Below are 72,089 nucleotides of genomic sequence, written 5' to 3'. Positions count from 1 at the left end.
CGGCCTTGAGGGTGGGGCTGTGAAGGTGGATGGGCGTTGGGCTTTGTGGTTCTAAGAGTTTCTTGACACCTATAGAACGTGCTAGAGAAGACCGCAGCCCCTGCGGTGCCCCCAATCACCCAAGAGTAGGCGCTTCTTTTCCTGAAATTAATAAAGGCGCTTTGAAAAGTGAGTGTTTTGAGGGCGAGCGCCCATCCGATCTTTTCCCATTCATTTCAACTTCGTATCAGCTCCGGGCCTAAGATTCTGGTCACTATTGCATTTTAATGCCTTCACGCGGAAGTGCAGCCCAAGCCTGAGGCTGTACCCACCTTCCAAAGCATCCCATTAAGTGAGCACGTGTGTTTTCTCAGTTGCCACAGAAGGAAAGAACTAGTCGAAAGTGGCCAAAAGAAATACGGTGTACAGTATGCATGACCATCGGTACCTAGTTCTTAGAGTGGGTGCCGTTTTGGGGTGTTTTTTCCAACAAGAAAGGGGCTTAGCTACGGAAATGGCCCTGTAGGAGAAAAATATAGGTATCTGTTTCTTAAAGCGCTTTCAGGTACGTATCAAGCGTTTAGGGGAAAGATAAAAAGGAGGAAGGTAAGGGAAATTCCTGATGATTTTACCAATGTGAAAATTCCATAGATTTGGCTAGTTCTATTTTTTCTTTCATGTAATCAATTCAGAATTCTATAAAGGAAGAGAATGACATCAAGGAAAATCATTGGCCTAGAAGAAAAGAGCCCGTAGGCGTTTAGGTGTTATATATGTGGAGCCAGAAAGCTCTGGAGCATCAGGGAGACTCCAACTTAAGGCAACAGCATGGGTGAATATGGGCTTCAAGTGCACTGGGAGTGAGAGGCAAAGAGTGGTGTCTGGGCACAATACCCCTAAGGCAGGCCTTGCAGATCTAAAGGCAATTCAGTGTGGTTGGAAAGAGTTTATTGTGAAACTGGGGTGGAATTGTGTTTCCAAGTACATTACCTGATACTTATTTGTTCTGTCAGTTTTTTTCAGGAAAATCTTCATCTTGCAACTGGTAGGGCTGGTGGTAACCTACAATTTTACTGACTGTGACTTTGAGAAGATTAGAAAGAAGTATCAGGAAGTCATTTATCAAGCCCTGGAGAAATACATGAATGGGGTAAGTGAAGAAGCATTTTAAAAAAAATAGGTGTGTTTTCATCAAAAGGTTAGTCATACCCACATACAAACTACAATTTAAATTTTAAGGAAAAAAAAATAATGTGGAAAAAAATCATAGCCTAGCATTTTGTCAAAAAATTCTACAAGTGACATTTAAATATATTGGCCTCTCAGACGACAACTTAGACATTGGCACACAGTAAGAGTGCAGATATTGGTGAGGAGCATACATGGATAGATAACACATATCTACCAAGGCGTCTATTCTCTGCCAAACTGCTGCTCCACCAGTGCGGTAGAAGGAAGACTGTGGGAAAGGGCTTGAGAGAGAAAGGAGAGTAAAAAAAGAGGGAATTCTTGCGAGCTAAGCCCTAACTAGAGATAAGAGCCCTGGGAAAGGTGCATTTCAGGTCTTTTTAGTGTTCTAGAAGCCTTAGAATGCCATTAAGGGATAAGGTGCTCTTCAGAGTTGTAATATACTGTAGTAATCATTTTCCTGATTATTCTAATTTCTGGATAGAGCATACATGTGTGAAATGCATGAATGGCTACAAGGCAGATGTGGCCATTCGAGAGATGGTATTATTGCTCACCTGTGTAGACCTATACAACTGTGCCCAGTTTGGGGGGGGGGGACCCAGGGTCCTTTGATATCCAGTTTCAAACACTAGCAAGCACCATCTGAACTCAAAGTGTTTCACTACCTTGTCAATGACAAGAACAGAAGCACAGGGAGCGAGTGCCTAAGCGGAAACTGCTTTCAGAGCATCCTTTACACCTGGGAGCAGGCGGGGGTGGGGGTTATGATTTCTACATCTTTACCTTTCTTGTCATATATGTTTTTCTTCCAGACCAAAAGCACCGAATTCAACAACCCCATCTACTGTGAAGACCCGGTGAGTGGGTGGGTGGTCAGTACCGGGGCTTCCTCCAGAGAGACAGCAGGCATTCCTGGGAGAGGGTGTGCTGCGGGGCGTAGAACCGCGGGCGGTGGCTGGGCTCCCAGGCGACGCCGACCACGTCACGACGCCGGGCTGCGGGAACCCTCTGGGCCGGCGCCCAGCTTGGGATACTACTTCGGTTCCAATTTAGGGCAAGGAAGCCTCCCTCGCGAGTAAGCGGGATTCCGGGAGAGTTCTCCTCCCCCCTCCGCCGCCCCCGGGAGGGAAGGCGAATCGGGAATCGGGAGCAGGCAATGACGTCAGGGGAACGTCTCCCGGGCTGCGGAGCCTCGGCTCTTGGCGCCGCCTCCTGGCTGCCGCCCGGGCGGCGGGACTGGGGCGGAGCGCGAACCGCACGCGCCCTCTCTCCTCCAGCGCCGCTGCCACTCTCAAAACGCCCTCCTTCCTCCTGCTCCCGTGGGTTTTTTCTCCTTCTCCTCAACCGAGACCTCTTCCTTCCGCTCAAAGCGAGTTTGTTGGGGCTCCCGCTGCCCCTCCCGCACCTTGCACTTATTTCTTACCGACTGTGATTTTTGGTTTTGTCTTGTTTTATTTCTTTACTGTTTTTTGTGGCTTTTTTTTCCTGGCGTTTTTCTCTTTTCTCGTAAACCTTGCCGCCCGTGAGCAGCCAGATTGCCTCACTAAAATCGAACGCATTACCTTCTATCCCACCCACGGCTGCACGTCTCTCGCCGAGGAAATCTTTGCAATAGGAACTAATGCTACGCTCACTCTCCAGTGCCCAGGCTACTCCGGAATGCAGGTAAGCCAATACATTGGACTCTCGCTTTCCGTAGCCTTGGAATTAACCACAGTTAAGGTCGAACTTTGTTGCAGAAGTCGTTATGATATTTATTGAGGACCTATCTTTCCAAGAGCAAATGAGCCGGCTAAAAGCTGTAGATTCAGCCCCTGAGTCTCCTACGTCCTGGCTGCCCGAGCGTGGGAGGGTGATTGTCCAAAATGCTAATTCCTAAGGACCCAACTTAGACCTTCAAAATCACAATCCCCATGCATGGGCTCTTAATGACATTCTTATCCATTCCAAACTTTGAGCAGCACTGCTCGGGTTTATCACTTAATAATGTGTGCTTCTTTCTTAAAATGTTAAATTATACATTAAATCCACCCATATTTGCTTAATTGCTTGTATGGCTGTCTCTCTACATAATGGATTTTTGCATATGCAGTACATGCATTTGAATGGATGTGTAACTTTAAATAGAAACAATAGTGCGGAGTTAAGAGCAGGAAGTCTGGAGAAGGTCTTGCCTGACTTTGAATCCTAGCCCCAAAACTTCTAACTTGACATTTCTAGGCTCTGTGCGCCTAGTTTCATCTGCAAAATGAGGGTCATGTTAGCAAATCCCATATACAGTGTTATGAGGATTAAATGAGTCAATAGATGTTAAAGTACTTAGAGTAGTGCCTGGCACATAACAGGTCTTCAATAAATATTTATTTCAGCAGGCAAGTAAAATAGGGCATTTATCACCCAGATGACAAATTTAAAAAAAGACAAAAAAGAGACAAGAGTAGGTATGTATGACTACGCCTGCCTATTAACTGGTGACTTTTCTCAGTCTCAGTGTAGCCAAGGCTGTCACTATTTTAGGGATTAAAGATTGAGCCATATGGTCCATCCGGATTGGGCTTGAGTTAAAAACTCAATACCAGACAGCCATGTGAAATACCTGTTTGGCTCTATGCCTTCTATCAAAGAGACTGGCAAATCTACAGATGGCTATAGTGACATCATCCGTATGAAGAGCACAGAAGACAGTCCAGTTCAAGTTCTGGACAGCATGTGAGAAAGAGAGTCTGAGTAATTTATTTCAGCCCCTCCCAAGCCCAAAGGGAGAGTCTAAGACCAATAATATTTATGATTCAACAGATTTTAGATTATAAGATTTTTGCTTAGTAACCTGATAAATTTGATTGGTCTGAATACTGTGTGTCTAGAAGGCCCAGTTTGTCACTATCCAAGAGTAACTCAGGTGAAGGAATATATGGGAAGATTATCACAATCTTTTTTTTTTTTTAAGTTTAAACTCCTCTCTAGTCTGTGGCACATGTAGGTGGTAGGTGGTGGGAAGGACAGAAAGGAGGAGCACTTTGGGTCCCAATAACAGGTCTACTGGATTATATCCATAAAGAGGCATACACCGTGTTCTTGATGAACTTATGGTCTTGTCAGAGAGATCATGAAGCCATCAACTGAGTCATTTATTTAGTCACTCAATAAATATTCAGTGTTTCCTACGTAAAAGACATTGTGCTCAGCATTACAGGGAATACCCATGATGCAATAATAAAAACAACATGTAAGTGAGAGCCACGTTAAATGAAACACACTCTGAAGCACTAGAAGAGTTTCCAAAAGAAAAGTCTGAGCAAATAGCAGAGGCCTTGTAATGGAGGTGGTGCTTGGCTTTGAACCGAGAGTAGGTGGGTGGAGAGATGGGTGGGCATTCCTCTGGAGAAAGCACACAGGAGCAGCCAGTGAGCGGATGTTTTGGGGACACACTGAGAGATGGATTTGCATCAAGAAAACCCTGACATTCGATAGTTGTTAAAGATAGAGACAGTCTTGACGATTGATTCTTCTCTTCTACAGATAAATAATACCCAGGCAAAGAAGAAAAGAAAGAAAAGAGAAGTCACAACAAATAAATGCCGGGAACGAGTTGCATACTTAATAGGACTGTGGCGTCGTTTCAGTCGCATTTCATAGAAACAAAATACACCTTCCTTAGGGCTGTATTTCATAGCAACAAAGTAAATCATCTTTATTAGGTAGATGTAATGTTAACTCTAACTGTGACATTTAAAAGACCACTGATAGTTATTTTTTGATTATGGTAGGGTTTCTTAACTTATATTGTTTGATGTGGGCTTATAACGCAGGGTAAATACATTCCTCAAATGGAGGGGGATATAATGGTGATGCTTGAGCCACTGGCTGTGTGAGGTAATTTTCAGCTGCACCTACAAAAGCCTTACTTCAAGGGAAGAATCTAAACGTGAGGTAGAAGGGGGAAGGAGAAGGTTAAGGCAGGAAAAGCTTGAACTCAATAGCATGTAAACATCTGTTTAAAAGGCAAGCATTTCTTCTACATGTACTAATACTTCTTATGTTCTCATACCAAAAACATACAAAGGAAGAAATAAAAGCAAAAGGGGGTGCACAAAAAGTTGTACATATAATGAAGCAATTTGAAAGAATTTCCAAGCAAAATATTGTGGAAGTATTGTAAATCAAGTTTTAAAAATTATCTGACAAGAGAGATATATATGCAAGTAGATTCTGAAGAAGTGCCTTTGTCAAAGCTAAAATATGTATTTTTTTAAATTTATGGAATATATTTTTAATTTATTTGTAAGCACTTTTTAAAGTGTACATATTGTTTTGTAATTGACACTATATATTTCTTAATAAAACAATTGTCAAATTATCTTCTTATGAATAGTCTTTTTGATGTAGTTAGTAGAAAGTTTCACACACAACTTTCTGACGGGCATCACTTTTCTTCAGTTTTTTTCTGAGGTCTAGCCTTAATTTTTATTTGTTTTAATTAAAAATGCTTTTTATGGGGCGCCTGGCTGGCGCAGTCGTTAAGCGTCTGCCTTCGGCTCAGGGCGTGATCCCGGCGTTATGGGATCAAGCCCCACATCAGGCTCCTCCGCTATGAGCCTGCTTCTTCCTCTCCCACTCTGCTTGTGTTCCCTCTCTTGCTGGCTGTCTCTCTCTGTCAAATAAAGAAATAAAATCTTAAAAAAAAAAAAAGACCTGCTTTCAGTTTGTGGAAGTATGCTTTAAAAAAATGTTTTTTACTGAGGTATGATTGACATATAACATTATTTTAGTTTCAGGTGTACAACATAGTGATTCAGCATTTGTATATACTGCAAAATGACTGTCGCACCCAGTAAGCCTGGTTAGTATCTGTGATGAAACTAATTTTTTTGTGATGAAAACTTTTAAGATCTACATTTCTTCAGTTCGTTACTTCCCCTCATCCCCTCGCCCATTGGCTACTCCCCTCTTGCTTTGTGCCTTGGCCCTGCATATGGAGAGAATATTTGGGGATAGGTGGCTTCAACATGCATTCCAATCATCTTTTTCCTAAGTTGTGCCTCTAGCCCTCCCTTCCCCTGTTTAACTTCCCCCACATCTGGAAGAGACAATGGAGTCTAAGATAAACAATGCCAAATCCATTCTCCTATTCTGGAATGCCTGCTGCCAGCTAGAGCAGCGGGTACCCTCTTGCTCACCTTCCAGTGGGAGGGCCCCCCTAGCCACAGAGCCCAGGCCAAAATAGAGCAGATAGTAGTACCCTGATTTTTCCTTGAGTGGAAACTTTCCCCTGACCACTGCTCTGAGGGCTGGTGCTCACAGAATAAGAGAGGTTCAAGGTTCCTAAATCCATCTTACCTGCCAACAGGTAAGAGGAAACTTACATTATGTATCCAAAAAGCATTTATGGAGCACCTAGTGTGTGCCATGCCTTCAGCCAAGTACCAGGGATACAAAAGTAAATAAAACACAGCTTTTACCCAGAGAAGCTCAGAGTGTTACTGAATAGGCACTTTCCTTTGCCCTAAGAGAATTTCCTATGCCCTCTTTCCAAAATAAAGTTCTCTAAAGAAAGACCCAGCCCAGGGCCCTAAATGCCATCATAAGAGGAACTCCTTTGAGTCTAGCACAGGTTAGGATTGATTAATTTCCTATGCAAAAGGTGGGGAAAGAGATGACAGTTTAACCTATTAACTCCATTTTACTAGGGGTTAATTGACGAGATTACACTAAACTGTGAAAAGAAATATTTTCACAATTATTCTCAAGGTGTTTGCCAATTTCCCTATAAGCAGAGAGGAATGAAGAACTGAAGACAGAAGACGAAGCTCAAAGTCATCCGACTGAACGCAGTTTCTTTGAGTTTTCTGCTTTATCTTTAAAATTTTGTGTAATTTATAGATTTTATTTTTCTATGTACCCCATAGGTGTTTTAATATAAAAGCAATCATTTTAATTATTTACTATCCCCCAAAATGAAAAATAAAGCATTCAAGCATTAAACATTCACTAAGTCTTTATTTTGTGTCATCCCTGGGCACATAGCTGAGAACATGGATAACTTGAAAATCTTAAAATCTTACCAAAGGATATTTATCATTTATGAACCTTGTGTCCCTTACCTCCTGTAACACAGCCTTAATACTTCTATAAAGAAAAAGATACTACACTTTAAAAAAGATCATTTTTATTTGCTAACTTTCACACATTCCTCCAGAATTCATATAGGCTGTGGCCAGGTTATGGTGAGATAATAACTATTAATTCCCATTGGCTTGTGACAACAACAGTTAGTTGTCACTCATGTTACAACTGGCAACTGCAAATTAGCTCCAGGTTTTGTCCACATACCTTCTTATTCCAGTACCTAGGCTGAAAAAGCAGCCCCTATCTAGAATATGTCTTCCTCTCATGGCAGAGAGGAAAAGAGCAAGTGACTGGCAGAAACATGCAATAACTCTTCAAGCTTCTGCTGGGACATGGTGTACATCATATATGCTCATGTACAATGACCAAAGCAAGTCAAATGTTCCCTACCCTGTCTACAAAGTATTTGCTGTAAGGCCAGGGCAAAGGGCAGGGATATAAATCTTCCTATAGCGAGGGAGTATAAATATTGGGAATCCTAAAATAATATACACAGCTCATTACTCTGGGAGGGAATATGGCTGATAAAGGCAAGAAAAAAATTTCACACTTTTAGCATTTTATATATAAGTTTTTTTCATGAAGCAAATGTTTATTAAGTACCTCTTTTGTTCCAGGCACTGTTCTGAGTGCTTGTTATTTATCAATGAACAAAACAAACAAAAAAACTCTACTTTCATCAAACTTATCCACTAAAATATTAAAATAAAATAAACCTATTAGATAAGCTAATAGTATAGTAAGCAGCTCTTCTCTCTTTTTGAATTTGAATAAATATTTGCAGGTAATTAGCATCTTGATCACCGTCAAGGCACACCCCAAACATGGCGAGAAATGTACACTGCTATTGAGAAATCCAGTGTAAAAATGAAAGTTCAAGTAAGTACAAGTCAAGAACGAGATAACAAGCTATCATTCTGTTAGCATCTGCTCTTTAATTACCGAACATCCCAAGTGTTCAGGACTCTTTTGTGCCAAATACTATAAATCAAGATTTTCTTGTTCAAGAATGTACTGATCAGATGTACAAGTTAGCTAACATGTTATTCTCATCTTTGAAATAAAATGTAACATTTTAGAACTGGAAGAAATTTAAGAGATTATCTACTTAGACCTCTGTTCATTAGATATAATTGGTAAGACCTCTTCACCATTGTCAAGTACAAATATGGTCACGTGCACTTTTACTTTTTATATGTCACTTGATCCAAATCTTATTAGGAGGCCAAGATTTTTTTTAATAATGAAAACCATATAGAAATAAAACAATAAGGATAAGAGGTTATTCTGTATGTTGAATTTGGTCCTTGGTTCTTAGGTCACCACTGTTTTAGTTCATTTTTACATGCTCAGAGTCTATTCCCCAAACCTACATCTTGGGAGGACAGCAGGCCCCAGAGACATGGAGCGACAACATCAGTCATCTCTGGCAGTCCTGGGTACATCTAAGTTCTAATCATCTGCCCAGACTCCCCCTCCCATTATGATTAGCTCCTCGTTAGAGCCCTCACTCTCTGTTTTTGACAGCAGACCTCAGAGAGAACTATTTCAATCCAGGGCTCCCGATAAAATTTAAATTTGATCTTTTTTCTCCCAGGGGGCATCTGTACCTATCCAAGTTGCCCAAGTAATCAGTTCCCTCACTCAAGTCGTAGTTGTACTCACCAGAGTCTATAACGGCTCCCCTTTGTTGAATTTGAAAGGTCCTAGGGCAATCAAACAAACTGACTTTCCTGCTCTATGCCTGATCAAGTCCATTCAGGTTATTTGTTATCACAATGAGGAAAAACTGCTCCAAGGATACTCACTGTTGTCCTCCGTAGGAAGCCAGACCATGAGCACTAGTTAAAGAGGAAACTCAGGCCTAGAGAAGTTAAGTGAAGTGGGTCAAATGGTAGAAAAGGACAATGTCTAGTTCACTATTCTATTACACTACACTGCCTTTCTCCTTTGATTCAGATGTCCATCTTCTTATAGCTACACCTGTTTCTGAAGCTCTCCTATACAGCTTGGAGCAAGGCAAAGTCAGTTCATAGTGTTCTCTCTGGCTCCCCTTGTAAAGAACCACTAATATATCCACACCATTAGCACACACTTGAGCCACACCGCTATGTTGGTGCAACACATATCTACATTAAGCGCATCCACATTAAATTGATTATTAGTGCCAGGGAATGAAAACTAACATTGCAAGTGAAATTTGCAGAGTCTGCTTACGATTCTCTCTCTCCCACTTCCCTCCCCCCACTCATGCTCCCTTTCTCAAATAAATAAACACATACATAAAATCTTTAAAATATATATGTAACACTTTTTACTAGAAAGAGAAAAGAAAATCATATCCAACTCTCTTATTCTGCAAGTTAAATTGAGATCTATAGATCATCTCTGTGTTGCTAATGCTAACTAATGAAACCTCAGAGTCCAGCCTTAAAATGCAATAATACAGAATGTTTTTTATATTATCAAAAGAAAGCTTACACAAAGGCGAAGGAGCTCTCTCACCTCTGCACTAACTGAGGAGAAAAGATCATTCTTTGCCATTAACTATTCCTAAGAATCTGATTTGATAAAACATCATATTGTAAATTTTTACAAGAATAATCTGGTTTTCCTATGAAATATTTGGACTTACGTAAATAATCACAAATTTTATCAGCTTCTTTTTTTCTGTTACTATAAATCTGGTTTTTGAAGTAGTTTTTGGTTGGAAACCACGTGTAAGACTGAAAATTTTAGAAATTGTTGTCAATTCTATAACCTGTAATTCTGATTGGCACTATTTTCAAAAAAATAGTGGGAGTGGGAGGTAGGGGTGGGGCTAGGGGGTTAGGAGGCGAGATATCAGGAAGGAAAATAAAAAAATGTCCATTACAGTTTTTCATAGAACAAGATATTGAAAGTTTAGTGGTATTTTTAATTAATATTGTTATTAAAGTATTATGGTTTGTCATTTTAATTCAAAACTATTAAGAGTTTTAATTTCCTGAGATGAGATAGTATGAAAAGATAGAACAAAAAATTCTTCTCCTATGATTGTATTCTGTAAAAATATAAAGAGCCCTACTTCGATTTTTACCTATTATGAATGGCATCTCTAACTGGATATTTTTTTAGGCTCTCCAGTTGGGGCTACCCCAGAATATAAAGAAAAAAATTGTATTTATGCTTTAAGTCTATTGCTGTGGCTGGTGGCAGAGACCACCTCCCTCTAGAGATGCTGAAAATGCTGAAAAGTTGTTTTCCCAGTTTCTGTAGTGACTAAAACAAGAACTTATAGTGCAGCCTTGGTCAACTGGACTTAAAGTAAGTCTGCTGCAGGAATTCTGGAAAAAGTTTTCTTTTCTTATTCTTAACTTGACATTTCGTTTCTCCATATTATGTTTGGAATAGCTGCAGTCAGCTGTTAAAACAAAACAAAACAAAACAAAACAAAAAACTAGACAGACCTTTCCCAGAAGCCTCTCAAAAGACAGCCTCTAAAATCTCATTGGCCAGAATTAGGTCTCTAGCCTTTGCCCAAACCAATTGCTGGCGAGAAAAATGTTAATTACCACAATTAGCTTAGACTAATTAATGTTCACTCACTAGAGCTGGGGAGGGAGTTAGCCTCTACTGAACTATGACACCATCTGGTATGTGAACATAACTGAGATTCTGCTAGTTAAGAATGAAAAGAGAGTGTATATCCGTCATAGAAAACAAACACTACGTGAAGTGATACTCAGAAGTTCAGAGAAAGGAGAGCCCCTTTTGGGCTGAAAAAGTCAGAGAAGACTTTGTAGAGGCGGTAGAACTTGAACTGGGTTTGGAATAAAAGGGAGAATATTATCCGGATGTAAAGTATGAGGACACTGTGCAGAGAAAAGAGCTTAAGCAATGGCATAAATATTGTAACAAGATATTTAATGTGTTCAAGTTACTGTTGCTGCATAATAAGCCACTCCAAAACAAATACTTTATTGTGTTGTAGGTTCTGTGGCTCAGAAACTTAGAAAGAGCACAGCAGAGATGGTGTGTCAATTGAGCGGACTGAAATCTGGGAGTGACTCAATACCTATGGGCTGAAATATTCTAGAAGCATCTGTATCCTGTCATGCTTAGTGGTTAATGCTGGCTGTGAGCTGAGACCACAGCTGGGTGACAGGTTGTAATACCTATGCATGCGTCTTCACATGGTCTCTCCACATGAGCTAGTTTGGGCTTTCTGTCTGTGTCTCAAGTGGGCATTACAAGAGATCAAGGTTGGAATGCAAAGGATTTTTATGATCTAGTCTTGCAAGTAACATGCTCACCATATTTTATTATTTGAAGCAGTCAAAAAGATTTACCCAGGTTCTTTTTGGAGTTAAGATGGCGGAGGAGTAGGGGACCTCTTTTTCAGCCGGTCCCCTGAGTCAAGCTGGATAGGTACCAGACCAGGCTGAACACCCACGGAATCAGCCTGAGACGCAGGAAGATACATCTGGATCTCTACAAATGAACATCTCCAGCGCTGAGTATTGAGGTACGAAGCGGGGAGCCGTGAAACCGCGCACAGATATCGGAAGATAAACGGAAGGGGGAGGGAGCCGCCGCATTCGGACACCGGGAAGCGGTAGCCACCTGCACGGGGGAGCGGGTGGACTCGCAGACAGCACCCGCGAGAGAGCAGACTGAGACCGTAAGCCGGGGAGCGGGCGCCACCAGACTTCTCACAGAGCTCCGGTGTGCTCATTGGAACCAGACTGAGACCGTGAGCCAGGAACGCGCGCCACCAGACTGAGGGCTGGAGCTTCGGAGCGCGCGGTGGGGGGGGGGGGGGGCGGCTGGCGGCCAGCGGCTGGCGGTGATAGAAACACAAAGGACAGAGATGTGGAGGCCCTGGAAGTGAGAGCTGGGACGCCGGGTGTGGGGTGCACATCCCTGGACACTGCAGGGTTGAGCAGCACCAACAGAAACAGAGTTAAAGTGGCCAGAACATCAGTGAAGAACAGTCCGTGATCCCTGTTCTGAGACAGAGGCTGAGATTCGACCACTGCTGCTCTGACTCTCAGAAGAGGCACAGCAAACCGCCAGGGAAAGCTGCCAGAGAACAAAAGCCTGGAAATACCGGCTAGCAGTGTGCCCACCCCCACCCCCCCTCACAGGGGACACGGAAACCCTACCCAAACAGGGTTGCCTGAGTATTGGAGACCCTACCCAAACAGGGTTGCCTGAGTATCGGCGCGGCAGGCCCCTCCCTCAGAAGGCAGGCTGAAAAATCAAGAAGCCCACATCCCTAAGATCCCTATAAAACGAGGGCGCACTGCCTGGGTCCTGGTCAATAATTTGGGCTCTGGACAACCCCGCAACCTCTCCTCATCAGAATGATGAGAAGGAGAAATCCCCCCCAACAAACAAAAGACAATGAGTCTGTGGCCTCTGCCACAGAACTAATGGATATGGATATAACCAAATTATCAGAAATGGAATTCAGAGTAACAATGGTCAAGATGATGTGTAGACTTGAAAAAAGTATTAACGAAAATGTTAATGAGAATATAGAATCTCTAAGGGCGGAAATGAGAGCGAATCTGGCAGAAATTAAAAATTCTATGAGCCAAATGTAGGCAAAACTAGAGGCTCTGATGGCCAGGGTGAATGAGGCAGAAGAACGTATCAGCAAATTGGAGGATGGGTTAGTAGAAGAAAAAGCTAAAATAGAATCTGGGCTCAAAAAAAAAAATCCTAGCTCAAGAATGTAGGTTACGGGAGATTACTGACTCAATGAAACGTTCCAATGTCAGAATCATCAGCATCCCCGAGGGGGTGGAGAAAAACAGAGGTCTAGAAGAGATATTTGAACAAATTGTAGCTGGAAAATGTCCCTAATCTAGCAAAGGAAACAAACATTCGTGTCCAAGAGGCAGAGAGGACCCTTCCCAAGCTCAACCATGACAAACCTACGCCACATCACGTCATAGTACATTTTGCAAATATTAGATCCAAGGATACAGTATTGAAAGCGGCCAGGGCAAAGAAATTTCTCATGTATCAGGGCAAAGGTATCAGAATTACGTCAGACCTGTCTGCACAGACCTGGAATGAGAGAAAGAGTTGGGGGGGGGGCATTTTTAAAGCTCTTTCAGAGAAAAACATGCAGCCAAGGATCCTTTATCCAGCAAGGCTGTCATTCAGAACTGATGGAGAAATAAGAAACTTCAAGAATCGCCAGTAATTGACCAATTTTGTAACCATGAATCCAGCCCTACAGGAGATATTTAGGCAGGTTCTATAAAAGTAAAAAGGCCCCAAGAGTGATACAGAACAGAAAGTCACAATCTATAGAAACAAAGACTTTACTGGCAACATGGCATCATTAAAATCATATCTCTCAATAATCAGTCTCAATGTAAATGGCCTAAATGCTCCCATAAATGGCACAGGGTTACAGACTGGATAAAAAGACATGACCCACCCATTTGCTGTCTACAAGAGACTCATTTTGAACCTAAAGATACATTCAGACTGAAAGTGAAGGGATGGAGAACCATTTTTCACGCCAATGGGCCTCAAAAGAAAGCTGGGGTAGCAATTCTCATATCAGACAGATTGGATTTTAAACTAAAGACTATAGTTAGAGACACAGAAGGGCACTATGTTATTCTTAAAGGATGTATCCAACAAGTGGATATGACAATTATAAACATCTATGCCCCCAACAGGGGAGCAGCAAGATACACAAGCAACTCTTAATCAGAATAAAGAGACATATAGATAAAAACACATTAATAGTAGGGGACCTCAACACTCTACTATCAGAAATAGACAGAACACCCATGCAAAAAATCGACAAAGAAACAAGGGCTTTGAATGCCATACTCGACGAGTTGGACCTCATAGATATATATAGAACACTACACCCCAGAACCAAACAATACTCATTCTATTCTAATGCCCATGGAACATTCTCAAGAATAGACCATGTTCTGCGACACAAAACAGGTGTCAACCAATACCAAAAGACTGAAATTATTCCCTGCATAGTCTCAGACCACAACACTTTGAAATTGGAACTCAACCACAAGGAAAAATTTGGAAGAAACTCAAACACTTGGAGACTAAGAACCATCCTGCTCAGGAACGATTCGATAAACCAGGAAATCAGAAATCAATTTAAACAATTTATGGAGACCGATGAGAATGAAAACACAACAGTCCAAACCCTATGGGATACAGCAAAGGCAGTCCTAAGGGTGAAATACATAGCCATCCAAGCCTCACTCAAAAGAATAGAAAAATCTAAAATACAGTTTTTATATTCTCACCTCAAGAAGCTGGAACAGCAACAGAGGGACAGGCCTAATCCATGCACGAGGAAGCAGCGGACCAAGACTAGAGCAGAAATCAATGAATTAGAAACCAGGAGTACAGTAGAGCAGATCAACAGAACTAGAAGCTGGTTCTTTGAGAGAATCAATAAAATTGACAGACCGCTGGCAAGACTTATCCAAAAGAATAGAGAAAAGAACCAAATTAATAAAAATTATGAATGAAAAAGGAGAGGTCACAACCAACACCAATGAAATTGAAGGATTATTAGAAACTTTTATCAACAGCTTTATGCCAATAAATTAAGCAATCTGGAAGAGATGGAGGCCTTCCTGGAAACCTATAAACTACCAAGACTGAAACAGGAAGAAATTGATTTTTTAAACAGGCCAATTAATTATGAAGAGATTGAGTCAGTGATAAACAACCTTGCAAAAAACAAAATTCCAGGCCCGGATGGTTTTCCTGGGGAATTCTACCAAACATTCAATGAAGAAATAATACCTATTCTCCTAAAGCTATTTCAAAAAATAGAAACAGAAGGAAAGCTACCAAACTCATTCTATGAGGCCAACATTACCTTGATCCCCAAACCAGGCAAAGACCCCCTCAAAAAGGAGAATTACAGACCGATTTCCCTAATGAACATGGATGCCAAAATCCTCAACAAGATCCTGGCTAATAGAATCCAACAGTACATTAAAAAGGATTATCCATCATGACCAAGTGGGATTCATCCCTGGGATGCAAAGGTGGTTCAACATTGGCAAATCGATCAGTGTCTTAGATTTTATCCAGAAAGAAAAATTGAGAAATCATATGATTCTCTCAATAGATGCAGCAAAAGCATTTGACAAACTACAGCATCCTTTCCTGATTAAAACCCTTCGGAGTGTAGGGATAGAGGGTACATTTCTCAATCTCATAAAAACCATCTATGAAAAGCCTACAGCAAATATCATTCTCAACGGGGAAAAGCTGGAAGCCTTTCCCTTAAGATCAGGAGCACGACAAGGATGCCCACTCTTGCCACTATTATTCAACATAGTACTAGAAGTCCTTGCAACAGCAATCAGACAACAAAAAGGGATAAAAGGTATCCAAATCGGCAAAGAAGAAGTCAAAATGTCTCTCTTCGCAGATGACATGATACTCTATATGGAAAACCCAAAAGAATCCACTCCCAAACTATTAGAAGTTATAGAGCAATTCAGTAATGTGGCGGGATACAAAATCAATGCTCAGAAATCAGTTGCATTTCTATACACGAATAATGAGACTGAAGAAAGAGAAATTAGGGAATCCATCCCATTTACAATAGCACCAAAAACCATACGTTACCTTGGAATTAACTTAACCAGAGACGTAAAGGTTCTATATTCTAGAAACTACAAATCACTCTTGAAAGACATTGAAGAAGACACAAAAAGATGGAAAAATATTCCATGCTAATGAATCAGAAGAATTCACACAGTTAAAATGTCCATGCTACCCAGAGCAATCTACACTTTCAATGCTATCCTGATCAAAATACCGATGACATTTTTCAAAGAACTGGAACAAATAGTCCTTAAATTTGTATGGAACCAGAAAAGGCCCCGAATTGCCAAGGAACTGTTGAAAAGGAAAAACAAAGCTGGGGGCATCACAATGCCGGATTTCAAGTTGTATCACAAAGCTGGGATCACAAAGACAGCATGGTTCCGGCACAAAAATAGACCATAGACCAATGGAACAGAATAGAGAACTGGGAAATGGACCCTCGGCTCTTTGGGCAACTAATCTTTGATAAAGCAGGAAAAAACATCCGGTGGAAAAAAGACAGTCTCTTCAATAAATGGTGCTGGGAAAATTGGACAGCTACATGCAAAAGAATGAAACTTGACCACTCTCCCACACCATACACAAAGATAAACTCCAAATGGATGAAAGACCTCGATGTGAGACAGGAATCCATCAAAATCCTAGAGGAGAGCATAGGCAGCAACCTCTATGACATTGGCCAAAGCAACCTTTTTCATGACACATTTCCAAAGGCAAGAGAAACAAAAGATAAAATGAACTTGTGGGACTTCATCAAGATAAAAAACTTCTGCACAGCCAAGGAAACAGTTCAAAAAAACTAAGAGGCAGCCCATGGAATGGGAGAATATATTTGCAAATGATACTACAGATAAAAGACTGGTATCCAAAATCTACAAAGAACTTCTCAAACTCAATACATGAGAAACAAATAAACAAATCATAAAATGGGCAGAAGATATGACCAGACACTTTTCCAATGATGACATACAAATGGCTAACAGACACATGAAAAAATGTTCAACATCATTAGCCATCAGGGAAATTCAAATCAAAACCACACTAAGATACCACCTTACACCTGTTAGAATGGCAAAAATTGACAAGGCAAGAAACAACAATTGCTGGAGAGGATGTGGAGAAAGGGGATCCCTCCTACATTGTTGGTGGGAATGCAAGTTGGTACAGCCACTTTGGAAAACAGTGTGGAGGTCCCTTAAAAAGTTAAAAATTGAGCTACCCTATGACCCAGCCATTGCACTACTGGGTATTTACCCCAAAGATACAGACATAGTGAAGAGAAGGGCCCTATGCACCCCAATGTTCATAGCAGCATTGTCCACAATAGCTAATTCGTGGAAGGAACCGAGATGCCCTTCAACAGATGACTGGATTAAGAAGTTGTGGTCCATATATACAATGGAATATTACTCAGCTATCAGGAAGAACGATTTCTGAACATTTGCTGCAACATGGACGGCACTGGAGGAGATAATGCTAAGTGAAATAAGTCAAGCAGAGAAAGACAATTATCATATGATTTCTCTCATTTATGGAACATAAGAACTAGGAAGATCGGTAGGGGAAGAAAGGGATAAAGAAAGGGGGGGTAATCAGAAGGGGGAATGAAGCATGAGAGACTATGGACACTGAGAAACAAACTGAGGGCTTTAGAGGGGAGGGTGGTGGGGGAATGGGATAGAGTGGTGATGGGCAGTAAGGAGGGCACGTATGTCATGGTGCACTGGGTGTTATACGCAACTAATGAATCATCGAACTTTACATCGGAAACCGGGGATGTACTGTATGGTGACTAACATAATATAATAAAAAAACATAAAAAAAAAAAGATTTACCCAGGTTCGAAGGGGAGGAGATAAAGATCTCAAGACTGGATGGTAGTAGGGTCAAGATCACATTTTATTAAGAGCATGAGGATGGGTGATATTGTGGAAATCATTTTTGGGAACTCAATCTGCTACAGAATGAAAGTCTCAAAAGTCTTCTAAAGTCTCAAAGCTTAGAATAAGTAACAATTCTCTCCCCATGTCTAAAGAAACCTTGCAAGCCATTCATTTAGGACTTGCTTAAGAGATGGCCAGACTGATCTAGTCACAACCCGAGAAAGACAGTTGTAATTAGAAGATTCTTTAAAGAGAATTTGTAGATGTAGAGAGAGCTGTGGTTTCCCCACCAATCCTTACCAAGAAGGGGTACCTGAGTTGCCCAACACCTGCAATTCTTAAGCTAAATGATGTGCCCTCTCCAAAACATTATAGAGATTAGAGGTCTGTATAAGCAAGTGAGTCTCCTGAGCTGCAGAATTTTGTAGGCTCACCCCAGGGCCACCTAAATGAGATGCAAGATAGTACTTGGGAAGATTCTCATATGTGTCTTTGAAGATGAGTCAGAGTGCATAAAAAAAAAATAAAAAGTTCTCATTGGGAGAGCTCTAGGGAAGGAAACTAGTCATAATAGACTGCAATGACTAGGATATTGAGAGAGATCAAGAGTTGGTCCAGATGCACGAGACAGAGGACACTTGATACTCAAGAGAACTACCAAGAGTATCTTCTAAATATGATGTTTATTTTGTATTTTCCTTTCCCTGATCCAAAAGGAGCAGACTCAAAGTGTCAGGGGCAAGGAGAGTAAAAGAAGAGGTTAGTAGGAGTGGGTCCAGTTCTGTCCTTTCTGAAGCATGGTTCTCTAATTTTTCCTTTAGTTCTTTCTTTTTATGTTCAGTTAACCAACATATAGTACATCATAAGTTTCTGACGATTCATTAGTTGCCTATAATACCCAGTGCTCCTTTTGTTCTAGAAACATTCTCAGCACCCCCACACCTCCTTGAGTAGACAGAATCATTTTGTTTTAAAGTTTATTTCTCTGTGCTTCTGACCCAAACATTTCTAACCAATACAGATATAAAGGATATTAGGAGAGTGAGGAGGATATATAGGCAAGACAAGAGAAAGAATATATAGGCAAGACAAGTAAAAAAAGAGAGTCTTCTTAGGAAAATCAGTTTCTTACTTTTCAAATTTGGATATACCTCTCCTGTAGCATGAGGTTGCTGTCAAGATGTCAGCAAGGCTGCGGTCATCTGAAGGCTGCAGGCTTGACTGGAGCTGAAGGATGTGGTTTCAAGGTGTTTTTACTCACATGCCTTGCAAGGTAGTTCTGGTGTGTGGCAGGAGGCTCTCAATTCCTTGCCGTGTGAAACGCTCTATAGGACTCCTTGAGTGTCGTCTCAACATGGCTGTTGACTTCCTGAAGAACTAATGACCAAAAAGGGAGCAAGTCAAAATCTTCAAAGTCTTTTATGACCTAGCCTGGTTACACAAATCAACCCTATTTAGTGTGAGAGGGAACTACACAAGGGCGTTGAATACCGGGAGGTAAGAATCACTGAGGGCCATCTTGGAGGCTGGTGATCACAATACCTGAAGGTACCAACAAAAAAGAAATGGCCTTTATCATATAAACTACTCAGAAACAGCCATATTTAACCCTTTTTAAAAAGTTAGAAATGACAACATGGCATAGCTGTATATTTAATTTACCTGAATATTGTGAAGCCCTAGTGTGTTGAATTAAATGGAAAATGATCATTTGTCAATGATCTACTGTATCCATATTTTCTTTTACTCTAACTTGTGACTAGTATCCTTGGGGGCAAAAAGAATAAGAGCTAGTTCTTTTTCTCCCATCACACACACACACACTTTGCTGGTGGCTGAATAGTGAGCAACTCAGGGAGGCAACTGGTGGAAAGAATTGAACCTGGGCCAACTGTTCAACTGGAAAACTCACAATCAGCCCATAACACCTGCTCTTTAAAAGATCACAGCACAATAGCTAGCATGCACATCTACTTCTACTATACTGCATTTTCCATGATGGTTCTAATTTTTTAAACTTTTGCCTCACTATCCAGATGTAGGTTAAAGAATATAAATCTGATTGTCACACAGGCCTAAATTCAAATTGCTATACTACCATTAATTAAGTGACCCTCTACAAGTTAAATAATCTACGGGAATTTCTGGTTCCTTATCTAATGTGAATCCACACCCACCCTGTGGCCCAAGGTTTGGTCTTGAAAATGTGATTGCTGGATGCATATTTCTCCTATCCTCCACTGCCCTTCAGTGATCTCCCTTTCTCATCCTTTTCTAACCTTTATGCTAGTCTCCATTTGGGCCCCAAATAATCTCAGGACTTCGTACAAACTGCTTAACCCCCAATGAAACAGTTTCCTCATTTGTAAAACAGTAATATTTTTTGCCCTGAACACCTCACAGCCTAGATTTGAGGATTATATTAAAATAATGGGTGTCAAAGGCTTTGTGAACTGTAAAGTCCTGGTTGAAGAAACTTTTTCGATTTTCTTACCAAACTGTCAGTATATGCAGAAGTCTTCGTCTCTGATTATAACAGCAACATCTGCATTACACACAATTTATAAAAGTCTTAAAAATGTCTATTTAGTAATTAAAACCATTAATACACTTTTGCATCACTCGGAGGTAAAAAAAATTAATATTCCAATTTTTTGCTGTAAACAAACTTAGTAAAAAGCAAACAAAATATCTTTTTGTTATGGAAAATTTCAATTTTATACAGAAGCGAACGGATAATATTATGAACTCTCAAATATCCATTCCCCAGATTAAACCATTACCAATCCTGTTTCTTCTAAATGCTGCGCCTCATCCTCATTTATTTTTTTATTAAGAGATGTATTTATTTATTTGAGAGAGAGAGCACGGAGCAAGGGGAGGGAGAGAGTTAAAGAGACTCCCGCTAAACGCAGCCTAAGGCGGCGGATGGATCCCAGTGCCCTGGGTCACAACCTGAGCCAAAACGAAGAGTAGGGGGCTTAGGGGCGCCTGGGTGGCTCAGTTGTTAAGCGTCTGTCTTCAGCTCAGGGCGTGATACCGGGGTCCTGCAATCGAGCCCCACATCAGGCTGGGAGCCTGCTTCTTCCTCTCCCACTCCCCCTGCTTGTGTTCCCTCTCTCGCTGTCTCTCTCTGTCAAATAAATAAACAAAAACCTTAAAAAAAAAAAAAAAGTAGCGGGCTTAAGCGACTGAGCCACCCAGGCGCTGCCATCCCCCATTTGAAAGCAAATCCCGTTATATCACTACACTTCACTTGTATAGACACATAAAAGATAAAGAATCTTTAAAAGCATAATCACAATACTACTAACACCTATAAAATTAACAATAATTTTTAAAATATCATGTTATCCAATGTTCAAATTTACTCCATAGTCTCATGGTTTTATACCTTTTTATAATTACACGTTTAACTTGTCTCCACCTGTGTTAAGACTACACCTGGCCTCCCTTCCCCGTTCTGGGCGCAGCGCTTCCGCTGTCGCTCCCCTCCCCCAAAGTCCCGCGGAAAAGTGATTCCAGTCTCTTCCAGCCCCACCAGAGCTGGGGAGTATCGCGAGCACTGGAGACCGTGTCCCTCGGAACCGAAGTCGCGCCTCCCTTGCGAGCTCCGGAGGGAGTTCTTTTTCAGTAGCACTAGAGCCGACTCCGCTAACGCCATTGGCAGCGGGCACCGGAAGCTCTTGTAAGTATGCGGCGCCGGCAGAGTGCTGTGCCTCGAGAAGCAGTCAAGGGCCTGGTTCGCGGTTTCCTTCGGGGCTGGAGCACAGAGGAGCCCGGACCGCAGTAGCGATGGAGCGGGGCGCCGGGGGTCGCACCAGCAGTGCGCTGTTCGCAGGGTTCCGGGCCTTGGGGCTTTTTAGCACTGACATTGCGCACGTGGTGCGGTTCAGCGCGCTGAAGCGCCGGTTCTACGTGACGACCTGCGTGGGCAAGAGCTTCCACACCTACGACGTGAGTGACGTCTTTCTTCTCCCGCTTCCCGGGAATCACCCCCCCCCCATCCCGAGCGCCAGCACTTTGCGGGGGAAGTCCCGCTCTCGTCCCGCTCTCCTCCCGCACCGAGCCAGGGCTTCCCTTTCTGCCCGTGTCTTCCTTAACCCCTGTCGGTGCTATTTCTCCACCGCTTCAAATCCACGTGCTGCTTAACTTAGCCCTTGCAGTGCGCTTGAGGCGACCTCGGACGCAGTCTCGCTAAGGGAAAGGACCGGAGAACAAACTTCAGTTCTGTGGCGGCGTATTTCTTTGTGCGCTAAATATCTATTGAAGTTCCCTTGAAGGTGTAAATGTGATTTAGACAAATCCTAGCCCCCTGAATTCTTAACGAGAGAGACTCGTAAGACATTGTATTGTGCAATTTCTGACCCACGCTGAATTAGAAATTTAAACTCAAATACAATGGAAGAACTGGAGAGGTGAAATTAACTATGATTTGGGGGACTGTCCACATTGGGTAGCAAACTAATTTCCTTAAAACTCCCCTGAGCATCTATTTCTACCAACACTGAGGGTCTGACTCCGTGCCTCTTAGTCTAAGCCTTGCAGCAATTTCGTTCTCCCGGGGTATGGACGGTTTTCCGGAGCGCCCTTATGTAAACTAGGAAACAATTTCAGAAATTAAGTTTTTTGCCCCAGGCCTTCCTGCCTGTTAGTTGATGGTTTTTCTCCTTTAATTTCTCATCAATCATTGTAATAGTCTTTCGTTGCTGTTTACTTTTTTCCTTTATCTCCTAATGAATGTACGCTCTGTGAAAGCGGGACCTTTTCTTGAGGAGGAGGAGGAGAATAGCCAGTATTAAGTACTTTTTCTGGAAACCGAGCTGTAAAGTTATATTCTTTGAAGGATTGTGGAAAGCAAATGGGTTATTAGCAAGAAGAGGTAGTTGTTGGTAGCTGGTTGAGTGAGTGGAAGAGGAAAGGAGGGCCATGCTCAAGGTGGAGATGGTGGTGGTGATGGCAGCGAACGTTTACTGAGCATTAACTGTGACTGGCTCCATTCTAACTGTTTTACACAAATTTTACACATTGGATACTCATAATAATCCCATATAGCAGGTACCTACTTTAATTCTTTTTTTATAGTTGAGGAATTTGAGGCAAGGGGCGTGGGGATGGGGTAACTTTGTCAAGGTCCTACTGCTGGGTCAATAATCATAGATTGGGGTCAGCAAACTACAGTCTGCAAGCCAATCCTGCCCACCATTTGTTTTTGTATACTTGTAACATTTTTATTTATTTATTTTACAGGTATGTTTGTTTATTCTAATATAACAACCTCCCAAATAAATTTTTCACAGTAGTAGGATGCAATATAATTAAATTTTGGCATGGGATGGAGACCTGTGTCTACTTGCATTTAAGAAATAGGATATTTAATTTGATCTCCAGGGCCCTTTCAGTCTTAGGATTTTAGCATCTCTGGGATTTGAATTTCTACTTATATCCCCTCTGAACCCTGTGCTTCAGAGATGGGTGGTTTTGACATTTTTAAATGGTTGGGGGAAAAAAAATCAAAAGAATGATAATATGTCATGGCATATGAAAATCAAATTTTTGTATCCATAAATCAAGTTTATTAGAATAGAGCATATACATTTGTTGTGTGTGGTTGTTTTCATGTTTTATTAGCAGTTCAGCAAAGACCATATAGCCTACAAAGCCCTAAAATATTTACTGTATGACTCATTATAGAAAAAGTTTGTCTACCCCTTCCATCACTACTCCTGACGAAATAGTTGAAAATATAAGCTTTCCTAATAATGAAAAATTAGGATCAGTAAGTGTCTTTTTAAGGAAAGATAGCATAGCAAACTTATGTATGAGATTATATTTTAATTTTCAGGTGTTAAATTTCCATTAACAAAAGCAATTACTAATCTAATCATTTTTCTTTATTAAAACAGGTTCAGAAACTTAGTCTGGTTGCAGTAAGTAAGTGTAAACTTTATCCTGAATCTGTGCATGTTTAGTGTCTTTTAAAAATCATAAAAATTTTAAAATTAATTTAAGACTTACAGCGTATATAAGAAATCCAGTGTGTAGTTCTGATAAACTTACATAGTAAAAAAAAGAGTCCAGGATAGGATCATATGTTACTTGTAGTTGTCCTGTCTCTTGAGTCTTTTTAAATTTGTGTTTCACAGCATTGATAACTTTTCAAAAGTATAGGGAGTTCTTTTATAGAATGTCCTTCAATTGGAGTTTCTCTAATGTTTCCTCATGATAGATTCAGGTTATGCCTTATAGCAAGAATAACAAATAATGGGAGAATTCTCGGTAAATCATATTAGCAGGCACATGCTGTTGGTTAATTCTGTTCTTGCCAGTGATAACTTTGATCATTTTATTAAGGTGACATTTGTCAGGAGGCTCCATTTTAAAGTTTTACCCATTATAATTAATCAGTATCTTATAAGATCCATTGAGACTATGTCAATATCCTATTGCTTTTCAAAGTTTTACCCACTGTTTTTATCATTTAGTGATGATTCTTGCCTGAACCAGCTATTAGAGTGATGATTACCATTTAGTGATTTTCTAAGTCCATCATTCCTTCTACTGTAAGGAAGAGTTTTCCCTTTTCTCCCATTTTGATATTTTTTTCCAATGAAAGAAATACTTATTTTTTTGGAAAGTGTTTAACAGGGAAAGGGCTTGCCAGGGCTGAAAGATTCTGGTTTTACCATCAAATATGATCATTGTAACAGAAACAGAGGACTTTAAGTTTATTAGTCTGATAAAAAATTTTTGTAAAGATTAATAGAAGGCAAAAGAAGGGCACTATAATGTAAGTTGAATACAGAGTGAATGATAAACTTATAAAAATAGTATTTGGGAAGTGAAATCTTAAAGTGGAATATGTAGCATGAAAAATACTTAAAACAATCCTATATCTTCTAACTCTCCTGCCCCCAAAACAGGGAATAAAAAGAAAATGCCAGTGTGACCATGATAGAGAGGAGTGAAGAAATCCTATCATATGAGAAATGGCTAAAGATGACGGGCATATTTGCCTTGGAGACTGAATAAATACCATATTGTTCATTGTAAGGGTCAGAATGTAGAGAATCATATGGAGTTTTTCTGAGGTTTTTCCAAAGGATGGAGTTAAATAGGGTTCTAGGTTTTTATTAACTTTAAAAATTTTGCTAGAGTTGCTGGTGAACTTGATATTCCTGAAGGCATTTACATGAAGGGTGGATGACTGTCTGCCAGTTTTTTATATGAAGTGAGGAATTTTTCCACGTAACCTCAAAAACTTTTCATTTTAGGATTATGTTTTTATGTCTGTAAATTCTAGACATTAGTTCTCTTAGGGAAGGTCAAGGTGGTTTCATAGTTTGAGTCTGATAGTATTAAATGTATAAAATAACATTGAAGTCAAATTTATATTGATTCTCAGCTTTTGTATACACACACACATATCTATATATTTTTAAATTTTAGCCATGGAAAATGTTACATGTATATTGAGGTTTCTATCTGTGCCAAGATCTTAAAATTTCGTACTTATTTTATATTTCCTTTTACCTAGGTAACTCTCTTCCACAGGATATCTGCTGTATGGCAGCTGATGGGAGGCTAGTCTTTGCTGCTTATGGGAATGTTTTCTCTGCATTTGCCCGTAATAAAGAGGTTTGTGTCACTGAACTGTTTTGTTTTTTGCAGTCAATAGTTGATTGTCATGAAAGTGAAGGGAACTTTTTTGTTGCCATTCTTCATCTGGGATGCTCTGGATATGTACTTTTTTTTATTGTAAACATTTATGTAGTTTTCTGGAGGAGGAAAAATTGATTTCATCAAATTCTCAAAATTAGTTAAAACTGGTACTTTAGTCCAGTTTTCTTTGTCATGGATGAACATCAGAATTATTTGGGCAGCTCTTCAAAATTTTCTTGCTCAGTTGGGCCCCATCTCCTGAGCACTCTACTTTGTATATTGAGTTGGGGTAGGATTTAGAAAATGCCTTTGAAAATGCTTTCCCGGGAGATTCATATTTATACCACTGCTTTATGTGGATTGACTTTTTCACTATGAACAACTCAGACCATGACTCCTTTTCTTGGAACCAACCAAGTGCTTGTTTTCTATATAGAGAAAACTAGATTCTCTCTTTTCTACACTGCTAAGGAAGGGTCTTTTCTTACCTTAATCTATCAATTGGTTTCTAAATTTGTTGTGGAACATTCGATTTGGGAGATGACCTGGCTCTGGTGGTCCAGAATGAAAGGGAAAGTGGCAGGGGATTTACCTGCCTAGATAGCCAGGTAATTGAATCACTGTACTTGTGAAGGCCTGACTTGGACTGACATTTGTTCCCAGAGTCCTCTATCATCACTGTCTGTGGCATAGGAAGGCAGTTTAACTGTGGAGTTCTTTAATGGGACCTGATAGGATTTTTAGAGTCAGGAGAAATGTCTTTTTTTTTTTTTTTTTTTTTTTGGCAAAATACTTGTTTGTAGTTTTCCCTGGAAGATACATATAGAGAGGGAGAAAGTGAGGATGGCAAGGCATCAGAGACTTAACTGTAGGAATCTAGGGTCAAAAGACAATAGTGGTTTTGGAGCCTGGTGAGAACTGAAACCATGGGGAAGGGGCTATATATAGTCTTGAGGGATGTAGCTACTGTAAAGATAAGGGTCTCTGTCAAAACAGAAAGCTATGAGGAAGAAGTGCTCTATCTCCCCTGTCATCTGGAAGCCAGCTGTTGAGGGAGTTTGTGGAGGTCAGCCTTCTAGAACATAAGCACTGTTTTAGGCTGCATGGAGTTCTGCTGGTTGGATTGGGTGAAGGACGTGGCTGTGTGTATGCAGCCTTCCTGAGTTCAGTTGTGAGGCTGAGTCCCAGAGGTCTCATTTCTGTGTTTCTAATCCATACTTCCTTATTATTGGCTTGGTTGAGGGAGCAGGTGAAAATGCCTGGTTCCTTGCTATTTGTTAATCTAACCTGGATAATCAAAAGTTGGACCTCATTTCTCAACATGAGCATCTTTATGACTAGCATGTTTTTGGTTAATATGAATAATATTACATGGTGAATGAGGGCTAATATGAAATTCTTTTGCACTTTGACATTGTAGGTAGTACACACTTTCAAGGGTCATAAGGCAGAAATCCATCTTTTGCAGCCCTTTGGGGATCACATTATTTCTGTTGATACTGACAGCATTCTTATTATTTGGCACATATATTCAGAAGGTAAGAATCAACCAATTTATTGCATTATCTTGGGGGTAGTATATGTGTAGCTAAAATTAAAAACCTATATAAACACAACTTCCATATCAGAGGTTTCACATCAGAAAAAATTTTTAGACTCTTCAACATGTATGAGGAAAAAGGTTTTAAGTAAAATATGGATAAGCAATTTTAGTCAGCCAGCTGAACTATTTATAACCTGTTTAATATGATTCTCTCAGCTAATAATATTTTCCATTGCAGTTCTCTAAGTTTAGTGACATGTTAATTATTTTCTCTGTGGAGTGAATTTTGGTATATGTTTTTGGTTTGTATTTTAAACTTTCAGTAGAGGAGATCATAACAGTAAACTAAGATCTTATAATCTGAAGGAAAGTGTCCATCCTGTTTCTAAGAATAACGGTCGACGTCCTTTAACTGTGATACTCTATACAGTGGCGCTGAACTATGTCTTCAGGACGGTGTTATCCTCAAGGGTTGGGAATTTATCCCCAGAATATCCCTAGCTTTCCTCAGTAAAAGACTGTGGATCTACCATGAATTCGAACTTCTATGTCTTTTTTAATCTGTTTACATTGTTCTATGAGATATGTTTATTTTTAGTAAAAATTGCCCTCCTGGGAGCTGATCTATATCAAATTAGACCTTCTTTGTTCTGTCTTTGCCCAAGTAAAGGGAGCAGTAATTTCTGAAGTAGTCTTTGTGCAGATGGGTGTTAAAAGGCTTTAATAAAGTTAGAGGATCTGATTCTTATAATCCAGCAGGCTTTCTGTTGTTGCTGGTGCCAGCTTTTTATTATTGTTACAGCAGCACATTGAACCAGTGTCTTCAGGGAGCTGTTTATGTTGCTTATAATTAAAATTGCTAGATGCAAATAGAGGCAAGGATCTTTTAAAGTAGGATTTAAGGTTTATATGATTTTCACCTTCTATGCTTTTTAAAATGGGTACACATACCTCTGGGAATGTGTAACAGTATGCCACATAGTATGTGAGACTGAAAGTTAAGTGAGATTTACCATCTTTGATACTCAAATTTTGGGGAAAATTTAGTGAAAAGTTGTTTTCATCATGCATGAACTGTGAAGTAGAAAACAAAATTTACACATAAGAATTTTAAATATAGGTAAGATTTCAAAAAAACGGCTGGATTTGTTATTCTCTACTCCACAAGGCTGTACGTTCTTTTTCTCTCCTCTATTAGAGGTTCCATGGAAATGTGTGAGAAGCACTATTCTTAGTTTCACCAAGGTTTGCCTCTTATGTTTTACATCTTTGAGTGGTCTATCAATCTCTCTAGATATTTGAGAGCTCAGTATAAGCACTTCACTTGGAATATTCACTCTGCCTCTTGGTCAAATTATAAAAATAGTAAGGCTGATCCCTAGAGTCACTTTTTTTTAATCCTTATTTTTTATTCCTATAAACCAGCTCAGCAATGAGTGAAATTTTTAATAGTATTGATATCAGAACTTTTAGAAAATTTTTGGCAGTCTAAATTATATTTACAAGTTGCCCCTCATCACATTTATTTAATTTTTCAAGGAATGTGTATAGGTTAGTATGTAATTCTTTGGTTTATATTAGGACATTAATTTTTGGTATGGTAGCCTTACTTTAAAAAGGGGTAAATATATGGGTATATGAAAAAATAATTACATGTTATTTATAACTTTGACTTTTATAGAGGAATACCTGCAATTGACTTTTGATAAATCAGTATTTAAAATTTCTGCAATTTTGCACCCAAGTACCTACTTGAATAAAATACTTCTCGGCAGTGAACAAGGAAGCCTACAGTTGTGGAATGTAAAATCCAAGTAAGCACTTCATTTGGAGTATAAATATAAATATCATTGACTATCCATTCTGTGCTTGGCTCAGTGATGATGACCGAGAGGTATTTTCTCTGCCCCTAAGGTTGTTTGTTGAGGCTCTTTATGTGATGTTTACACTATTGTACATTAAGTATCCCTTGGATAATCATTGAGTAAATTAATCTGCGCCCACTTACTGAATTTACTATGTGATCTGATATTTTGTTGACTATGTTATAATGATTTCAGAATCTCTGTTTCTTCAAGGACTTATTACTTATCATTTGTGGCTTGACTCTGAAATTTAGAGCAGCGCCACTGTTGTCATGCAGTGGTTCTAGAAACGTTGGTGTCATAGTTATATTCCCTTCTGTAATATTTTTCTAGAGATCTACCTACATTCTATGATGGTTTTTTGTTACAGTCTGTAATATGAAATGGTTTTTAGTCATGTATTCTTTTTTCTATTTCTTAAAGAGTTGACACAGTAGAGTAATTACTAGCAGCATCAGGCATAGGATCTAGAATCGGTCTGTCTGGGCTCTGAATTATTAGCCATATAACCTTAGCTTAATTGTTTCGCATAATTAAGTTTCTTAGTTTCTGTATCTGAAAAATGGTGATGATATCTACCTCATGGGATTGTTTTTAGTATTAAATAAATTAATATATGTACTTAGGGTAGTGTGGGGCAGAGTAACAAATTAAATGTCTTCTGTTACTATTTCCCTTTTTAATATGTAGTTGATTTTGTTTTCCTAAATAAAACCTTCCTATTTTTCTTCTTGTAGTAAACTACTATATACATTTCAGGGATGGAAAATTGGAGTAACAGCTCTTCAGCAGGTTAGTATTTTTCTGTTTAGTCAAAGGAAAGATGAAGTAAATAGTGTGATCTTTCAGTTTCAGGGGTCAACCATATTTTTAGTCCTGAAGACAATAATATATAGAACCAATTTATTTTTATAAATATTACCCTAATAAATAGTGTTTTGGAAATGTAATTGAAAACAAATAATAATGCCTTTGACTATAAACATTTTTAGAAATCTTTTTGTCTGGAATTAGGCTCTAAATGTATAGTTAGTATGGGGTTATGTTTACCAATCATTTTGCAAGCATGTGTCTTATACAGAGTGGAGATGATAGGGATGAGTTAGTTGTGCAGTAAGGGAGATTGTAGGTCATACAGAGAAATTTGTCAGGATGTTGAGAGCTGTAGCTTGGAATAATTGGGACCCAAATTCTACTATTTCATTAACTAGACTCTTCTATAAATATCTGCTTTTGTTTTTATGAGTCTGCACAATCTGCACAACAGGTATGAATGAATGAATGTATGTCTGCAGAGAATCTTCTGCGTATATTGGACACATATACTTCCAGTGTACCCTTGTCCTTCTACCTATTGCTTATACCTGCCCAATTTATATTCATTCTTTCATTCTCTCTCACTGCCATCAACTTTGCTATGCTTTTGCCTACCCATAAGACCCCAAAGGTATCCGATGATTAGGTCCCTTGAGGACAAGGAATCGTACTCATTTTAGTTTCCCTAGGGTCTTATGCATAATAGTCACTTGATGATAAATTACTAAAATATTTAGCCTGATTCCATTCTGTAATGGTATGGGACATTGATCTTCTGTGCTAAAATAAAGAAGCTTATTCAGCCTGTATGTAAGGCCATTGTATAAAATGAAGATTATATTCATAGATTATTAGAGCTGGAACAGACTAATTGTAAAACTTTTTTGCCTTTTAACGTGTTTTGTAGACTTTTCGTTTTCCTTGGATAAGTAATTCTTCACTTGCTTTGTAGTTGGCCTTTTATGTTGCCATGCATATGGCAAGCCTTTCTATGTTATGCTCTCTTTTTTAAAGATTTTATTTATTTATTTGAGAGAGAGGGAGAGCACAAGTGAGGGTCAGGAAGGGCAGAGGCAGAGGGAGAAGCAGACTCCCCACGAGCAGGGAGCCTGACTGGGACTCAGTTCCAAGACCCCAAGATCATGACCTGAACTGAAGGCAGACGCTTAACCATTTGAGCCACCCAGGTGTCCCTATGTTATGTTTTCTGAGAGTTGTCTCTCTTTTCTGTTTCCGTCCAGTCAGTGATCTGTAGTGACTTCATATATCAGATTCCTTTTCTTTTATGGCTGTTTACTTACTGTGTCAGCTATGTTTTAGGGGTGAGGAGGTTGTTGGTGGCTACCATATTTGAAACTGGGAGGTTACTTGAAAGCATTATTCCTAAATACTTACACGTGAAATAGCAATTAAAGTATGCTAGAATGGTGATACTTACTGTTTTTTTGCCATCCTCAGGAAGATATCCCTTTTTTTGGTAACACATAAGTAATGATGCATAACATCAGAATTATTAAAGCTATTTTGATTAAGAAAATAAAAAGCTGAATAATTTAATTTTCAGGCACCAGCTGTGGATGTTGTTGCTATTGGTCTTATGTCAGGTCAGGTTATTATTCACAACATTAAATTCGATGAAACGTTAATGAAATTTCGTCAAGACTGGGGACCTATTACTTCGATTTCATTTCGCACAGGTAACTTTTAACTTACTTATTGATAACTGTAAAGAACATTTAAAATGCATTACTTTGAAGCTCATCAAAATTTTCCTAATGGATATTTTCTTGCAATTTAATGTATTTAATAGAAGTGAGTGAAATACTACACTGCAAATAGCCAAAGGATTATGAATAGGTTATTGGTGCATGGTCTTTTCTAACTTTATGTTTATGGATAAAAAGGGTAGAGAGAAAAATTGTTAAGTTTGGTTGTTTTATGGTGCATGTTTTTCTTAATATATTTTATTTTTGATAACAGATGGTCATCCAATAATGGCAGCTGGAAGCCCGTGTGGCCATATTGGACTCTGGGACCTTGAAGACAAAAAATTAATCAATCAAATGAGAAATGCACATTCTACAGCAATTGCTGGGCTGACATTTCTTCATAGAGAGCCACTTCTTGTCACAAATGGTGCTGACAATGCTCTGAGGGTATTACGATTATCGTTACCATTTTCCTGGTTTCTGTCCTTGGGGTTATTATAAGCCTGTTTTAATGTATGAGCCTGGAACCTAGAAGATGAAAGGAAAATGGAATAAGATAATGGTATAGATGAAGTAAAGAGCACAGCAGGTTACATGATTGCAGTGAAGTGAGAAAGTTACAGTATAGTTTATCTTTCCCCCTGCCCCCTCTCCAGGGTCAGCAGCCTGGCAAGCACTACCTGGTGTCAGCTAATATATGTCGAAGATGATCTGACTGCTTGCAGATCACTTAACACATTGCAAAAGAACCTTATCTTTTTTTTCTTGGCAGATATGGATATTTGATGGTCCCACGGGTGAAGGTCGGCTTTTGAGATTCAGAATGGGACATAGCGCTCCTCTTACCAAAATCAGATACTATGGACAAAACGGACAGCAAATTCTTAGTGCAAGTGAGTTTCTGCTTTGTGCTTTTAGTTTATTCAAGCAAGTATTGAGAGCAGAGTGCTTAATATTTATTAGGTTTGGTATTTACAAATTTTCCAATTCAGATACCCCTAGAGTGATTTGGAAATCTGGGGAAATGAGGGGATTCTTTTTGAATACTTCAGGAAGCATTGTAGATGATATTATCTTCAGTTAGACTATTATTTTATTTACTAATTCTTAGAGACAGATGGTCGGATTCTGAAACTGTGGCCTTGCCTAGTCTAATAATCTGAAAATTATTAGTACCTCATTTTATCCTTTGTTCTTACTAAATGACATTCTTTGCATAGGTAAGTATGGTAATGAAGTAATTGCAATCCAGCTCTCCTTTTATTTATTTTTTATTTTCTTTTTTTTTTTTTTTTAAAGATTTTATTTATTTGACACAGGGTGGGGGGAGAGAGCAAGCACAAGCAGGGGAAGTGGCAGGCAGAGGGAGAAGCAGGCTCCCACTGAGCAAGGAGCCCAATGTGGGGCTTGATCACGACCGGAGCAGAAGGCAGCCGCTTAACTGACTGAGCCACCCAGGTGCCCCTCCAGCTTTTAAAGTGTCCCAAATTGTAACTTCAGGTTTTAAGAATCTAATTTTCTAAGAGTCATTTAGATAATCCACTGTTGTGATGAAGTTTGACTAAGTATTTTCTGTCTATATCAACAGGTCAAGATGGAACTCTTCAATCATTTTCCACAATACATGAAAAATTTAACAAGAGTTTGGGACATGGTAGGTTACTTGCAAGGTGAAAATAAAGCTGCTGGTCACAAAAGAAACATTTCAAGATAGTGTGAGACAACCAGAGGAAGTTTTGTTGATAAATTTCCTCTTTGCTTGGATGAAATTAAAAAACCCTTGTACGGAAGAGTGTAGAAAGATTCTTAAGATCAGTGTTGCTATGGAAGTGATTGAGGTGTTGCTGTAAGGTTATTAAAAAGAATTTGACATCTTGGCTGGTAAAAACATACTGCTGCCACCCAGGAGACACTGATGATTTCACTTGAGCCATGTGTAGAGTGTAGGATTTTCAACATGAAAGGGACCTTAGAGAAAGCATCAAAGTAAGCTGTGTCCCATCTTTTTGGAAAAAGGGCTTGCTTTATTCTCTATCCCTTCCCATCATTCCCAGCATTTGAAAGATTTTGTATATTAAACAAAAAAATGTTTTTAGTTTTATTTATAATTACTCTTTTTAGCTACTATCCTGGCTATTCATGCATATATATACTTCCAGATGAGTTTTAGGGTGTTTTTTTTTTTTAATTTTACTTATTTTTTGAGAGAGAGATAGCGAGAGAGAACACAAGGGAGAGGGAGAAGCAGGCTCCCCACTGAGCAGGGAGCCCGATGTGGGGCTTGATCCCAGGTCTCTGGGATCATGACCCCAGCCAAAGGAAGGTACTTAACCAACTGAGCCAGCGGATGCCCCTTTTTGGATCATTTTTTAATCAGCATCCAAAGTGATACTTGAAATTCATTGGAGAGATTTAATATCTTTAAGAATCTTCACATCAAGGGATATGCTATATCCTTATTCAAGTTGTGTTTTATATTCCTTAGTGAAGCTTTTTTTTTAGTTTTCCTCCTATTGGTCCTACATATTTATTATTCAGTGGCATTTTATGTATTTTAATATAATTTGCTAATATTTATTTTTTTGCTAGTAGTATGGATGTGATCTTTGTTCATTATATTTCCACTGTGCAATATTTAATATTTAATAATTAGTATGTAAGAATACATAATATATTGTAATTACAAAATGATGATAATGATATTAGATATTACTGCATCATAGGAACTTACTGGGTTCTTTTTTTATTGTTTCTGTATTTGGTCCAATGAAGTGATTATTTGAATAATCATTTGATTGCTTTTCTTGATTACATGACTATATGACCATCATGTCATCTGTAAAAAATGATTATTTTTACCTTCATTTTTCAGTTGTTTTCTTATATAATTATATAGATTAAATTTCATAAATGATTAAATAATAGTGGTAATATCTTTATTTGGCTCCTGATTTAAATAATATTTTGAACTTTATAGTTACATGACAAGGAATAGCTTTTCTGTTATGTACATTTTTCATTAAGAAAGATTCATAGCTGTATTCCCTTCTCCCTCAACCCCAGGATTAATAAATAAAAAAAGAGTCAAACGTAAAGGACTTCAGAGTGCCATGTCAGTAAGACTTCCACCCATCACAAAGTTTGCAGCTGGTAAGTAACTTAATACTGTATTTTGAGAAGTTTTATTTTTCCTACTATCTGTTTTTAAATTTTCTACATTTTAAAAAATGTTTTTGCAAATATTAATAAGCATTTGGAAGTAACTCCAAGTGCATGCAAATCTAATGTGATTTACCTTTTAATTTCAGGTTTTGTTCTTTCTAAGACCTATTAATAAACAGTATTTGGTACTTCATTTTGTAACCCTTCTTATTCTGTTATGTCTGGTATAATGAGAGTCACTAACGTTAAAAAGGTGAGAATGGAGAACTTACAGCTCCGATTTAATCACAACCAGAATGCCCTGAGTTCTTAGAATGCTACATCATTTGAGCGGTGTTTGATTCAAAGAAGTGATTTTAAGAAAAATATAGATAGGCGATGGGATTGTTGAGTGAAAGCTATCATGGAAATAAGGCACCATTTCCATTTCAAGGTTATTATGTCCACCAGATGATGGATTTTTTTCCTTTTTTTTTTAAATAACTTTAATTTTGACTACCCTCCTATTTTTTATCTTAGAGCCGAGTAATCTTCCTAAAACATCTGAATCATGTCACTCACCTGCTTAAAAATCTTTCCGAGGCCCCTTATTACTTATAGGATGCAATCTCCTCTCCTTAACATGGCTTTCAAGATCCTTTGTGATGTGTGGCCCCAGTTGCCATCCTTCTCAGGAGAATACTTGCTCTGCTTCATTTTGTTCAGGTTACTCTTGGACCTGTTTGCTTGGACCTGTTTGTGCCCCTGTTCTCCACTACTCCATTAATTGCTATTTGTTTTACTGCTTCTTTCAAGGAGCCAGTTATTTCTGTCCTCAAATCTCTTAGTAAACCCTGAGTGCTTTTATAAGACACTGTATTCTTTATTATAGTTTCTTTTAATCAGAATCTCTTGTTAGAGTGGAAGCTCAGTGCTCTCCAGAATTCCTGTAAACCGTCATGTCTCTAGTGCTTAATGAAAACATGAATATTATGTGCTTAATAAATAATAGGTGAATGAATGAATGAGGGAATGAAAAATAATTTGATATATGATTTTTATTATGTTTTAGAGGAAGCTCGTGAAAGTGACTGGGATAGTATCATTGCTTGCCATCAAGGTAAATTATCTTGTTCGACCTGGAATTATCAGAGATCTACAATAGGTGCTTACTTTCTTAAGCCAAAAGAACTGAAGAAGGATGACATAACTGCAACAGTAAGTGAGCTTGAGTTTGTTGGTAAGAGCATTTTCTCCTGTAAAACTGTCCTATGGTAATCTTGTTATACTCAGGTTTATTAATGATAATATTGGTTGAAAGAAAATAACTTAACATTTTGAAATTATTCCCTAATAGTGTAAAGTTGTGCAACTGTAGAAAATAATTTTAGGCTTAAGTTAAGCTTTGCTTAATCAGATGTAATATATTGTTTTAGTTTTATAATTAATATAGGATTGCTCAGAATACCCTTTGAAGATGAATTCAGCATTTATCGATGAACTTTCTTTTTTTTTTTTTTTTTTAAAGATTTTATTTATTTATTCGACAGAGATAGAGACAGCCAGCGAGAGAGGGAACACAAGCAGAGGGAGTGTGAGAGGAAGAGCAGGCTCATAGCGGAGGAGCCTGATGTGGGGCTTGATCCCATAACGCCGGGATCACGCCCTGAGCCGAAGGCAGATGCTTAACCGCTATGCCACCCAGGCGCCCCTATCGATGAACTTTCTTACCTTAATTATGTCGAGTATATAGTACTATACTCAATGAATGTGAATCTTAAGGTTTCTTTTTTTTCTTTCTTTCTTGATTTGTTACAGGGGTAAGATTAAGCTAACTCTTTAATGAGTTACAGATGTAGAAGTTATTTAAAGCCTTTATTTCTTTTCTTATGTTTGTCTCTTGAGAAGTGCCTTGTAGAGAAATTCTGATTGAATTCTAAGCCTTTCTTAAATACAGCTTTTAAATGCCAGTATTTACTTAAAAATTTATTTCTGTTAAGAAATTTTGTTTTTGCTTGCTTTTGTTAATATGTAAGTCTACTTCTATTGGGTTCAAATTTAAGATATAAAGTAGCAGTGTCAAAGTTCGTTTGCAGAATTGTTGCTCCTACTGTTTTAAAAACAGTTTTATTGATAAAATTCACATACTATAGAATGCTCTCATTTAAGTGTACAATTCAGTGATTTTTAGTATATTCATAGGATTGTGCAATCATCACTAAAATCCAGTCAGTCTAATTTTAGAACATTATCACCTCAATAAAAAAACCTATTCTCTCACTTCCACTCACCCATCTCCTTAACCTAGGTGACTACAGTGTGCTTTTTATTTCTATGGATTTTCCTATTCTGGGCATTTAATGTAAATGGAATCATATAATATATGATCTTTCTGATTGACTTCTTCTTCACTTAGCACAATGTTTTCAAAATTTATTCATGTTGTAGCATGTATCAATACTTTGCTCCTTTTATTGCTGAATAATAATCCATTTTGTGTATAAACCACATTTTATTTAGTTATTGGTCCCTTGATGGCATTTATGTTGTTTCTACTTCGTGGCTGTTATAAATAATGCTAACATTACTGCACAAGTTTTTATGTGAACATATGTTTTTGTTTCTCTGCATTTATACCTAGGGCTGGAATTGTTAGGTCATAATGCAACTCTGTGTTCAACATTTGTGAGGAACTGCTAACCTGTTTTCCAATTGGCATTCCCACTAGCAATGTATAAGGCTTCTAATTTCTGTCCTTCCTAGCTAACACTTGTGATTGCTCTTTTGATTATTGCCATGCTGGTTGGTGTGAAGTAGCATATTGTTGTGATTTTAATTTGAGTTTCCCTCGTGACTTAACAATGTTGAACATCTTTTCATGTGCTTATTGGCTGTTTATATGTCTTTGGAGAAATGTCTGTTCAAGTCTCTACCCATTAAAGGGGTTATTTTTTTTTACATTGAGTTATGATGGTTCTTTATATTCTGGATGCAAGTGCCTTATCAGATACGTGATTTGCAATGTTTTTCCCCCATTCTGTGGGCTGCCATTTCGTTTTCTTATTGGTATCATTTTCAGTGTAAGAGTTTTTAATTTTGATTAAGTCCAACCTATCTTTTTTTTTTAATTGCCTGTGGTATGTGAGAAATCAGTGCCTGAAGGCCATGAACATTTACCCCTGTGATTTTTCCTAAGAGTTTCATAATTTTAGCTCTTAATTTAAGTCTGTGATCCTTTCTGAGTTAATTTTTGTGTATGGTGTAATGTAGGGGTCCAAGTTCATTCTTTTGCATTTGGAAGTCTAGTTGTCTGAGCATCATGTTCAAAAGACTATTCTTTATCCTGTTGCATAGTCTTGGTATGCTTCCCAGAAATAAATTTGACAAGACTGTAAGGATTTATTTCTAGATTTCTCAATTCTCTTCTATTGTTTTGTATGTCTGTTGTTATGCCAGTAGCACATTGTCTTTACTATAGTACCTTTGTATAAAATTTTGAAATCAAAGATCGAATCCTCCAAGTTCTTCTTTTTTCAAGATCGTTTTGGCTATTCTGGTCTCTTGCATTTCCATGCGAATTTTAGGATTTGCTTGTCAATTTCTGCAATGAAAGCAGCTAGGATTTTGATACAGGTTTTACTGATTCTGTAGATCAATTTGAGGACTATTACCATCTTAATATTCTGATAAATGAACATATGATGTTTTTCCATTTATTTAGAGCTTTCATTTCCGTCAGCAATATTTTGTAGTTGTAATTCTCTCAGCTTACTCATTTTTGATAATAGCTATCTTTGATAATAATGAGTAAATTAGAAAAGGAGCCAGAAGCGGGCCCATTAACAATAATTAATCATATTAAAATAAATGCAAATTCTAGGGACCTTTATTACTTGAAGGGTATAGCCAAATAGTTCCATTAATTCCTGAAAGCATAACTACATAACGTCGCATAAATATTTATAAGTTATTCAAAATAAGTAAGGTTATATATGTGTTCTAGGAACACATATAGGAAGATAGGATGCTTTTTAAGATTAGTCCATAATTTCTACCTAAAATATTTTATCTTCTAAGGAATACGCTTTTAGGAAAATACATATGTAATGGAACATACTTCTGAGAATGCGGTGTTAATATTATCTTGATTTGGTGTATCAGTTGTGTGCTGCTTTGCATAGTTGAATAGCCTCTATTAAATATTTTCTTTTTTTAAAGATGTTTTTATTTATTTGATAGAGAGAGAGAGCACGGGCGGGGGGGGGGGGCAGAGGAAGAAGCAGACTCCCCATTGAGCAGGGAGCCTGCTGCAGGACTCAATCCAGGACTTGATCCAGGACTCCAGGATCATGACCTGAGCCGAAGGCAGTCGCTTAACCAACTGAACCACCCAGGCGCCCTAAATATTTTCTTAGAGGTGTTAGAAGTCATCTGTTTCTTTAGGCATAAATTCACCAGGCTTTTCAATTATCTCTTGGGGGAATGACATCTGATTGGCACACAGTGGCAATCAGGGATTTCTCTGGCCATTACTCAGTACATAGCCAGTCTCATTTTTTTAACATAGGAAAAAGGACATCTTCTTAATACAATACTGACACTTTAATATTAAAATGTGAGTTTATTTTACAGAAACTGCTTACAAACTAAATGTTTTCTGTGCAATATCTTATGTATCCCCTTCCTAGTATGTATAATCAAGATATTTTGGGCTTTTTCTTTGGACATGCTAATTAATGTTATGTTTCCAGTTTTATATCACCTGTAGAAGCAGTTATATAAGTAAGGTAAAGAAACTAGGCAGTGGAATACTTTGACTTTAGCACTGTTGTGAATAAATTAAAAATTGAAGCCAAATGAAATATAATTCTTCTAACTTTGTACATTTCAATTGAGTTAACTTTAGTTATGTTTTATTTTCTTGGATAATATTTCTTTATACTTCTTAGAGAATGGAAATAGAATCAAGCAGATATTTCTTATACGCCCAAGTATAATTACATTGTGTTTAAGAAAATTAATGAGGCAACTCATTTAGCATGCTTCTTTTTTTAATGAGATAATTAGTAGATAAAAAGATATTTGGAAACCATAAAGTATAATAAAAATCTTAATTACTTTCTGTATCATTTGTGTTTAAATTTTTTTTTCCCCTAAGGCAGTAGATATAACTTCTTGTGGAAACTTTGCTGTAATTGGTCTCTCATCAGGAACTGTAGATGTATATAACATGCAGTCTGGTATACATCGAGGAAGCTTTGGTGAGGATCAAGGTATTGAATTTTTTTCCTTTTTCTTACTTAAAAAATAATAATATAGAAAGATGCAAGGCTAATAACTGTCTCTGGCATTTATTAAATTCTTGAGTGCTAGGCCTTTTGCTAAGGTTGTAGGTGGGTTATTGCCAACCCTGTTTGGCAGTTACTGCCATTACACCTACTATAAACACCATGTTGAAATACTTAAAGGCAATGAAATTATTGATAGATTAGGGAAAAGTGGATATTATACAAAATAAAATTTTTGTTTTCTTCCCCTTTGCATTAAACAGAAAATCTTAACCTTTGTGGCATCAACCTGATGGGTTTCTTTTAATTAGAGCAATATAATAATCTCCCTATTGTCTGAAATCCAGCTTTATTTTAAGATTTTAAGGGAACTAAATAGTGGGAACTTAGATATTTAAATGAAGAAATCACTCTGTGTAGTGTTCAAATAGGCAGTGCTAATTCTTATTTCTTTTTTCTTTTAACATATGCTTTAAAGCTCATAAAGGATGCGTTAGAGGTGTTGCGGTGGATGGGTTAAACCAGTTGACGATTACAACTGGTAGTGAAGGGTTACTCAAGTTCTGGAACTTTAAAAGCAAAATTTTAATACATTCTATGAGCCTTGATTCATCTCCAAATATGATGCTGCTACATAGAGACAGGTAAAGGTTTTCCTTTAATGATTATGGATTTTTTTCTTGATGATTTTTGTTTAAGTATTAATATGAATAATTTGCCAAGTGAGAAAATCTGACACTTAATGTAAAAGAACAGAGTTTTGTTTAATTTCCTCACAGATATATTTGATTATTAGCAAAATTAAAATGACTATAAGATTTTAGTTAAAGTTTTGTTGGTTTGTTTATTAAAACTGGTATATTTATCTTACTAGTGGCATTCTGGGACTTGCCTTGGATGACTTCTCCATTAGTGTTCTGGACATTGAAACTAGGAAGATTGTCAGAGAGTTTTCTGGACACCAAGGCCAAATAAATGACCTGGTAAAATGAACTTTTGATGTTTAAATAAAACTTGACTAATTTCTGTTTCTATTTAGGTTAAAAATTTTCAAATAATTGGAACTGTTATCTTTTAGTAGCATTAAATTTATCATATGAGATATTCAAAACAAATAGTTTGACAACTAATTCTCAAAGAATAGATTTTTAAAGAAAATATAGAAGTTAAAGAAGTTTAATATTTCTCAGGGAGTTAATGCCATCAGATTAAAGTATAAATCCCAGACTTCATCTTTTTTTCGTAAACTCTAAATAAGGCTAAAGTATACTTTGGAGAATGAATGACCTATTGAAACATAAGTATATCATTTTTAACTTAATATTAAACTAGACTGAGAGAACTCATTTCTGATTCTCTACATGCATAACTAATAGTAGGAACCTGGAGTATCTGGTATCTGGTTTATTCTAGTTTAGCGTTATTTCTAGTTTGTATTTCTTAACTCTAAAAGAGTTTAGTCAATAAAAATGTATTTTAACTTACTATTACATTCTCATGGTGGGATATGTGATATGATACGTAATATGATATTATGTTCTTATAGTGGGATATGTGATATGATACAATATAGTGGGATATGATAATTTGAAAAGTGTATATTGAGGACTATATTAACTACATATTGTTATTTTTCATCAATTACAGAACCTTGATTTACTTGAAAACAGGAAAAAATTAAAATCTGGGTTATTCACTGGCAATTCCAGCAGCTACATTTATTTATCTGTTCTTGCACCCAAAAAACAGAATTTGCAATGGTTACCCATTTCCTTAAAAATAGGGGGAAAAAGTCAGGAAATTGTGTTCTGCAGATAGGAGATTGGCAGAACTACCCACTAACAGGATTTGCTGTGACAGCATCTGTAGAAATGAGGGCAGGAGTGGAGTAATTTTGATGAAATTTTTTTGATGCATTTTTGAAAGCAGTCAATGTCAGCTTCTCTTTGTATTTCTTTCCTTTTCCAACCTTATTTTGACCTTGTGTGTCTGGAATATCTCCTACTTAGTGAAGTTAATCCTGTTCAATTAAATCTATGAGCATTTATAACATGACTGTACCTATCAGAGTCATTTCTCCCCATCCTTTGTTAATGTGCAGTATTCTGTAAATCGAATTCACTGTACTTTAAGATTTGAGTTTCCAGTGTTTCACTGCAACCCGGTGAACAGATTGGAATCTGTTTATCCCATTATCATCTGTTAATATGGATGGTCATAATCCCTGTGGTGTGTTTAGACTCCTGGCTAAATAATCTACCATTATAAAAATTAAAGTTTTTTGTTTTGGGTCTTCTTTCACATATGATCTTATCTAAGCCTCATAATTCTTATGTGCTACAGGAAAATGAGAGCTATTTATCCATTTATATCAAGAGAACAAATACAGCTTCTTTAAGGTGGCATAAGTAGTTTATTATTTAAATTTATTTTGAAATTCTGATTATTGTAGTTTTAAGTTATATTTTGGAAATAAAACATCATTATAAAAGTTTTAACTGAAGCTGCAAGTAAAAGTTATTTTTTAATAACTTTAATATTTTAAGAGAATTTACATTCTTCAAAATCATTGTGGATTCTTAGAAAGTCAGTCTAATGTATAGACTCTTCAGTGAAACATGACTTTTGTTTCTTTCACCGAACTTTATAAATGAAATTAACAAAATATTTCTAATTGAATGTTCTCAGAATAGCAGTTTTATGCTAAAAATGTTTTGTAGTCAAACAGTTTGTTAACTCTCTCTCAAGTATAGAAGATTATAGAGTAATCTTTTCCTGTGGAAAATTGGATGATACTGTTAACTTTTAAAGCTTTTTATAATTCATATAAAAACTTAATTCTTATCTATATCCAAACAGTGGTATGTAAGAAATGATACCTTCTTTTTTATAAAATAAGGTAGTCTAAATTTTACTCAGACTTATTTTTCATGAAGCCTGCATCTTATTTTCATTTCTTACGTTCTATAAGCTGTTAAACGTACAGACACAAGCATACATAGGTAAATAAGCACATGCTCATTATATATGCTTTTTTTTTTTTTTCCTTTTTAATTTGAAGGCTTTTAGTCCTGATGGTCGTTGGTTAATAAGTGCTTCAATGGATTGTTCCATTAGAACTTGGGACCTTCCATCTGGGTGGTGAGTTTATTTTTAGATCCCTAACCTCTGTCAGAAGATTTCTCAATCATTGTCTTTACTTGTAACTTTTACCTACGGTTAATGCTTGTGTGCCCTGTGAATATGAATACATTTGGGGATTTTTCTGACCTTACTATATTTTTTCCTTGGAGTGTTTTTGATTTTTTAAATAGCAGGGAGTAGTGCTATAAAAGATAGTGGTAAGGAAGATGCAGTCTCTGTTAGGTATTCTGTTCCTGCAAAATTGAGATATAGAAGTGAGTTGCATAGACTGAAAGAAAGCTCATTTGACCTTTTCAGTACTCCAAAATAGAGTTCAGACTTTAGAACTGCAAACTTCTGTTGAGTGTCTTTTTGTTGTTCATATGAATTTAGTTAAAAGGCTGAAAAGCCTGACTTTCATTTGTGTATATTGTGTATTTTCTGTCTCTAACATAATTCTTTTTTTTTTTTTTAAAGATTTTATTTATTTATTTGACAGAGATAGAGACAGCCAGCGAGAGAGGGAACACAAGCAGGGGGAGTGGGAGAGGAAGAAGCAGGCTCATAGCGGAGGAGCCTGATGTGGGACTCGATCCCGGTACGCCAGGATCACGCCCTGAGCCGAAGGCAGACGCTTTAACGACTGCGCTACCCAGGCGCCCCTCTGTCTCTAACATAATTCTTAAAGGAAGATGTTTTAGACACCATAAAGTAATGAAAGTGTGTTTCTTAAGATTTAGGTAAAACACCAGCAGTGTTCAGAAATCTGTTTCATAGTGAAACTTGTTACAAAACAGCACTTAAAGAGAAAAATTATCTACTTCTGTTAAATAATTTGAACAGTGGAGACCTACAGAGAGAGCAAGGGAGCTAGCTTTGTTGTTAAAAATTATGTAGGAATAGACACAGTTTAAAATCATATCACTTAACGGAATTTCTTAGATGAGTATGAAAGTAGTGATGGGAACAGTGAAGTGTCCATTTTAACAGGAACATACTGTAAAGAAAGATGGGGAAAATGAGAAGGAACATGGCACTTTTTAAGCCTCTGAAATATTCCTAAATTAAGCGCTGTCCAATTGTACTTCCTCTTTTCTCAGGAATTGATAAGTTCATACCTGAAAGCAATTTGACCTTTAGAAAGGAAAAACCCTGATGTACTCATTTCCCTTTAAGTTTCATACAGGAATGAGGCATAGCTATCTTTCCAACATACATACAAGATTTGGAATATGCACAGCAACAGTGTCTAATGGGTCCAGCCCTAATAACTAGGGACCTTTGTCCACAGATGTGTCTTTTTTTCACTTAAAATATAGTAAAATCTAATTATTTTCTAAAAATGAATATTATGATTAAATTTCTTTACAGTAGGAAAGTTGTACAAGTAACAAGTTGGCATAATTTTTGCCTTTTTCACTTACCTTTTTATTTCAGTTCACATTAGATAGGAGAGATGGGTTAATGTTCAGTAGTACTAAATTGGCAAAATATTTTTTAAAAATGGTAAGCTTATCTTTGGAATGGAAGAATTAGGATCTGAAAGTAGCATTCAAAGCCACCAGTCTTTGACTCAACCTTAGCGTTTTCTCTGAATTTCTTACTTCAGTAAAAAATTGAACAGATTTAAATCTGACAGATTTAAATCAGAGTGATTTTCCATGATTTCTACTCTGATATCTTATTTTTAGAAGAGCACTGAGACAATATTAAGTGAATACAGGGGAATGCTGGGAGACACACATGAGCAAGAAATCAGTCATTGTTACAATAAAAGAAAATAATTTCTGCACCAATTGATTGAACCAAAATATATTTTTTCTTTTTTTTTTTTTTTTTAAGATTTTATTTATTTATTTGACAGAGATAGCCAGCGAGAGAGGGAACACAAGCAGGGGGAGTGGGAGAGGAAGAAGCAGGCTCCTAGCGGAGGAGCCTGATGTGGGGCTCGATCCCAGAACGCCGGGATCACGCCCTGAGCCGCAGGCAGACGCTTAACCACTGTGCCGCCCAGGCACCCCGAACCAAAATATGTTTTAATAAAGAAAAACATAAGTGCTTATTTGTTCAGCTATGAGGCAGAGCAAATGAGAAAGCTTGAAAAGCAGTATCAGCACAACTGCTGCTGCCTAATTGCAACTAAGCTGACATTTACCATGAGTGCTAGGCACTTGATACGCTTTTATTTTCATCTTCCCTCATATCCTAATAGCTGTAGGTACTACTACTACTGTTATTAGTCCCATTTTACAAATGAGAAAATGGAGGCTCAGAGAGAAGAGATTTACCCAAGGTGGCATAGTGGTAAATGACATTTTGCTGTAATAAGCAGAGGAGAAAAGCAGATTTCCCAGTAGTTGGAATAATCGACTTTGCTTGGTTGTGTCATGTTCTAAGGATGAATTGATTTTGTTGATGTAGAAGATAGTAAGGAGGTGAGGATCAGTATTTCATCATATGACCATAGGTAACTGTTGGGTTTTTTGATTCCTCCTCTTTTTAAAAACATAATTACTAGGGCAATCTTTGGATATTCATAGTTCTTTCTTCAGTAAGTAGTTTCATCATTTACATAACATGTTAAGTATTTAAGGAGTGAATTTACTTACTATATAGTCTGAAAAGTGAAACTATCTCCAAGCAAACCTTTGAGTGTGGCAACATACAGGTGTATCCATCTGTTGTACCGCCTGTCTAAAACAAATTGCATAGCTTCTCAGTGGTTTCCTGTAAAGTGTTTTGAAGTGCTGAAAATATTCCTGTGTCTGTAGGATTCTCTGAGAAGCAGAGTTGAAATTTTTTACTCTGAAATTATCTGGCACCCCTACCACTACCACCTCTTTTTTCTGGTTGTTTTTAATCTATTAGAAGTTCAGCTTGAACCCCTTTGGGGGTGAGAAAAATAGAAAAGTAAATAGTTGAATAGAATTTTGCATTTTGTTCTTTCTCACCGTCTGACACCTGCTTTCTGTGGAGCATTACATGAAAATGGTTGGACTAGAACATTGTTTTGGATTTTCTCACTGAGGCAGAACCATCTCTTTTGTTCTGTTCATTAAAGATACCTGTGTAAGGTAATTCTGTCACTTTCAAAATTGAACATCTAGACACTGTCTGCATTTGTTTAGAATATAGTCAGAAAGTACTTAGGGGTACCTGGGTGGTGCAGTCAGTTAAGCGTCTGACTCTTGATTTTGGCTCAGGTCGTAATCTCAGGGTCATGGGATTGAGCTCTGAAGTGGGCTCTGTGCTCAGTGCAGAGTCTGCTTAAGACTTCCTCACCTTTTGCCTCTCCCCCCTGCACTTGTGGGTGCGTGCTCTCTTGCTCTCTCTCTTTCTCTCTCTAAATCTTTAAAAAGAAAAAGAAATTAATGTTACCTGTATATGCACTTCTCTGTGCTTAAAAATCTGATCCCTTAGAATGAGAATTTTATTAATGTTCTCTCAAAAAATATATAATTTACCTAGGACTGTTCATTTTGTGGGATTAGCAGAAGACTATGTGGTAGTTAGGTCTGGGATTAAGCCCGTACGTACACTTACACTTTATGAGCTAATGTGGCAGTGTAAATACACTGTATGTGGAAACCACCTTTTTCTGTCTGATGCTTTTACACCATGGACAGCCAATCCGCCCACACACAACAGCTGTGGAAATCAAGTTGCACGGTGAATGTGACAAAATAATAAATTTGGTCAAGCATTAGATTCTCTTTTTAACAGATTCTAAATGTGTTAGGAAGTTTCAACCCTCACGTAACTTTCAATGAACAAATGTTGATGAAGACACAAGAAATGGTAAAATCTGAAATTGTTGTGTTTAAGTTTAATCTTCATCTATATGCACTGAGATAATGTTTCTGCTCCGGGTTGTTGGAATTAAGTGAATAACATAATTTAACTGTCTCTGGTATATAATAAATGTTTGGCAAATGTTTCCTTTCCGCCCAAATCTCCTTGATCCCTAAGAGAAACCATTCTTGTGAGCTTCCAAAGTAGGTTTGAGCAGAAGTCAGACAGGTTATTAGTCATCTTTGTTTCCCTATAACTAAGAATTAAACAGCAGTCATTGTCCTGAGCGCACACTGCTGTGTCTTCAGTGCTCCTAATTTTAGTCCTGTTTTCTTATGTTGCATTCATTATTTAAAGGTTACGTTTTTAATCACTCTGTACAAATTGAGAAAGAGATTTTATCATGAGCAAGTCACTTAATGTTGCCACTGGACAGTCTTCCTTTACACTTGAGCTGCTTAGAGTGTGTTCCATGAATCATCAGTGTCTGGGTCTGTATATGCTATTGAGCTATTTATTGTATCTTTAGTTTCAGTAGTGGTTTTGCTTAATTTATAGTGATTAAGAGTTCAGACTCCTTGGGTGACGATCCTTCACTCAGTTGCTTTCTACCTTGAGCAGGTTTTTAAATCTTCTGTACCTCATTTTTCTGCTCTGTGTAGTAAGGACAGGTCTGCCTCAGAGGGTTGTGAGGATTAAATTAAGTAGCCTCAAGTGCTCAGGGTACTTCCTAGCATGGAGCACTAGAGAGTGTTAACTGCTATTATTTTTTTTTTTACTTGAAATAATTTGTTTTATTTGATGTGGATTTTTTTTTTTTAAATTTTAGAGCTTGAGAGAAAGAGAGCAGGGGGAGGGTCAGCGGGAGAGGGAGAGAGAGAGAGCATCTTAAGCAACTCCATCTCATGACCCTATGACCTGAGCCAAAATTAAGAGTCGGATGCTTAACCAGCTGGGCCAGCCAGGTGCCCCTTCATGTGGATTTTAAACTTCAATCATTTTCCTGTGCTTTCCCATGGATAATGTATTGGCTTCAGTGAATAACGTGGTTTGCTGTGATTAAAACTGGTATTATTTTCTTAAAGTATACAAAATATTCACACTCAGCCAGTAGTCAGAGCCTCCTCTGCAAGATGTCAGTGGGTTAGACCTTTCTTTTTGCCCTTTAAATCTACCTTTTTTCACTTCCTGCTGCCACCACTCTAGTTGAGATCTTTGTTGCTGGGTTAGATGACTACTGCCCTCATCTCAGTGTGCTTCCTGTTCACATATATTCTATATTTTGATAGCAAGTTTTCTTACGAAAGTAGAGATTACACCACTATCTGCTCAAAAGCCTTTAGTGACTTTTCCACTGATTAAAAGATAAAAGCAAACTCAGATGTTTGGTATTCAAGGTGCTGTATGCAGCCTTATGCTTATGCACCTGTTTACGTACCAAACCACTTCTCACTTGTACCCAATTGCATTTACCCTCACTTTACCCTCCACTTTTCCTCAGCCAGAAAGTACTTTCTCTTCCAACAACATCCCCTGAGATCCTGTTCATTTGTAAGGCTTATTTCAATCACTTTGTTCTCTGAGAATCCTCTTTTGTGTCTCCTGCCTGGGTGTGATCCCTCCCCTTTCCTTTCCAACTTTTCAGCTCCTCCAGCATTTTAAAATTGTGAGACTGGGTTTCCATTAGCTGTTTTGTGGTTATGCTCTACAGACTAAATTTTCATGTTTCACAAATAGGTAGAAGTGCTCAAAATTTTTTTCCATTATTTTCTTACTCTTATTTACAGCCATTTTGTCACTTACTAAGCCTTATTTAAAATTTCACTGGAATAACAAAAATACAGGAGAGTACTGGTAATCAGGTCTATTTTAAATGTGTTACATCTTCAGAATTTGTCCCCAAGTCAGTCTACCAAAATGGCATTCCAGAAAAATAGAGCATTTCCTCTAGTATTTTCCCTATCGTTGAAACTCTTTCTTCATTTAATTGGCGTACTTAAGTGTTCTCGGTTTTCTCAGTAAGAGAGATTATTTTTACATATTAATTTGACAAACCTCTTCGTTAGTGATGGATTTCTGGTATTGATTTGTGAGAATCAAAAATGAGTATTTTCTTCATCTCTCATCCCTTGTTCTTTTAGCAAAAATGTATTTTGTGAGTTATGTCCCTTTTTGGTAGAGTTTAAATACTTTAACATTGTAATTCATTTTATAGCCTTATAGACAGCTTTTTGTTGGACTCCGCGCCTCTTAATGTTGCTATGTCCCCTACTGGAGACTTTCTGGCCACTTCGCATGTGGACCACCTTGGAATTTATCTTTGGTAAGTTATTTCATACGTTTCTGTTGTGGGTAAGGAGGAGGACGATGATAGTGTCAGAAAGTCATAGTTGCTAACATTGCCATTTAGCTTTTTTTTTTTTTTTAATTTATAAAATAGAAATTTCACATAGAATTATTTCACCATAAGTTTGTGACTGATTGAACATCTGCTCGATAATTTAGATCTTTGCTCAAGTGTGAAATTCTAAACCACATGACTGATTTTTATTTATCATATTTGGCTCTTTTTTTTTTTCAGATTTATTTATTTATTTTAGAGAGAGAATGCAAGCCGGGGGAGGGGTAGATAGAGAATTCTCAAGCCGACTCTCCGATGAGTGTAGATCTGGATGCAGAGCTTAATCCCAGGACCACAAGATCATGACCTGAGCAAAGTCAAGAGCTGGCTGCTTAACCAACTGAGCCACCCCAGCAGCCCTATCATATTTGGCTTTGATTTGCAGAAAGGTTAAGTGAATTTTGAAATGTTAGGGAGGAGGAGTCCCCACTAGGCCCTGGTCTTCCTGCCACAGCTCCAGGACCGCTTTATGACTTTGGCCAACTTTTCAACTAAGCCATAAGTATGGGCAAAATTTTGCTTTCTAAGATTCAGTCTAGTTACATAACTCTTCATAACCCTGTAACGATATTAATGGTGGTGATGACGAACATGTAATAGTTTCAAATAAATGGTCCATCATCTTGGTCTAGAAAAATTTTATCTGTTTTCTGAGTTCACATGTTTAATTCCTTTATTATTATTAAGGAAGAGAAAAAAATTGATTCCTTTAAAATTTCATAATTTGATTTTCAGGATGGGAAAATAAATTAAATATATAATAGAAATAGACTCTGGCCACCTTAATATGCAAAATAGAGTATCTCCTGGAATTTAAGAAGCTTGAACAATCAAGACAAGAGAAGAATAGTAGAGTACCTGTGGGACCTCAGCAGGAGTATACAGTGCCACTATTAATATTACTCAGAACCAGATATTCCCAATTATTATTTTATATTCCAGATTTATAATATATGTGAAAGAGAATCTGATTAGCCCACTTTGGGAGAGGTATCTACAGCTTGATGAGTTATCCAAGGCCATGGTACAGGGTCAAGTGGCAGAAACACAACCACTTTAGAGGACTATTCTAGAGAAGGGAAGGTCCATAACTTCAGCAACCCAAAGGACTAATCAGCATATTCTCTCTCTGACTTAACTCTCTGAATCCATCTTTCCTTCAGTTATGATTTCCCTAAATGATATAAATATATGGAGGTTGTGTTATCTTATAAAAGTATTATCCACTACTGATCTCTCAAATGCTTTTTTGTATTACATTAAAAATAAAGACTCCATTAATAATGTTTATGCACAACTTTCTTGTGATGACAGCTATGACATGAATCAAGGCATTTTCAAGTTAATACTGTCTTTGAGATTTTTTTTTTTAACTTTTATAACTCAGAATCTGAAGCCGAGTGCAAGATAGTAGTGGTTATTACCAGTAATTGAAGTTTCTGGAAAAAAATCTATTTTTATAAATTTTAAAATATTGTTCATATGTTTATTTCTCAGGTCCAATATTTCCCTGTATTCAGTTGTTTCATTACGGCCACTTCCCACAGATTATGTTCCTTCAGTAGTGATGCTTCCTGGTACTTGTCAAACCCAAGGTAATCACAAAATAGTAGTTTTGAAGTGTAATATCTTAAACCTAACATGAGGGATATTACTACTGAAGGCAAAGTTTAATGCATTCAAAGTATTTTTCTAACTGATAGGAAATACTTTGAATGACTTCATGAATTAATGCAAAAATGTAATTGATATGGTATTGAGAAGAAATTAAATAGTATACCAGTGGACAGATGTTTTGGGTCTGGTGGTGGGGGTTGTAGACAATATGAGAAGAGGAGGAAATAAAGTCAATAGAGTTTATAAGGCTGTACTCATTGAAAATGTTATGAAATACTAATGGATTTGGAATAAAGTAATTTCATTCTGCATTAATTTGTTTTACCTGAAAATTTTTTGTTTCAAGATGTGGAATTATCGGAAGAAACCATAGAACCAAGTGATGAAATGATAGAGTATGATTCCCCAGAACAGTTGAATGAGCAATTGGTGACTCTATCGCTCCTTCCTGAATCACGGTGGAAAAACCTTCTTAATCTTGATGTTATTAAGGTAATGCTGTAGTACACTTATTATTGGTCCCTAAAGACACATTCCAGAAGCATTTTCTTTAGTAGAGATAGCTTCCTCTACTTGGTGGGTTTCAGAAGAAACAGTTAATGCCTAAGGGAGTAGAAGATACCATTTAGTTGAAGGCAGTTTGATCCAGTGTGATTATCACAGATTCTTTCTCTATAGAAATTGACTTTGAGAGCACTGAGCAAAAGTACAGCCTGCAACTACAGAACCATTAAAAATTGGATGTTTTAAATCTAACCCTAATAAACATTTTTAACTTACAAAACGAGAAAAAAAATTGGTGCCATGATGTGTGGTATTTCTATTGCTAGGCCCAAATGGGGACTAGAAGACTTTTCCCTGGTCTTTTAATTAAGCTTCATACCCTTTACCGTTCCATACCTTACTCTGTCAACTCTAAAAAGATTTTTATAGCTTGCTATGTTGAGTCCAGACACATAAATTAATAGGAACTAAGTACCGAGTATTGTCCCAAGGACAATAGCAGTGAAAAAAAACCTAGCTCCTTTGTCCTTGAGAAATTTACAATTTACATGAAAAATGGATAATTATGGAATAAATTAGTATTTTTCAAAGCATATTTTATGACCCCCATTTGTGAGTAGCAAAAGTAATTGGAAGGAATAGACTAGAGTAGAAAACTTCCAAGATTACCCTCTGATAGTAAGAAAAGTTGTTGTGTGAAACTTGACTGGTTAGATATATACACGTTCACATTCACCAGAGCTTATATGTGTGCTCAGTCATGTGCTAGGCCGGGCATAAAATGTGTCAGAATGGACAGAGATAACTCTCACAAGATGTTCTTTGTAACTGATTACTTAGCACCAGAAAAGATACGTGTGTCTTGGGTAAGGAAAGAGTTTTCACGTGTTAATTTTCTTCTCAGAAGTTAAATATGCTTCTTTTTACTTGGCTCACTTTTTGAGAGATTGTACATTAGCTTTAATGTATGTTGTGTAGGAACATGGTTGTGAAATCTGTCCATCATGTTGTCCAGTGTGTCAGCTATAAAGCAGTACTTTATGGGGTAGCTTTAAAAGCAACGCATTAAAAAGTCCAAGTAGATCAGTGTGAAGGGAGCAATCAGAATAATGCCCAGTTAATTGAGCTAAGGTTGACTGCTCTGTTTCTTGCTTAGATAACAGTTTTGTTCTGCATAAAAATTTATTTAGAAACCTGAGTGAATGATATTTATAGAAGAAATATGCTAACGTCTCCAATGTTTTTATTTATTACTGAATGAAAGAAGTTAGAATTTCTATATTTGTCCTGTGGGTAACTTTCTTCCTTTTGGTTTTCCTTGCGAGATTAGACCATTTCCAGAGCCCTGTGGAGCACCTGCGAAAAAGTCTTTTGTTCTTATCTACAATTCAGTGACTCTCTCCCTTCTAACTCACTGGAAGGGTAACTGTGACTCTTACTGCAGTCTCCACCTCCGCCGAGAAGGGTTGTGCTTATGCTGTAGTTGGCAGTGTCTTGTCCTGCTTTCATGTGGTGCTTTTCTTTTATGCTGTGCCTCCACAGGGCCACGAGTATCCTTGGTTTTCTTTCAAAAAACTGATCTCGCTTGTATGATAGCTCCTAAAGAATGGAAGAGGAATAGTGTAAGGTAAAATTGTGAGACTCCTTTATTAGGCAATTTACCATAGAAAGGCTCTTCCATCAGATGCTCCTGAGGTAGTGACGTGTGGCAGCATGTGGTCACCAAAACCAGATTCTGTCAGTAGGAATTCCAGTGGAATTTTACTGATACTTGAAATGTTTTATAAGTGAGCAATAGTGTTCCCTTGCTTTTTAAAGACAAAAAGTACTAAGGAAAAATCAATAGAAATTCCAGCAAAATAGAAGAATCAGGGCTGTTTTTCACAAGAAAATTTCACCAAATTATTTCTAATGGCAAATTATTTCTACCTCTGGCTCCAGATTTCTTTTGGAGAAAAAAAAATGTAAGAAACTGTTGAACATTTATGTAAGTTTTGTTTTCTAGCCCATTTTACAAAAAAGATTGTAGAAGTTCAAAATTACTTGTTATTTCTTTACCTAAATATTCATGTAAATCATGTTTGAGGAAAATGGAGCTCTTAGAGCTTCTCCTGAATGCTGTCATTTTTCTTCTGCCTTATCAGCAAGGGTACTAGAGGTCTGCCTTGAGAAACCCAGTTTAAAGATATCTGTAATATTTGTCAGTTGGCATTTTATTTTGGCATTCAAATTTAAGAAAGTTTCGTTCCTTTTTTTACTTTTTGCACTTTGTTTTAAAATTGATTTGGAATTAAATATTAGAAACTGTTGGCAAGGTAATGACTTATTAGTCTTTTTCCTTTCTCATTTTCTCTTAATCAGAAAAAGAATAAACCAAAGGAACCACCCAAAGTACCCAAATCAGCACCGTTTTTTATTCCAACGGTTCCTGGCCTTGTACCCAGATATGCTGCACCTGAGCAAAATAATGACCCCCACCAGGTAAGAACCACCTTGGAGCGTTCTAAGTATATAGGGTATGTTTTGTGTTCTGCGTTTGTAGTTCTTTATCAAGACCTCGTTTTCTAGATACAGAGGAAATTAATGACAACTTTTAATTATAAGCTTTAATTTTTTGGTTACACTTCCATTCTTGGAATAATGTATATTTGTTTTTGTTTAAGTCTAAAGTGGTAAATCTTGGAATTTTGGCTCAAAAATCAGATTTCTGCTTGAAACTTGAAGAAGGACTGGTAAATAATAAATGTAAGTTAAATTATACAATTTTTACCAAGTATCATCAATATATTGTACTTTATATGAAGAGAAGTTGAATGAAATACTAGCAGATTTTTCAGTGGCTGAAAGAAGATAGTAAAAACTTAAAAGGATTGAAATTTTGATTTTAACCTAAAATAATTTTAGCTTTTCTATTGTTACGTTAAATGAGTGACACTAACCTTGGATGAGTATCACTATTATAATAACCTTTTGAGAACATTTCACACTTTCTATATAAAAAATTAGTGTTTTTTTCCCTTGTCTGTTTCTTTTGTTTTTATTTACAAATACAGTTTATAATCCAGCAGAGACTTGTGTCTTAGATGATTTTTAGATATTCCCAAGTTATCCCTTTAAGGCAATTTTAAAATGTATTTATTGTTAATAGATTTAAATTTTGAAAGCTATAGTCTATAGCTAATAATGATAAACAATAAGAACTATAAGCAATTAATAAAATCACAGTCACTCTCCTGTTTGATTTATCCTCTTGTTTTTTGGATCCAAATGCTTTTGTTTTCATACTGGCATCACTTGAGTCCACCTTGACAAAAGTCAAATAATGGTACTGATGGCCCTTATAGATGATCATAAAGATCAGAAAGGAGTAACTTATTATATTTCTGGAGGGACAAAGAAGAAAAGCACTATTATTTAGTATAGACTGAAGGACAGAGAATAGATTTTATTAGAGTTTTGTCATTGGTGTTACTTCTTTTCTAAAAGCTAAACGCATAGTCATTGCCACTGTACTGTTAATGAATAGTTGTAAGAGTATGTATTCGTAGGATAAGTATAAAACAAAAATGCTTATTTCTAGAGAAAAGGAGTAAATTTGGGGTCGGTAAGACTAAGGTGGAATCTTTCCCCCTCTTATATATTTCTGTATTGTTAATGTTTCTTAATAATCATATGGTACTTTTAAAAATTTTATAATGATAAAAAGAAAGAAAAATAAATTGCCCCACCTCATCCTATTCTCCATGCAACTACTCTTAATAATTTGATACGTACCTTACAGCCTTCTTACATTTGGATTTGTTCTGATTGATGTGTGACCATCCAGTAGATGTAAGACTTTCTTGAAGTGTCCACTGCTAGGTGTTAATTAGATTTTCTTTAACAGCTTGAGCAGCAGGGAAAAAAAAATATCCATGCAAAAATTTTAGTGCTTTAAGTACTTTTTATTGTATTGCTCTCATCATTTGTACTGATTGTTACTTCATTTGGGGTTCATTTTACTACTTAACAGGAAAAAATAAAGCCACAGGAAGAATTTCCTGTGTCATTTAAATAAACGTTGCTTGGGTATGCAGTGAAACTATAGTTGCCTAAGTGAAGTGATTGTAGGTAATAACTGGATTCTTCTTAAAACTTAATGCAGATGAAGCTGCTCTTAACCTTCTGAAAGAATTAGGCCCATCAGGAATTGAAACAGAGCTGCGAAGCCTGTGTCCTGACTGTGGTGGGTCTGTGGAAGTTATGCAGAGCTTCTTAAAGATGATCGGGATGATGTTGGACAGGAAGCGTGATTTTGAGTTAGCCCAGGCATATCTTGCATTGTTTCTAAAGGTAAGTCTAATGTGAGACGATATGCTCAGCTTGCCTTCCCCTGGGATAGTGTCGTGTGATAGAATTTTCTGCAAAGATGGCAGTGTTCTCTATCTGCACTGTCCAGTGTGGCAGCCGCTTGACGCATTTGGTTACTCAGCACTGAGAAATGTGGCTAATGTGGTTCAGAATTTCTTCTGTCCCTGTAGAAGGATTTCTTCTTTTACAGAAATTTAATTAATTTAAATTTAAATAGCCATCTTTACCTAGTGATCATTGTATTAGACAGCTGAACAACACAGCTTTGTAGTCTTTTTCTTCGCTCAGCACAATTTTGACTCATCCCCTGACTTTTCTGTGTCATCCATTTGATTCAGTATACTTAACTATTAACTTCTTGAAGTCATTATATTCTGGCAGTTTTTCTGTGCTCATGAAGAGAAAGTTAAGTTTCATGTTATTTTTTGTTTTTGTTTTTTTCTGCTGCTAGAATCAGAATACTTCTGTCCTGGCCGAAGGGGTTTTAAGTGATTTGGCAAGAACAGTTGTTTTTATGACTAACATAATGGAGAACTCATGTTTATTTCAGTAGTATTTTATATTGAAGGAAGTAGATGATGCTGACTTTTAGCGTTAACAGATATACTTCCTCTATCCCATTAGTATATAAAATGAGTTTTCACTTGATCTCATTATTTAAAATTATTTTAAAAGTAGTTATTTAGATGGTAGCATGTAGGATGAAAAAAATAGAAAATTACCAGCTGTAGTTCCTGAACATAAATTTACTTTAACCCTTAGTTAAAGCAGAGAGCCATCAGTCATTCATTACCAGTGGGATCCAGTGAAAGAAGAAACCTAAGGAAGCACAGAAATATGGAGTTAGTGTTGGTACTAGGACCTTGTTTCCACGTTCGTATCAGGGGTTTCCTTAGGTGCAGGAGAGTGATGACAACTTCACTTCTGCTGAGGGACAGACAGTACCATAAAGGAACTCATAAGAAAGTTTGATAGAGGAGAAGGAAATGGGAACTGGTAATAAACCAGCATCTAAGGAAAAACTATTCAGAATAGTATCTTACAATGTTTCTTGGTAAGAAGGTTGAATCTAGAATAAACAAAATTTTAATTTTCTTAAATATTATAATATTTTTCTTTTCAGTTACACCTTAAAATGCTTCCTTCAGAGCCAGTACTTCTAGAAGAAATGACAAAGTTGTCATCACAGGTGGAAGAAAACTGGATCCATTTACAGTCACTCTTCAATCAAAGCATGTGTATTTTAAATTATATAAAAAGTGCTTTGTTATAAAAATAAATTTAAGTGACTAAAGACTTTTATATTAAATGGGTTCAGTTTAACTCATACCTTGTTTTCCAAGTTTCACTATGAAAAGAAAAGAAATGCTAGCACTACTAACTAGTAGTCACTCTTCATTTTAAATGCGAAATATTTTCTTGAAATAAAATTATACCTTCCTTTTGTTTTAAAGATTTATAGAATCTATTCAAATGACTTATTTTCTGAGTCTCTTAACATCAGTTACTTGTGTATGACTGAACTGTTGTCATCAGTTCCTATTTTTTGAATACCTGTAACGTAAGAGATATTAGGTGTTTCATGTAAAGTATTGCTGGATTGAAGACAAAACTGATGTGATGTAATTATAAAAGTGCATTCATGATCTGAAGTAAAAGGGTGTGTTTCCTTCCTTGGTGGCCTCTGATGAAAACATGGATCATTGACTCTTAGATCGTTGACTCAGACATTAGTGCAGCCCTCTTGTAATGCAGGAGAGGAAGTTGCTAAGGTCATTTTGAGATCTCAGTGTGACAGATGAAATTTGTAACACCTCCCTAGTGTTCTCCATTGGAGCCTTTCTAAAGGAACTTGTTCTTTTATAAGGAAGGTGAGAGGCACTTTCACAAGCCAAATTGCTATAGGAGACAGTTGAATAGGTACCTAGGATAGGGGAGGGAAATTCCGAATTCCATTGAAGATATCCTTCGAAGTGTTTCTTCCTTACTGATGATCTTCTTATTTGGAAGAAACTACTGCCTATATACTTTTCTCTCCTAACCATTGTGAAACCAGATAGCTCTGGCAGTTTTTCTTATTGTTTTCATGATTTGAGACTTCAGCAATACATGAATTAAATAAGCAATTCCTCTACCTGGCAAAGTGCTGAGAGGTCATCCTGGAAGCGCTTTGCCTCCTGTTTGTGTCTCCTTTCTCTACTACTAAAAAAAGTCTTTCAAGGGTGTAGCTAAGGTAACAAATGAGTGAATGAACTTCTAGTCTTTGTATCTGTTAACCAAAGCCCGCTCAATATGAGAGGTTGATAGAGGACTTGATGTGGGATTATGCTATCACAAATGCAAACACGTTCCTAAATAGGAGCAGAAAAAAGCAGGGGACAATTGCCACTTACATGGTAGGTCTTTAAGGTACAACGTGATATGACTGCTTTGGTGTTCTCTTTACTCTGTCCCTGTAGAAGTATGAAAAACTGTATTGCTACAGGTGATTTATTTAATAATTGGAAGCGTATTGATAATGGATGTGGTAATATCTATAAAGTTTAATCTACGTTAAAAAAAGTAATTCTAAGAGCACAGTCCTCTAAAAACAATTTTTAGTTTATATGTTCAAAAGTGTGTTATTCCTAAAATGTAGCTGGTTGTATATGAATGCCAATATCATTCTCATTAGAATTAAGGTTTTACAGAATAATCTCCAGAAAGAACAGTCCTCACAAGGAGTTGATCAGTGGTAACTTTAAGTATCAAAGCATTTTTGATTAATGGTGTAAGGTAGAATTAGTAAACTACTAAAGAAATATGCCAATCTGGTTTTGTCTTCTGTTTTTCTTTTAAAAATGTGTATAAACTTAACTATTGACTGAAATGTTAATGACTTAAGTCTAACTTTAAAAATACTCTGCCCCAAATACTACATTCTAAAGATATGGCAAAATTTCAGTATATAATCATGTACCATGTGAATGTTAAAAATAACTGAACAAAATAATAAGAGCTCTAAACTGATACTGTATTGCTTTTACAAATCTTGAACTGAGTTTTCCTCTTTCAAATGAGAATATAGGAGTTGAATATACTGTTTCTAATGGAGATATCTAATGGAGATAGCTGTATAGTATTAGCATCATTTTGGCAGATAATCTTCCAGAACCTCTCCTGTATGTTTACATCAAGGAAGGAAGAAAGAAAGAAAAAGAAATACAAAGAATAATTTTGTGTGTATATTTTTTCTTAAAATGTATCATTTTCTGCATACTGCTTTTTCTTTACATTTGAAATTACAAATTTAGTATATGACTACATTTTACTTATAAAAACATCAGAGATAAGTCTATTTTTGGCAATTACCTTCAATCCTAATACCCTCCCTATAAGTACGAATTGTTAACTTTCTACCTAGACCTTTGTCCATGAATGTATATACATACTATATAGGAATAATACAGGAAATAAAATGTATAGTTTTAACTTGATATAAATATATGCATATCATTCCACAACTTTTCTACTTGGTTTATTTCAGTTTAATCAGACCTAATCTCTTTACTTTTGTAAAAATAAATAAATAAATAAATACATACATACATAATCTATTTAGCCTAAAATGGACACTTAAGGGACTTTCCCTTTTCCCCCCCTAATTGCAAACAATGCTGAAAGAACATCATCCTGTGTGACTATGTGCGTATAAGGATTCCTCTGTAGTATATACTTAGGTTTTGAATTGTTGGACCAGAGTTAGGCAGTGTTAAAAAGATACTTCAGCTGGCTTCCAAAATGGCTATTATCAACTTACAGTTTCTCTGAAATGAATGTTCCCCATATCATTAAGGACATTTGATACTAGATTTTTTAATGAAAAAATGTGATTTTATTGTTTTAATTAAAAACTCTGGCTCTAGTAACGATGGGCATCTTTTCATATGTTTATTTTAGACCATTTTTATATTTGTATGAATTGCCGTTTCCCAACATGGTTCATTTTCTGTTGAATGATTTGCCTATTTCATTTTTGTTAGAAGTTTTTCAAATAGTATAAGTATTAGTCTTTTGTGTCTGTTACCAATGTTTACTCAGTCACTTGTATTTAATTTGACATACAGTGTCTTTTTTTTAAATAAATGTTTTATATTTCTATATATTCAAATTGGTAAATTTTTATGACATTTCAAAATATGAAGTATATTCTGTATTCTAAGACATTTACCATCCAGCCAGATCTTCGAGAATTGATTTTTGTGAAGTGTAAGGTATAGAGCTACTTTTATTCAAAAGTTCAAAAACCATTTATTGAAGTCCACTCTTTCTTTTCTCACTGATTTGAAATGCTCTTTTATTATATGCTAAATTCTTTAATTGAGGTATTTGATATCACAAATAAATAATATTTTGCTTTGATTCTAGTTTTCTGGTGTGTTAGATTTGATGGAGGTAACGCCTTCCTAATGTTTTCCCCCAAGATTTCTTGACTATTGGTGAACATATCTTGAAGTTATGTTTTTAGTTGTGCTAAATTCATAGGATTTGGAACAATATATGTCTTCATTAAACCAGCGCTTTTGTGGGCTTGGTTTCAGAAGATTTCTCTATATCATCATACATTTTTTGACATTTATCTGGGCATTTAATTTTTGTTGCTATAGTGAAATACACCTTTTTTCTAATGTATTTTATAATTGGTCATTGCTGTCATGGTAAAGGTAATTTGGTTTTTATATGCTAATCTGTTATGGTGTAGAACTCTTAAAAGTTTGTTAACATAGTCTTACCTAAAAAATCCAAAAGAAACCCATCTTTGGCAATTGGTGAGACTTTATTTCCTTTACAATATTAATGTTTTATTTAGTTGTCTTAGGATTGCTTTAGCTGTGGTCTGGCACAGAATGTTGAATACTGGCAATGTGTAACAAATATTGCTTTGCTACAGACTTTAGTGAAAATGCTTTTAATGTGCCATCATTAAGGATAATATATGCTCTAAATTTCTGGTAGATATCCTTTGTTAAATTCTATTTTATTAATTCTCTACTTAAAAAAATTAAACTAGATGGTAAGTATAAAATTTTATCTGGTGATTTTTCAGCATATAATGGAGGATCAATATCTGCTTTAATTGGTGTAATTTAGTGAATTTTGTTCAAAGATTTCTATATTAAGTCATTTTTATTCTTGGGATAGAACTGTTTATAAGTAAGATGAAACTGGTGCATTTTTTGTTTCACAGAGTTATCTACCCTTGATTTTTTTTTTTTTTTAAATCTTTACACCCATCGTGGGGCTCAAACTCATGACCCCGAAATCGAGTCACATGATCTACTTGCTGAGCCAGCCAGGTACCCCTATCTTTGATTTTTCTTTTTCTTTTTCTTTTGTTTGGTTTCATAGTGGACTTTATTGGAAAAAGTTAGTGTAAAAAACATTCAAATTCATAAAATTTAAATAAGACCGTAAAATTATACCTTGTAGCTATAGTAATCGCTATAGTAATCACAAATAAGGTAAAGTCTAAATTATTGCCTAAGCAAACACTATTTTGTCAGGCTTCTGTTGCAAAGCCCAAGGCAGGAAACAATGCAATTATTAGAAGTGAGCCCAATGATGAATTTGCATTTGAAGCTGAGGAAAGGGAAAAAAGCATGTTCTGACTAAGGCATCACAACATTCTAGTCTGAAGAAAGCAATATATTTTTTATGTTCTGTTAGTCACTGTACAGTACATCATTAGTTTTTGATGTAGTGTTCCATGATTCATTATTTGCGTGTAACACCCAGTGCACGTTACAACACTTGCCCTCCTTAATACCCATCACCGAGCTAACCCATCCCCCCACACCCCCCCCCCCAAACCCTCAGACTGTTTCCCAGAGTCCATAGTCTCTCATGGTACATCTTCCCCTCTGACTCCCCCCCCTTCAGTTTTCCCTTCTTTCCCCTAATGTCCTCCATGCTATCCCTTATGTTCTACATATGAGTGAAACCAGATGATTTTCATTCTCTGCTTGATTTATTTCACTTAGCATAATCCCCTCCCGTTCCATTCGTGTCGATGTAAATGGCGGGTATTCATCCTTTCAGATGGCTGAGTAATATTGATATTCTTTTAAAACTTGCTTAATCAAAGGGAAAAAAAAGTCTTGCACAAAGTCTTTATTGAGATTTTTGCCTATTTAGTTTTTTTCTATGGTTACTGAACTAATTTGATTTTCTGTCTCAAGCCAATATTGTAAATTTATTTTCTTTACAAATCATGACTTTAATCTAGATTTTGAAATTTATTAGTGTAAGTTATGTTAGAGTTATGCTTTTTTATTAATTGTTTGATTGCAAATGACAGAAATCCAACTCCTACATGAATATCTACAAAGTCCAGGGATTGTATTGGCTTTACCTATTCCTATATCCACAGATTTCTCAAGAATCAGTCATTTTCTCTAGATCTCTATTTTGCTGTCACTATTGGCTAACTGTATAGTCAAGATCCTGCTAATCCCCCGATCCCCCGGACTCATCAGATGCTGGTTGAGGATCTACCATGTACTAGAATTTTATCTGTGCTAGGAATATTTAGTGATCAAAACTTGAGGTAATACAGCTCTGAATTTACATGTTTTCCCCTTACACTAATTAGAAAGTGATTATCTTTGTATGAATTCTGAAATATAAGCCTACTTTAGCTTTGAACCATAGTCAAGGGGTGACTGTATAGTGACAGGCAAAGGGAGTGGCCTGTGAAAGCTCACACAGGTTTCCATGACTGGGTGACGTGGAGAGTCTGCAAGTTTCTATCTGCTTCCTGAGGGGAAATGAGGCACAGAGTTGAGAGTCTGGTGCTAACAGGCTGGCTATAGAGCCACTGTGGCAGAGTGAGCTGTGACCCCATAGCAGAGTATAGCAGCACCATCCTAGTTAAGGGCCTAGTTGCAAGGCTGCTCAGGGCACAGGCTAAGTAGGGTGAAGATGGAGGGAGGAGGGAAGGATCTGGCAACACAGATGGCTTTCCCTCTACCCACATGCCACCTTGGAAAGGAGAAGGAAGTGGGTTGAGGCACTGAGAGGAAACAAAATTTGAACATAAAATTTCACTATTCAGAAAAGCCTAAGCTAACATGAAAGAGACGGACACTTTTTGTTTGGTAATTTTGTACCCCTCCCCCCACCTCAAGTCCAGTGGTACGAGGATTTATGAATGATATTTAATGTTAATGTAAAGAATTCTATGGGGATTTTTTCAGTGTCTGTACTGTATGCTGAATTTCCCGATTCCAATTATCCAACCGAATTCTAAATGCCTGTGAAGTGGTACATACAATATGCAATATTTAGTTTTCACCTCCATTTTTAAAAAAGTGATTTATTTGGACCGCAAGATATGTAGATAACAATGATTTAATGTCCACTAGGGGGAAAATAAGTATAAATACTAGACAAGTAATTTTTAGGAATATAATTTATTTGCTGTTGCAGCCAGGAATGGGTATTTCAAATCAGGGTTGTTTTTGGTTAGCTTTTGTTTTGTTTTGTTTTGTTTTGTTTGCTATCATTTAAGTTTTCCCACTATCTCTGACTCAATTCCAGTCTACAGCTCATTTATTTTGGCTCTTTGTCCCCATCTGAACTTTGCAAGTCTGACATTTTGTCTTAGAACTTTGGCCCATGTTTCCTCGTTCCTGGTCACACCCTACTCTCCGGCGTAAATGTTGTGCAAGCCCATTGGGCGAATGAGTGGCAGGTGAGTGGTTGTCCAGCCTGGATTCACTTTAAGAAGTATATTATACCAAAAGGTGAGGACTTCCCCATCCAACATGGTGTTGCGCTCCTTCCTTCATTAATTTATTCATTCTGTCTCATCAAATACTTAGCGCAAACTCTGACCCAGGTGCTGTATTATGCTCTTGAAATGCTTAAAACAAAACATACAAGGTCTCTGGTCTTATTTTAGCTCATCATTTGTTTACATTATTTTGCACGCCCTTGTGCCTTCGCTCTCTTTCACAGCAAGCATGAAAGAGAAGTTGTTTCTAAGGCATCCCACAGCAAAACGGGGATTGCCAGGAATTTGTTTCTAAGTAAGGAACGTGCGTCCGTGCGCGTGCGTGTGCGTGCGTGCCCGTGCGTGCCCGTGCGTGCCCGTGTGCACGTGCGTGAGGGCGCCTGCGAACAGAAGCGCTCAAGTAGCTTCTGACAGTCACGTACGCTCGCATGGCGGCGGGGGGTGGGTACGGTGTGACCGAACGCCTGCATGCTTTTTGCTGTCGTTCTCGTTTTAAGGGATTTATAACTTCGAAAAACAATGCATATGAAGAGAAAATGATTAGGGAGGAAAAAACCCTACCTTTTTTCTTGGAAGACATCACCTCTATCGTGGAGGAAACTGGTTGGTACTAGTTGGCCAGATTCAGGGAAACGAAGACGAGACATCAGGTTTGCGCTGCTTGTTAGCCACCGCTCGTGGATCCGAGGGCAGTTCCCCGAGGGGCTGAATGCCCGTGTTCTCTCTTGGCCCACTGGACGCAGTCTGACCCGATGGGAATGTGGCGGAAGGGGACGGAATGAGTTGTTCATGCCCACTGCTACAATGACAAGGAGATGGGTAAGGAAAAGGGCACTGCACAAGCGCCGCTGTGAGGGGTGAGGAAATAGACGTGTGTATCTCCCTCTCAAACCATCTCGTGCCCTCTCCTCACTGGCTCGTTAAGTAATTCTGTGTGGAGTTAACAAGATGTTGGAGATACCAATGCAAATGAGACAAGGTGCCTGACCCCCAACTCCAGGAGATGAGCGATAGAGGAGGAAAGGCTGCACAGCCATCTGCCTTTCTGGAGCCAGGGAAGGTTTCATGGAGAAGAGGACCCCTACCATGGATCTTGAAAGAAAGGTGAGTGGCAGGCGGGTGATGGTGCAGAGAGAGACAAAATTCAGAAACCAAGGGGAAATGAAAAAGTAGAAAATCAGGGGTGGCTAAATGAATGCTAGTTATTTATTACCTTTGGAGATGTGTGGAGACCATTGGCCCTTGAACTTTTCTGCATTATATCGTGTGTTTTATTTAAAATTAGACAAAACAAGGGGCGCCTGGGTGGCTCAGTCGTTAAGCGTCTGCCTTCGGCTCAGGTCATGACCCCAGTGTTCTGGGATCGAGCCCCGCATCACGTTCCCCGCTCAGCGGGAAGCCTGCTTCTCCCTCTCCCACACTCCTGCTTGTGTTTCCTCTCTCGCTGTCTCTCTCTGTTAGATAAATAAATAAAATCTTAAAAAAAAAATTAGACAAAACAAGATGAAATGTTAACAACTGTTGATTCTCGGTTTTGTTATATATACATTTCAGTACTTTTTAGTAGTTTTTGTTTTTACTCTTCATTTAATTTTTCAACTAAAATTTACATATATTTTACTATCCTTCCATCCATACATGCATACATACTATTATGTACATATATACTATGTGGCTGGCCAGAATTTAACTTTCTTCTGGAAAGTGACCCCTGGAAGCTACAATTGTGTTTGCTGCCTGAACAAAGTTTGACCTTCCCACAAACCTCCAGGTACCACTTGACCTGATCAAATTTACATGGATGTGAGTCCCTGGCATTGACTTTTAGAGGGTAGCAGATGGTCTCCAGGTCCTGTCTTCTTCTCTCCTCACGTGGCTGACGTGAGCTGGAGTTAGGAGACCCATGGAAGTGGCACTGACTCATCTGGTGCTTGGCTGAGCCTGGAGCTCCTCCAGGAAGTGGTGGGAAGGGCAGCTCTTGGCAGAAGAGATCCTCACCTGAATGGCACGGGATTTCCCAGAAAGCATGAGGAATATTGGGGTGGAGAGTTTCAGTCTCCTTCAGCAATGAACAGAAATAATTCACTTGATTCCAGATGAATTAAATGTTAAAGAGAGACATTCCCAATTAGCTTATCTCTTTACCCTTTACCAGAGCTCAAAGAAGGAAATTACCATTCCCCTTCCTGCTGGGAAATGACAATCACTCAACAAATATACCACACCTTGTATCAATTGAAACCAATTTCATCTTTAAAAAAATACTAGTTTGTAAGAAAAATTATTCTTTTTTTTTTTTAACAAAAGTCCTTTTTCTTTTTTTTAAATAGTTCTTATGTAACAAAACCCCTAGACAAATAGCACTGCCTGGAGGCACTTAGGATAAATTTAGGTCATACAGGAAAGTATCTCTCACTATTTTTTTCTCATCTTCAGAGTGGCTGGTTTCCTCCTCTTCTGCCAATATGGCAGTTACATTCTCATGGCTCTGACTTTGCTTGTGCCCTCGGATGAAATTCCAAATTTGCTGCAGAGTCCATTTCAATGTTGGGCAAACAACAGGTGTTGAATAAATACCTAATTCCATGGTTTTCATAGAGTGAGCCAGTGTTCCCTGGGGGTTCCAGAAATCTTTTCAGAGGATTAGCGAAGTATTATGAAAAACCATTTCGTAAGAAGACTAAGAAATTATTTGACTTTTTTTGATCTCAGTATTTCAAATACAGGAAAATCCAGTAGATATAAACTGTATAACCAAACCTTGGTGAAGTCCTTAGTAATTTTTGAGAGTGAAGGAGTGCTGAGACCAAAAATATTGAGAATTACTGCCCTAATTTATTGGTAAACAAAACACATAACTTCACCAAGAGGTGCTAATATATATAGTATAAGGTATGCAGTACCCAATGCCCATCTCCGAGAATGCCTTAAAACCTGATGTTCCAAGATATGGAATATGAATCAGTATTATTTTCACATCCTGTGAGAGGGCCAGTGGGACCAGGGCAGCTCTCAGGTTTTGGGATCTATTCAACTGCAGGTTAGTTGGGATCAGTGGTCTGTTGAGTTCAGTTAGTACTAGATAGATGGCTGACTTTGGGCTAAGACAATGAAATGATAAATCAAGAATGTTTAAATTGTGAATATAATGAAATGTATCACTCTGGGTATTTAGAATCAGTTTCAGCTATTTTCAGCAGAAGATAAATTTATTAAAGAACATTAGGAATCTTTCCAAATTTTTTGTGGCCCTTTTGGCTGGAAACGATGTCCAGATCATCCCAAACCACTTGTATGGCCAACACTGGCCCTGGATGCTGGGGGTCCCTGGTGTCTCTGAAGACTGGGGGTCTTGGCCACCACCTCTGGAACAAATTACACACAGTACCTCCTCCATAGCAACGACTTATAGTTCATATTGTCACGAGCATACATCCAGTTGGGAACAGCCTAAAGCTCACGCTTGTTCCCAAGTCACAAAGGAAGCCAAGAGAGCGAGGTTCTGGGTTCTGTGTTGGGGATTCAGGGATTTTAATTGGGAAATTCTCCAGACATAGAAAGAGTGTTCACAAGGTATTTGTTGTCAAAAGTAGGTCTTCCCATAGTCTTCTGCTTTGCTATCCAACACATACCCTTATTCCATACATTAAATTCCCGGCAACAATAACAGTAGCAACAATAATACAGTATTAACCTTTATACACATAAAAGCACACTTACCCTCTCCCCTGAAAGGAGAAACAATTCTCTATCAGTTAAAAATGATTTCAGGATTAAGTAACAGAAAATCCTAATTAACCATGATTTTAGCAGATGGGGGGCCTTATATTTTTTTATACACCAGGAATTATTCAGTAATATTGTGAAGGACATAGGGTTTTTCACTGCTTTCTCTTTCATTTTTATGAAATTTTATAAAAATTATGAAATGAGGGTCGCCTGGGTGGCTCAGTCGTTAAGTGTCTGCCTTTTTTTAAGTTTTTTAAAGCTTTATTAAGGTATAATTGCACATATGTAGTATATATATCTTGATGAGTTTGGACACATGCCGTAATACCCACGATAGCATCGCCACAACCATGGCTGGTTCGGAGTGCCCTCTGCTGATTCCTGGAGTCCCATACTCATTCAGCATGAGGAAGTAAAGTCACTCAGATCAAGTCCAGGATGTGTGAGCAAAGTGCGGATGAGTCCCTCTTTCAACACCTCCTCTGTCATTTGCAACACCCTGTGAAAGTTAAGGATTCAGAGGATGTTTCAGTCAACTGATGGCAAGCACAGCTAGTTACATCTCTCTCTCTCTCATCTAAAAATGTTAAGTGACCTAATATTAGAAAAAATGTGTTAGGGAAGGCTTAGAATATTTTCAGGGGTTTTGTGTTGAATTAAAAGCTATCTCAGGATATCATCTACATGAAAATATCTACCTTCAGAAAAAAGAATGTTTATTTTTAAAAATAAAGGCATATTTATAAATTTTACTTTCCATTAAAGAAGTGACAGAAAAGGAAATGCCATATTATAAGGAGAGAAAACATGTCACATCACTTTCTGGGAACAATTAATGCTGCATTTTTAAGTGAATCCTGAAGAAATCAAATGTAAATAACATAGAATGTAGAGTACCTTATGTTTTTTCTCATTAAACTTATTACAACAACTTAAAAATTTATCTCTTCCTTCTCCTCGCTCCTTCAAAAATAATAACCACCAAACTGCCTCCTTAAAAACCTGTATCGTATGGCACCTTTTCAATGACCAGAAAGTTATTGGCCGTGGGAAACTGAATTGCCAGTAAGAGTCCTATAAAATGTCTGTACTCCAGACTTTTCTCAAGTTTGAGGCTTTAATCTGCTCCCAAGCTGAGGGTTTGCACTATACAGGAAAGAATGGTAGTGGCTTAAACCATTTCATACCTAATCTCCTTGACTATAACCTCTTTGACCGTTTACAAGGTGTATCTAAAGTGATGAAGTGAAGGGGAATCAGGAAAGCAGGAAGAAGAGACTGTGGAGAAAAAGATAGCAGTTTGAGAAGTCTTCCTCCTCACTGCTCTGGCTGCACACCCTCACCACTCGGGTCTGAGTGTATCTAATTCCTGGCTCTGTCTGGTCCACATTCCAGCCCCTTTGTTGCCAGTGGATTGAGTACTGCCCCATTCTGCCATGCAAGTCCAGGATACAACACAATACTGGGCCTATTCCTTTGCATTCTCAACACAGCCATATTCAGCCTATTCCTTTCCTGAACACATACTAATCTTTAGGCACTTACACTGCTTACTTGAAATTTCCCAACTCTGTCCATGGCTTTCCTATTCCTAGGTTTTGCTAATGTTCTCGATGCCCTGTCTGCCATCTCCAAGTATAAAAGGAGAAAACATTTCTTCTAGATTAAGCCTCACCTGACAGCAGGCCTGATGGAAGCTCCGGAGTCCTTTCAGCTTTGAAGTGAGGGTTTGAAGATGAACTGTTCAACCAGGGCCCTTGGAAAATGCCACATCCACAGCCTTTTTTCATCATCCATGTGGGGTTGCATGTCTCTTGGTCACCTCCCTGTGCTGTATGTCTGAGGGGGTTTGTTTCACTCCCATTCTTAGATGGTGTTCTGCTGAAGTACCCTCGTGGTTAAGAATGAATCTCTGTCCTGCGGGTCATAGGTTTGAAATAATTTGGCCTGCCTTTTTGGAAATTGCATTTTTTACACTTCATAATATATGTGTTTGTTATCATGTAAAATAATGCAAAGCTTTTCAGTTGATATGTGCCAGGACGCATTGGTGATTCAGCACATGGTCTCCAGGTATGTGTTGAGATCTGGAATGCTCCTAGGCAGGTCACCTCCAGCTTTAAGTGGACCTGTCACTATACGTGAGTGTGCTGCACATGTATCAGCACTTTCTGTTTGCCTATGTGTGACAAACATTGAAAAACACTGCATAGTTGGTTCCTTGCATACGTCCTATCTCCTGCAGTCTTGCATGTGAGAAGCATCCCTGCCAGGTCACTTGGGGACAGACAGAGCTGGGCTGTTACTCATCTGTGAATCCCCAGTATTGATGGGCAAGATGGCTTGAGTACCTCTTCAGTGAATATCTGCTCCAGGTAATTGAGTTGAATGAAAGAGAGAGGAAAGTGATTCACCACAGCAGACCAAATCAGACCCCTCATTGCAAACCTGCAAGGATCCTGGAGCTTTCATTAGGCCTGCCAGGGTGTTAGGCTCACTCCAGAAGCAATGCCTTCTCCTTCACTTCATTTTCTTCCTTTCTCCAGATGGGCCTTCATACTAAACTTTGACATCAATATTTATTTAAATGAATATAAGCCCAGAAGAAATTAGGAAAGTAAAAACAAAAAAATCTATAGAAAAAAAAGGACCCTAAAATCAAGTCTGTAATTTCAGGGTCCTTTTTTTTCTATAGATTTTCTATAGATGTATCTCCAGAATATGAGTCTATGCTACGGAGGACAAAATGCTGTCCCCCCAGGATAGAAGAGGTCCAGCGTAATCAGTCTGTCACCAGGTGTCTAGCTGGCATATGGAGGCTCAGCGGTAGTCTCTGCTGTGCACAAGCGAAGTGCTCAGCAGTAACAGTAGGCAGATCAGCTTTCTCAAACTTATGTGTTGCCTCTGTCCCTGCTACCATGACCGTTTCGTACATGCGGCACTTTAAAGAAGCGCCAGTGTGACTGCAGAAGGAGGCTGACTGACATCCACAGAATGGGTCTTGTCCATTTGGTTATTGAAAGCTTCCTCTGCTGTATATGCTTTTTAGTGATACTCACATGTCACATGAGACACAAATTCTTCCATCTTTATCCGTTTTGAGAATCATTGCTCTTGAGTTGTGAAACTAATCAAAATTGACATATGTTGTCTGGATAAAATGCCCAACATACTAATTAGCCAAAATAAATTAAGACCTGGGGATTTTCTGTCTGGATGTAGATGCAGTAGCCCATGAGCATTTCTTTAGCTATTTAATTCATCCAGAGTGGTGCATACATAATATGCACGGCTTTGATATCAGAGCGGAGGATCGTCATATTCAGACACCTCAAGCTCTTGCATGTATAAAAGCCACGACAGGAGCTGGTAGATGGTTTAGTCTAGGAATCTTATCATTTTAACAGTGTCTCAAGTCTGCTAACATGCCCCATTTTCTCCTCTGACAGTCACCTAATGTATTTCTCTGACCTTGCTGTAGCACCAAAGACACACCAGGTGAGCAACCCTACCCCTCTCCACTCCAGCCCTACAGTTCTCCCCTTCTGTGCTTCAGAAGGGCCATATATCAATGCTACCATTCAATCAAGAGTCATAAAGTTCTGAAGTTAAAGGGAAAGGAAATAAAATCTAAGTAATTAAGAATCATCCAGATGATCGGCTCTCTTCCCTAATGCTCACAAAGATTTTGGTATTTTCTGTAGTGATTATGATACCAGAGAAGCAAGTAGCCTGATAGAATGGTAGAATAGCTTACTGAAGACTCAGTTCCATGTCGGAGAAAAGCGTTTTCTTCAAAAGGAAATCAAAGTTTTTCTGCATATGTGTTGAGCATGCAGATTTCTGAGAGAAAACTTGAGAGAGAATCTCCTCTCAGGATTTATACCTGTTGACATCCCTTGACTATCCCAGATAAATTGTCTTACTTAATTTTCCCTTTACCTCTGAGAAGTGAAGTCATTTGAGGAAGTTTGGCCAAGATCACTCTTTAGTTGATGGTAGACAGTCTTTCTGTCTCCAAAGCCTGTTCTACTTAAGGAAGTTGGTACAGTGTCATTAATATCGAACAGAAGTATTTTTGTACATCCCGTAAATTCTGGGGTGTCCTGGCTGTTATTAATTAGTGACTGGAAAGCTCCTTTTCTCCACCTTGGCGATTGATCTGTATTTGTACAAATAAAAAAAAAGGTGACCTATTAATTTTCCTATCAACTGGAGAATCTTCTCACTGATCTGGTACCTTGATAGGAATAGCTGTGAAAATTTCACATCCAATTGCCCTCTAGACCTGTTTGGGAAGTACATCAGAAAAACAACCTGGCTAATTAATAGAAGGCACGTCTCATTGATCACTGGTTTTGATTTCCTTCAGAGCCCAGCACACTTAGGCATATGTAATTATTTGGAAACTGACTTCCTAACTCACTTACTCTTCTGGTGAACCTCAGTACTTCCAGAGGAGAAAAATTGTAGTCAGCCAGAAACTGATTGTTCAGCTACAATCTTCTCAGCTTTCAAGAAGGCAATTGGAACGTCAGGGTCCTTTATTTATGGGAAGTGCTAGCAGGGCTGTTGGCAATGTCTGATAGCCCTTACTTTTCTAAGTTTTCTTCTTGGAATTTAATTTACATATATGAAGTATACAAATATTAAGTGCTCAGTTCAGTTTTGGCAATTATACATATTCATGAAATCATTAAAACAAGATATAGAACATTTCTGTCACCCAGAATGCTACTTCTTGTCCCTTTGCAGTCTGTTCCGCTTTCTTTCACACACAGACCTCAGAAACCACTGCTGTTTTGATTCTGTAACCATAGAGTAGTGTTGCCTGTTCTTGGATTTCATATCTTTAGAATTATAGTGTTTACTTTGTGTTTGGCTTCTTTAACTCAACATATGTCTTAAGATTCATCCACATTTTTGTGTGTATCACACAATTCTTTATTGCTATTTATTATTCCTTTGTATGAATCTACA

At 37.5% G+C, this 72,089-nt stretch overlaps 2 protein-coding genes across 2 annotated transcripts in view; both read left to right on the top strand.

Moving 5' to 3' along the window:
- Nucleotides 1–5,527, top strand: part of TSLP (thymic stromal lymphopoietin) — a 5,793-nt gene extending 266 nt beyond the window's left edge. The window contains exons 1-5 of the mRNA XM_045777290.2: nt 1–25; nt 980–1,129; nt 1,983–2,027; nt 2,701–2,835; nt 4,690–5,527. The exon at nt 1–25 is cut by the window's left edge and continues 266 nt beyond it. Coding sequence (XP_045633246.2) covers nt 1–25; nt 980–1,129; nt 1,983–2,027; nt 2,701–2,835; nt 4,690–4,806 — 472 coding nt within the window. The 3' untranslated portion in view covers nt 4,807–5,527. The remainder of the gene's footprint in view (nt 26–979; nt 1,130–1,982; nt 2,028–2,700; nt 2,836–4,689) is intronic.
- Nucleotides 5,528–21,535: 16,008 nt separating this feature from the next.
- On the top strand, nt 21,536–59,750 carry WDR36 (WD repeat domain 36). Its single transcript, XM_045777283.2, has 23 exons — nt 21,536–21,752; nt 23,702–23,729; nt 25,333–25,433; nt 26,878–26,995; nt 28,682–28,814; nt 29,603–29,657; nt 31,246–31,378; nt 31,662–31,837; nt 32,163–32,283; nt 32,979–33,044; nt 34,454–34,540; nt 35,604–35,749; nt 39,690–39,804; nt 40,298–40,463; nt 40,694–40,802; nt 42,881–42,960; nt 48,950–49,057; nt 50,633–50,730; nt 51,099–51,244; nt 53,618–53,737; nt 53,920–54,001; nt 55,401–55,588; nt 56,730–59,750. Exons 1-23 carry the CDS (start codon nt 21,591–21,593, stop codon nt 56,877–56,879), a joined length of 2,688 nt encoding a protein of 895 aa, XP_045633239.2. The 5' UTR covers nt 21,536–21,590; the 3' UTR covers nt 56,880–59,750.
- Nucleotides 59,751–72,089: the final 12,339 nt, after the last annotated feature.

Source organism: Ursus americanus, chromosome 5 (genome assembly GCF_024610735.1).
Source record: "Ursus americanus isolate L20-20 chromosome 5, mUrsAme1.1.p, whole genome shotgun sequence".
Taxonomy (NCBI): domain Eukaryota; kingdom Metazoa; phylum Chordata; class Mammalia; order Carnivora; family Ursidae; genus Ursus; species Ursus americanus.
The sequence above is the reverse complement of the archived record's forward strand: the minus strand, read 5'-3'. Positions and strand labels throughout refer to the sequence as shown.

Excerpts from the sequence above, each read along its gene's own strand:
- WDR36 (XM_045777283.2), top strand. The coding sequence starts at position 21,591 with ATGGAGCGGGGCGCCGGGGGTCGCACCAGCAGTGCGCTGTTCGCAGGG. Across the intron at positions 23,730-25,332 it reads ACTTAGTCTGGTTGCAGTAA|GTAACTCTCTTCCACAGGAT; the intron begins GTAAGTGTAAAC and ends CCTTTTACCTAG. Across the intron at positions 28,815-29,602 it reads TTGTGGAATGTAAAATCCAA|TAAACTACTATATACATTTC; the intron begins GTAAGCACTTCA and ends TTCTTCTTGTAG.